The sequence below is a fragment of the Amphibalanus amphitrite genome, unplaced genomic scaffold (genome assembly GCF_019059575.1).
Source record: "Amphibalanus amphitrite isolate SeventyFive unplaced genomic scaffold, NRLGWU_Aamphi_draft 000151F_arrow, whole genome shotgun sequence".
Lineage (NCBI taxonomy): Eukaryota > Metazoa > Arthropoda > Thecostraca > Balanomorpha > Balanidae > Amphibalanus > Amphibalanus amphitrite.
This window is the reverse complement of record NW_024881646.1, coordinates 340,949-413,037: the sequence shown is the minus strand read 5'-3', so window position 1 is coordinate 413,037 and position 72,089 is coordinate 340,949. Positions and strand designations below refer to the sequence as shown.

The 72,089-nt window shown below is 49.2% G+C and overlaps 1 protein-coding gene across 2 annotated transcripts; it reads left to right on the top strand.

Annotated features, from left to right (window-relative positions):
* Positions 1 to 44,753: 44,753 nt before the first annotated feature.
* On the top strand, positions 44,754 to 62,016 carry LOC122382949 (solute carrier family 22 member 21-like). Of its 2 annotated transcripts, none has more exons than XM_043368930.1 (10): positions 44,754 to 45,159; positions 55,301 to 55,911; positions 56,517 to 56,668; positions 57,123 to 57,285; positions 57,735 to 57,889; positions 58,237 to 58,405; positions 58,700 to 58,933; positions 60,035 to 60,249; positions 60,442 to 60,629; positions 61,346 to 62,016. In XM_043368930.1, the coding sequence occupies exons 2-10, from the start codon at positions 55,697 to 55,699 to the stop codon at positions 61,478 to 61,480; spliced, it is 1,626 nt and encodes a 541-aa protein (XP_043224865.1). In that variant the 5' UTR covers positions 44,754 to 45,159; positions 55,301 to 55,696; the 3' UTR covers positions 61,481 to 62,016. The 2 variants fall into 2 exon arrangements, with proteins under 2 accessions (XP_043224865.1, XP_043224864.1); XM_043368929.1 differs by lacking the exon at positions 44,754 to 45,159 and adding an exon at positions 53,942 to 54,094.
* The last annotated feature ends 10,073 nt before the right edge of the window (positions 62,017 to 72,089 follow it).

Genomic DNA, 72,089 nt, shown 5'->3' with positions numbered 1-72,089 from the left:
AGCGTTATGCCAAATTTGAACACAATCGGTCCAGCCGTTCTCGAGATCTGGAAGCGTCACCCTGCACGTGCGCACGTGCAGTTGCACCCCTACCAAGACACATGGAAATGCATCGCCTGGAAAGTGTCTACCTCCATGCCATGTTTTTGCGCAATCGGCCCAGTAATTACCGCGAGCTATTGCGCTTATTACAAAACAGGCACCTCTTGGCTTTGCACGTGGAACGTGCGTTAGGGGTCACCCATATGCATCGAGAGTAGCACACTATGTGAAAGAAGGGAAAAAGCTACCCCACACAAAAAACCGCACGTGTATCAGCCCAGTGGTTGCCGAGATATAAGTCGTACAAAAACGTCCCCACGGCGGCCGGCCGCTATTTAGCAGTAAAATCGTGTCGCATCCTTCTATGGGAGGTATCCCCGTCACCTGTTCGTATACTGTCTGAGCAAAGGCCATTATACGTTACGGTCCAAACTCCATAGTGAGGCGGACATACGAATTTACGAGAGTTTAGCGACGAAATGATTCACTTAATTGTTAAGTAATGGGTACCATTAGACCATAAATTTTGTCTAGCATCTCACCGTAGATGCAGTAAAAAGTGCTTTACTTTTCAATGTATATAAAGACTTGCTCAGCTCAATCAGTTCACTCTGTATTGGCTCAAGCCGTATCATGCGAACGCAATACAAACTAGAGCACCGACGACAGCGCAGCGCTCCCCAACTCATTGCTCGCCCAGTCCACCCGGGCCGCCGCCACGACGGCCCCCGCAAGTAGGCATCCCGCACTGCACCGACAGCCGCGGGCGACCAGCTGACCGGCCAGCAGCCGGCGGGCGGCAAGCCGCGGATGGCCGACCCGCCGGCGCGGCGAGGGAGGGGAGGGACGCAGCTGAAAGACCCGACTACATATATATCAAAGAAACATTATATGTAATCATCGATGACGCGACATAAATCTGCTTTATTGGGTTTAGCGGTGTAGTCTGTGATGCCATCACAATGAAAATAGCCTAGTTTTGTAGAGCATCAAATTCTGATTCCATAACGACTCTCGCTAGTCCATTTTCAATTGTAAATAAGCCTTTTATTGCGATGCAAAGTCCCGAAATGGTGCCGACGGCGGCCGGTCCCCCGATGGTACCATACCATAGATCAGAGGGCTGTCCACGGGCCCTGTGTGCGGTCGGACCGCACACAGCCTCCAAGCTCCGCCCACTGCGTCCCTACGTCAGCCTTCCGTCACCGCACACAGCGATCGCTGTGGCCGGTCGGGACTGGCCACAGCGGACCGTCCACCGCACGCAGCCGTGACGTCAGAACCGCCTACCCATCCCCTACCCCCACGCCTGCTGGACGCACCGCACACAGCGCACGCAGCAGTGTGCGGTGCCCGTGAACACCCCTCTGGTAAACAGGTTAGTTCACATTCCCGCCGCTATGCGGGCGGCGGCGGCGCCACCTGTCCTCGTGTCCGCCTGACACCGTAACGATATAGGTCTGAGCTCAAATCTCGGTAATGTCGTGCTTTTTTACTATATTTCTCAAAAACGGCACCACGTGCAATAAAGTTGTATATCATTGGAAAGAGCATCAAAAGTTGTATAACCTATCAACTTTTCACTTAAATATATCTCAACTGTAAAAAGTTATTAAGCAGCAAAGACGCTCCCATTCACTTTCCATGTTAAAATTTTTCATTTTTAAACGAGCCTAAAAAGAACAAACGAATTTGCACAGCTTAAAGAAGCATAACAACATGTTCTATGGTCTTTTCTCAACAAGTCCTGAAAGTTTAAACAAAATCGTATCATATAATTTTGTACAATGAGCGAATGAAAAAGTCTCTGCAAAAACGCCCATTGACTTAACATGGGGAGCGAAAAAAGTTCAACTTTGACCTCGTGCAAAGACACGTTCCGAAGTTCTGAGGGGTATACGGCGCACACTAGCGTGTACCCAAACGTGTTTGCCATAAAATGCTGGGAAGAAAACCACCTCTTCCTTGGCTCGTTTTCCCGCCATTGGCGATCGCGCAAAAAGTGTCCAAAACCCCGTTGACTTAACATGGGGAAAATGGAATCGCACGTGCCACGTGCCACGAGGTTTTAAGCGAGTAGCGACCGGTGCCATCAGGTAGATCGCCTCCGGGAGCCCATACCCTGAACTTTTTACGAAGATTGATGGATTAGTCTAGGCCTGACCCAAGTTGCCCCAATTCGCGGCCAGACTTGCAAAACATAGCCCGGAGAACGACCGCTCCGGTTGTTTTTCAATAGAAAAACACAATTCTAACGAATAGTGTTTGTCTTTTCAAACAACCTGCGGTTATGCTTTATTGGGGTTAGCGGTGTAGTCTGTGATGCCATCACAATGAAAATAGCCTAGTTTTGTAGAGCATCAAATTCTGATTCCATAACGACTCTCGCTAGTCCATTTTCAATTGTAAATAAGCCTTTTATTGCGATGCAAAGTCCCGAAATGGTGCCGACGGCGGCCGGTCCCCCGATGGTACCATACCATAGATGGTAAACAGGTTAGTTCACATTCCCGCCGCTATGCGGGCGGCGGCGGCGCCACCTGTCCTCGTGTCCGCCTGACACCGTAACGATATAGGTCTGAGCTCAAATCTCGGTAATGTCGTGCTTTTTTGCTATATTTCTCAAAAACGGCACCACGTGCAATAAAGTTGTATATATCATTGGAAAGAGCATCAAAAGTTGTATAAAATATCAACTTTTGACTTAAACATATCTTTAACGTAAAAAGTTATAAAGCAGCAAAGACGCTCCCATTGACTTTGCATGTTAAAAAATTTCTTCTTTAAACGAGCTCAAAAAGAACAAACGAATTCTGACAGCTTAACGAAGCATAACAACATATTCTATGGTCTTTTCTCAACAAGTCCTGAAAGTTTAAACAAAATCGTATCATATAATTTTGTACAATGAGCGAATGAAAATGCCTCTGCAAAAACGCCCATTGACTTAACATGGGGAGCGAAAAAAGTTCAACTTCAAAGTCGTACTACAAAAAGTATCGACTTCTTACGGGTATACGACGCACAGGGGCGTGTACCTGAACGTGTCGGCCATAAAATGGTGTGCAGCAAACCATACCTTGACCTGCGATTTTTCCCGCTATTCGCGATCGCGCAAAAAGTGTCCAAAACCCCGTTGACTTAACATGGGGAAAATGGAATCGCACGTGCCACGTGCCACGAGGTTTTAAGCGAGTAGCGACCGGTGCCATCAGGTAGATCGCCCCCGAGAGCCCATACGCTGAACTTTTTACGAAAATCGCAATGCACGTTTAGGCCCCACCCAAAATGTCTCGATTCGCTGCCAGACTTGCAAAACATAGCCCGGAGAACGACCGCTCCGGTTGTTTTTCAATAGAAAAACACAATTCTAACGAATAGTGTTTGTCTTTTCAAACAACCTGCGGTTATCGCGGGACCGCAGGTTGTTTGAGCAAGCACCTCTGTGAACGCAGCAAAAACGCCCGCCGCCAAACGAGAGGACGAGCATTGCACGTGCAGACCGGGGTGGGTGTGCTACAAACTGACATGCACGGCACCCTATTCGCCGGTCTATAGCGGTGTGCCAAATTTGAGTCAGGTCAAGTCAGGTCAACCGCTAGGGGTCGTGACGGGTATTCGTAATACGGCACCCTATTCGCCGGTCTCTAGAGGTGTACCAAATTTGAGCTCAATCGGCCCGGCCGTTCTCGAGATCTGAAAGTGTCACCCTGCACGTGCGCACGTGCAGCTGCACCCCATCCGTGACACATGAAAATACATACTAACTGACTTGCGCACGGCACCCTACTGATCGGTCTCTAAAGGGAAGCCAAATTTGAATGCAATCGGCCCGGCCGTTCCTGAGATCTGGAAGCGTCACCCTGCACGTGCGCACGTGCAACCTGGGACCCAACTGATCTGTGCAAGGCACCCTACTACGCGGTCTCTGGCGGTGTGCCAAATTTGAACTCAATCGGCCCGGCCGGTCACGAGATCTGGAAGCGTCACCCTGCACGTGCGCACGTGCAGCGGCACTCCTACCGTGGCTCATGAAAATGGATCGCCTGGTAGGTGACTACCTCCATGCCAAGTTTCAGCGCAATCGGCCCAGTAATTGCCGAGTTATTGCACTTATTACAAAACTGACACCTCTCCGTATTACACGTGTCACGTGCAGTAGGGGTCACCCGCATGCATCGTCCATAGTAAAATACTTCTAAGAAGGGTATACGCTACCCCACACAAAAAACCGGAAGTGTATTGGTCCAGTGGCTGCGGAGATATTAGTCGTACAAAAACGTCCCCACGGCGGCCGGCTGCTAATGTTTAGTATTAAATCGCATCCTTCAATGGGAGGTATCCCTGTCACCTGTTCGTATACTGTCTGAGCCGAGGCCCATATATAGTTCTGAGCTCAAATCTCGGTAATGTCGTGCTTTTTTACCAAATTCCTCAAAAACGGCACAACGTGGAATAACGTTCTATATATCATTGGAAAGAGCATCAAAAGTTGTATATCCTATCAACTTTTCACTTGAATATGTCTTCAAGGTACAAAGTTATTAAGCACCAAAGACGCTCCCATTGACTTTCCATGTTAAAATTTTTCATTTTTAAAGAAGGCTAAAGACAACAAACGAATTTGCACAGCTTAAAAAAGCATAACAACATGTTCTATGGTCTTTTCTCAACAAGTCCTGAAAGTTTAAACAAAATCGTATCATATAATTTTGTACAATGAGCGAATGAAAAAGTCTCTGCAAAAACGCCCATTGACTTAACATGGGGAGCGAAAAAAGTTCAACTTTGACCTCGTGCAAAGACACGTTACGAAGTTCTGAGGGGTATACGGCGCACACTAGCGTGTACCCAAACGTGTTTGCCATAAAATGCTGGGAAGAAAACCACCTCTTCCTTGGCTCGTTTTCCCGCCATTGGCGATCGCGCAAAAAGTGTCCAAAACCCCGTTGACTTAACATGGGGAAAATGGAATCGCACGTGCCACGTGCCACGAGGTTTTAAGCGAGTAGCGACCGGTGCCATCAGGTAGATCGCCTGCGGGAGCCCATACACTGAACTTTTTACGAAGATTGAGGGATTTGTTTAGGAGAGGCTCAACTTGTACTGATTCGCGGCCAGACTTGCAAAACATAGCCCGGAGAACGACCGCTCTGGTTGTTTTTCAATAGAAAAACACAATTCTAACGAATAGTGTTTGTCTTTTCAAACAACCTGCGGTTAGCCCAGCATCTGCGATGCTGGGCTCCGCATCGCGGGACCGCAGGTTGTTTGAGCAAACACCTTTGTAAACCAGCCGTTTTCAAGATCTTGAAACGACCCCTCCACGTGCGCACGTGCAGTTGCATCTCAACCGTGACACATGGAAATACATACTAACTGACTTGTGCACGGCACCCTACTGATCGATCTCTAGATGTTTGCCGAATTTGAGTGCAATCGGTCCAGCCGTTCTTGAGATCTGGAAGCGTCACCCTGCACGTGCGCACGTGCAAGATGGGTCCAAACTGACTTGCGCACGGCACCCTACTAATCGGTCTCTAGCGGTGTACCAAATTTGAACTCAATCGGCCCAGCCGTTCTCGAGATCTGGAAGCGTCACCCTGCACGTGCGCACGTGCAGTTGCACCCCAATCGTGGCACATGGAAATACATACTAAATGACTGCAACCTACTGATCGGTATCAAGCATGCCAAATTTGAACACAATCGGTCCAGCCGTTCTCGAGATCTGGAAGCGTCACCCTGCACGTGCGCACGTGCAGTTGCACCCCTACCAAGACACATGGAAATGCATCGCCTGGAAAGTGTCTACCTCCATGCCAAGTTTTAGCGCAATCGGCCCAGTAATTACCGCGAGCTATTGCGCTTATTACAAAACAGGCACCTCTTGGCTTTGCACGTGGAACGTGCGTTAGGGGTCACCCATATGCATCGAGAGTAGCACACTATGTGAAAGAAGGGAAAAAGCTACCCCACACAAAAAACCGCACGTGTATCAGCCCAGTGGTTGCCGAGATATAAGTCGTACAAAAACGTCCCCACGGCGGCCGGCCGCTATTTAGCAGTAAAATCGTGTCGCATCCTTCTATGGGAGGTATCCCCGTCACCTGTTCGTATACTGTCTGAGCAAAGGCCATACGTTACGGTCCAAACTCCATAGTGAGGCGGACATACGAATTTACGAGAGTTTAGCGACGAAATGATTCACTTAATTGTTAAGTAATGGGTACCATTAGGTAGACCATAAATTTTATCTAGCATCTCACCGTAGATGCAGTAAAAAGTGCTTTACTTTTCAATGTATATAAAGACTTGCTCAGCTCAATCAGTTCACTCTGTATTGGCTCAAGCCGTATCATGCGAACGCAATACAAACTAGAGCACCGACAGCGCAGCGCTCCCCAACTCACTGCTCGCCCAGTCCACCCGGGCCGCCGCCACGACGGCCCCCCGCAAGTAGGCATCCCGCACTGCACCGACAGCCGCGGGCGACCAGCTGACCGGCCAGCTGACCGGCCAGCAGCCGGCGGGCGGCAAGCCGCGGATGGCCGACCCGCCGGCGCGGCGAGGGAGGGGAGGGACGCAGCTGAAAGACCCGACTACATATATATCAAAGAAACATTATATGTAATCATCGATGACGCGACATAAATCTGCTTTATTGGGTTTAGCGGTGTAGTCTGTGATGCCATCACAATGAAAATAGCCTAGTTTTGTAGAGCATCAAATTCTGATTCCATAACGACTCTCGCTAGTCCATTTTCAATTGTAAATAAGCCTTTTATTGCGATGCAAAGTCCCGAAATGGTGCCGACGGCGGCCGGTCCCCCGATGGTACCATACCATAGATGGGCTGTTCACGGGCCCTGTGTGCGGTCGGACCGCACACAGCCTCCAAGCTCCGCCCACTGCGTCCCTACGTCAGCCTTCCGTCACCGCACACAGCGATCGCTGTGGCCGGTCGGGACTGGCCACAGCGGACCGTCCACCGCACGCAGCCGTGACGTCAGAACCGCCTACCCATCCCCTACCCCCACGCCTGCTGGACGCACCGCACACAGCGCACGCAGCAGTGTGCGGTGCCCGTGAACACCCCTAGATGGTAAACAGGTTAGTTCACATTCCCGCCGCTATGCGGGCGGCGGCGGCGCCACCTGTCCTCGTGTCCGCCTGACACCGTAACGATATAGGTCTGAGCTCAAATCTCGGTAATGTCGTGCTTTTTTACTATATTTCTCAAAAACGGCACCACGTGCAATAAAGTTGTATATATCATTGGAAAGAGCATCAAAAGTTGTATAACCTATCAACTTTTCACTTAAATATATCTCAACTGTAAAAAGTTATTAAGCAGCAAAGACGCTCCCATTCACTTTCCATGTTAAAATTTTTCATTTTTAAACGAGCCTAAAAAGAACAAACGAATTTGCACAGCTTAAAGAAGCATAACAACATGTTCTATGGTCTTTTCTCAACAAGTCCTGAAAGTTTAAACAAAATCGTATCATATAATTTTGTACAATGAGCGAATGAAAAAGTCTCTGCAAAAACGCCCATTGACTTAACATGGGGAGCGAAAAAAGTTCAACTTTGACCTCGTGCAAAGACACGTTACGAAGTTCTGAGGGGTATACGGCGCACACTAGCGTGTACCCAAACGTGTTTGCCATAAAATGCTGGGAAGAAAACCACCTCTTCCTTGGCTCGTTTTCCCGCCATTGGCGATCGCGCAAAAAGTGTCCAAAACCCCGTTGACTTAACATGGGGAAAATGGAATCGCACGTGCCACGTGCCACGAGGTTTTAAACGAGTAGCGACCGGTGCCATCAGGTAGATCGCCTCCGGGAGCCCATACACTGAACTTTTTACGAAGATTGTACATTTCGTCTAGGCCTGACCCAAGTTGCCCCAATTCGCGGCCAGACTTGCAAAACATAGCCCGGAGAACGACCGCTCCGGTTGTTTTTCAATAGAAAAACACAATTCTAACGAATAGTGTTTGTCTTTTCAAACAACCTGCGGTTACCCAGCATCTGCGATGCTGGGCTCCGCATCGCGGGACCGCAGGTTGTTTGAGCAAGCACCTTTGTAAACGCAGCAAAAACGCCCGCCGCGAAACGAGAGGACGAGCCTTGCACGTGCAGACCGGAGTCGGTGTGCTACGGACTGACGTGCACGGCACCCTATTCGCCGGTCTATAGCGGTGTGCCAAATTTGAGTGCAATCGACCCGGCCGTTTTCCAGATCTGGAAGCGACACCCTGCACGTGCGCACGTGCAGCCTGGGTCCCAATTGACTTGTGCATGGCAGTCTATTCGCCGGTTTCTAGCGATGTACCAAATTTAATCTGAATCGGCCCAGCCGTTTCCAAGATCTTGAAGCGACCCCTACACGTGCGCACGTGCAGCTGCACCCTAACCGTGACACATGAATATACAAACTAACTGACTTGTGCACGGCACCCTACTAACCAGTCTCTAGCGGTATGCCGAATTTGAATGCAATCGGCCCAGCCGTTCCTGAGATCTGGAAGCGTCACCGTGCACGTGCGCACGTGCAAGATGGGTCCTAACTGACTTGCGCACGGCACCCTACTAACCGGTCTCTAGCGGTGTACCAAATTTGAAGTCATTCGGCCCGGCCGTTCTCGAGATCTCGAAGCGTCACCCTGCACGTGCGCACGTGCAGTTGCACCCCAACCGTAGCACATGAAAAGGCATGGTCCGGCGGGTGCCTACATCCTTGTGTAGTTTCAGTGCAATCAGCCAAGTAATTACCGTGTTATTGTCATTACAACAAAAGTGAAACCTCTCCGTTTTACACGTGTCACGTGCAGTAGGGGTCACCGGCATGCATCATCCAAAGTAAATACTTCTAAGAAGGGTATACGCTACCCCACACAAAAATCCGCAAGTGTATCGGTCCCCTGCTTCCGGAGATATAAGTCGTACAAAAACGTCCCCACCGAGGCCGGCCGCTAATATTCAGCATTAAACCGCATCCTTCAATGGGAGGTATCCCCGTCACCTGTTCGTATACTGTCTGAGCCAAGACCATATATAGGTCTGAGCTCAAATCTCGGTAATGTCGTGCTTTTTTACTAAATTTCTCAAAAACGGCACAACGTGCAATAACGTTCTATATATCATTGGAAAGAGCATCAAAAGTTGTATAACCTATCAACTTTTCACTTAAATATATCTCAACTGTAAAAAGTTATTAAGCAACAAAGACGCTCCCATTGACTTTCCATGTTAAAATTTTTCATTTTTAAACGAGCCTAAAAAGAACAAACGAATTCTGACAGCTTAAAGAAGCAAAACAACATGTTCTATGGTCTTTTCTCAACAAGTCCTGAAGGTTTAAACAAAATCGTATCATATAATTTTGTACAATGAGCGAATGAAAATGTCTCTGCAAAAACGCCCATTGACTTAACATGGGGAGCGAAAAAAGTTCAACTTCAAACTCGTGCATCTCAAGTTAACGAATTCTGACGGGTATACGGCGCACACGGGCGTGTACCTGAACGTGTCGGTCATAAAATGGTGTGCAGCAAACCATACCTTGTTCCGCGATTTTTTTCCGCTAATGGCGATCGCGCAAAAAGTGTTCAAAACCCCATTGACTAAATATGGGGAAAATGAAATCGCACGTGCCACGTGCCACGAGGTTTTAAGCGAGTAGCGACCGATGCCATCAGGTAGATCGCCTGCGGGAGCCCATACACTGAACTTTTTACGAAGATTGAGCGATTCGTCTAGGCTGCGACCAAGTTGTACTGATTCGCGGCCAGACTTGCAAAACATAGCCCGGAGAACGACCGCTCCGGTTGTTTTTCAATAGAAAAACACAATTCTAACGAATAGTGTTTGTCTTTTCAAACAACCTGCGGTTACCAGCATCTGCGATGCTGGGCTCCGCATCGCTGGACCGCAGGTTGTTTGAGCAAGCACCTTTGGAAACGCAGCAAAAACGCCCGCCGCCAAACGAGAGGATGAGCCTTGCACGTGCAGACCGGAGTCGGTGTGCTACGGACTGACGTGCACGGCACCCTATTCGCCGGTCTATAGCGGTGTGCCAAATTTGAGTGCAATCGACCCGGCCGTTTTCGAGATCTGGAAGCGTGACCCTGCACGTGCGCACGTGCAGCCTGGGCCCTAATTGACTTGTGCACGGCACTCTATTCGCCGGTTTCTAGCGATGTACCAAATTTAATCTGAATCGGCCCAGCCGTTTCCAAGATCGGGAAACGACCCCTACACGTGCGCACGTGCAGCTGCACCCCAACCGCGGCACATGAAAATACATACTTACTGACTTGTGCACGGCACCCTACTAACTAGTCTCTAGTGGTATGCCAAATTTGAGCACAGTCGGTCCAACCGTTCTTGAGATATGGAAGCGTCAGCCTGCACGTGCGCACGTGCAAACTGGGTCCCATCTGACTTGTGCACGGCACCCTACTCGCCGAGCCCTAACGGTGTGCCAACTTTGATCACAATCGGCCCAGTCGTTCTCGAGATCTGGAAGCGTCACCCTGCCCGTGCGCACGTGCAGCGGCACCCCAACCGTGACACATGGAAATGCATTGCGCGGCGGGTGCCTACAACCATGCCAAGTATCAGCGCAATCGGCAAACTAACTACAGAGTTATTAGACTTGTTACTGAACTGACTTCTTTTCGTTTTGCACGTGGCACGTGCATTAGGGGTCACCCATACGCATCGAGAGTAGCACACTACGTGTAAGAAAGGAAGGAGCTATCCCACACAAAAGACCGCGAGTGAATCGGTCCAGTGGTTGCAGAGATATAAGGTTTGTACAGGCACCCCACAGGCGGCCTACTGCTAATATTTAGCAATAATCAGTGTCGCATCCGCACACGGGAGGTATCGCCGTCACCTATTCGTATACTCTAATGTGGTTGGGTTCAAGTCACAGTCGAGCCCTGCTTTTTTACAACTTTTCTTAAAAACGGCACATCGTGCAGTGACGTTCTATACATTATTGGAAAGAGCATCGAAAGTTGTATGTTTTATTAACTTTTCACTTTGATATATCTGTAACGTAAAAAGTTATTAAGCAACAAAGACGCTCCCATTGACTTTCCATGTTAAAAATTTTCATTTTCAAACGAACTTTATTAGAAAAAACGATTTCTGCCAGCTTAACGAAGCATAACGGCATGTACTATGCTCTTTCCTTTACAAGATATAAGAGTTTGGGCGAAATCTATCTCTAAAATTTTGTACAAAGATCGAATGAAAATGTCTCTGCAAAGTCTCGACATCGCCGTCCATTGACTTAACATGGGACACAGCAAAATTCCAACTTTGACCTCGTGCAAAGACACGTTCCGAGATTCTGAGGGGTATACAGCGCACACTAGCGTGTACCCAAACGTGTTTGCCATAAAATGCTGGGAAGAAAACCACCTCTTCCTTGGCTCGTTTTCCCGCTATTGGCGATCGCGCAAAAAGTGTCCAAAACCCCGTTCACTTAACACGGGGAAAATGGAATCGCACGTGCCACGTGCCACGAGGTTTTAAGCGAGTAGCGACCGATGCCATAAGGTAGATCGCCTCCGGGAGCCTATACACTGAACTTTTTACGAAGATTGTACATTTCGTCTAGGCCCCAATCAAGATGTCTCGATTCGCTGCCAGACTTGCAAAACATAGCCCGGAGAACGACCGCTCCGGTTGTTTTTCAATAGAAAAACACAATTCTAACGAATAGTGTTTGTCTTTTCAAACAACCTGCGGTTACGTCACCCTGCACGTGCGCACGTGCAAGCTGTGTCCAATTGCATTGTGCATGGGACCCTATTCGCCGGTCCCTAGCGGTGTACCAAATTCGAGCTCAATCGGCCCAGCCGTTTTCAAGATCTTGAAACGACCCCTCCACGTGCGCACGTGCAGTTGCATCTCAACCGTGACACATGGAAATACATACTAACTGACTTGTGCACGGCACCCTACTGATCGATCTCTAGATGTTTGCCGAATTTGAGTGCAATCGGTCCAGCCGTTCTTGAAATCTGGAAGCGTCACCCTGCACGTGCGCACGTGCAAGATGGGTCCAAACTGACTTGCGCACGGCACCCTACTAATCGGTCTCTAGCGGTGTACCAAATTTGAACTCAATCGGCCCGGCCGTTCTCGAGATCTGGAAGCGTCACCCTGCACGTGCGCACGTGCAGTTGCACCCCAATCGTGGCACATGGAAATACATACTAAATGACTGCAACCTACTGATCGGTATCAAGCGTTATGCCAAATTTGAACACAATCGGTCCAGCCGTTCTCGAGATCTGGAAGCGTCACCCTGCACGTGCGCACGTGCAGTTGCACCCCTACCAAGACACATGGAAATGCATCGCCTGGAAAGTGTCTACCTCCATGCCAAGTTTTAGCGCAATCGGCCCAGTAATTACCGCGAGCTATTGCGCTTATTACAAAACAGGCACCTCTTGGCTTTGCACGTGGAACGTGCGTTAGGGGTCACCCATATGCATCGAGAGTAGCACACTATGTGAAAGAAGGGAAAAAGCTACCCCACACAAAAAAACCGCACGTGTATCAGCCCAGTGGTTGCCGAGATATAAGTCGTACAAAAACGTCCCCACGGCGGCCGGCCGCTATTTAGCAGTAAAATCGTGTCGCATCCTTCTATTAGAGGTATCCCCGTCACCTGTTCGTATACTGTCTGAGCAAAGGCCATACGTTACGGTCCAAACTCCATAGTGAGGCGGACATACGAATTTACGAGAGTTTAGCGACGAAATGATTCACTTAATTGTTAAGTAATGGGTACCATTAGGTAGACCATAAATTTTATCTAGCATCTCACCGTAGATGCAGTAAAAAGTGCTTTACTTTTCAATGTATGTAAAGACTTGCTCAGCTCAATCAGTTCACTCTGTATTGGCTCAAGCCGTATCATGCGAACGCAATACAAACTAGAGCACCGACAGCGCAGCGCTCCCCAACTCACTGCTCGCCCAGTCCACCCGGGCCGCCGCCACGACGGCCCCCCCCCCCCGCAAGTAGGCATCCCGCACTGCACCGACAGCCGCGGGCGACCAGCTGACCGGCCAGCTGACCGGCCAGCAGCCGGCGGGCGGCAAGCCACGGATGGCCGACCCGCCGGCGCGGCGAGGGAGGGGAGGGACGCAGCTGAAAGACCCGACTACATATATATCAAAGAATGATACATTATATGTAATCATCGATGACGCGACATAAATCTGCTTTATTGGGTTTAGCGGTGTAGTCTGTGATGCCATCACAATGAAAATAGCCTAGTTTTGTAGAGCATCAAATTCTGATTCCATAACGACTCTCGCTAGTCCATTTTCAATTGTAAATAAGCCTTTTATTGCGATGCAAAGTCCCGAAATGGTGCCGACGGCGGCCGGTCCCCCGATGGTACCATACCATAGATGGTAAACAGGTTAGTTCACATTCCCGCCGCTATGCGGGCGGCGGCGGCGCCACCTGTCCTCGTGTCCGCCTGACACCGTAACGATATAGGTCTGAGCTCAAATCTCGGTAATGTCGTGCTTTTTTACTATATTTCTCAAAAACGGCACCACGTGCAATAAAGTTGTATATATCATTGGAAAGAGCATCAAAAGTTGTATAACCTATCAACTTTTCACATAAATATATCTCAACTGTAAAAAGTTATTAAGCAGCAAAGACGCTCCCATTGACTTTCCATGTTAAAATTTTTCATTTTTAAACGAGCCTAAAAAGAACAAACGAATTTGCACAGCTTAAAGAAGCATAACAACATGTTCTATGGTCTTTTCTCAACAAGTCCTGGAAGTTTAAACAAAATCGTATCATATAATTTTGTACAATGAGCGAATGAAAAAGTCTCTGCAAAAATGCCCATTGACTTAACATGGGGAGCGAAAAAAGTTCAACTTTGACCTCGTGCAAAGTCACGTTACGAAGTTCTGAGGGGTATACGGCGCACACTAGCGTGTACCCAAACGTGTTTGCCATAAAATGCTGGGAAGAAAACCACCTCTTCCTTGGCTCGTTTTCCCGCTATTCGCGATCGCGCAAAAAGTGTCCAAAACCCCATTGACTTAACATGGGGAAAATGGAATCGCACGTGCCACGTGCCACGAGGTTTTAAGCGAGTAGCGACCGAAGCCATCAGGTAGATCGCCTGCGGGAGCCCATACACTGAAATTTTTAAGAAAATCGAGCCACAAGTTTAGGCCTGACCCAAGTTGCCCCAATTCGCGGCCAGACATGCAAAACATAGCCCGGAGAAGGACCGCTCCGGTTGTTTTTCAATAGAAAAACACAATTCTAACGAATAGTGTTTGTCTTTTCAAACAACCTGCGGTTACTAATCGGTCTCTAGCGGTGTACCAAATTTGAACTCAATCGGCCCAGCCGTTCTCGAGATCTGGAAGCGTCACCCTGCACGTGCGCACGTGCAGTTGCACCCCAATCGTGGCACATGGAAATACATACTAAATGACTGCAACCTACTGATCGGTATCAAGCGTTATGCCAAATTTGAACACAATCGGTCCAGCCGTTCTCGAGATCTGGAAGCGTCACCCTGCACGTGCGCACGTGCAGTTGCACCCCTACCAAGACACATGGAAATGCATCGCCTGGAAAGTGTCTACCTCCATGCCAAGTTTTAGCGCAATCGGCCCAGTAATTACCGCGAGCTATTGCGCTTATTACCAGCATCTGCGATGCTGGGCTCCGCATCGCGGGACCGCAGGTTGTTTGAGCAAGCACCTTTGTAAACGCAGCAAAAACGCCCGCCGCCAAACGAGAGGATGAGCCTTGCACGTGCAGACCGGAGTCGGTGTGCTACAAACTGACGTGCACGGCACCCTACTCGCTGATCTATAGCGGTGTGCCAAATTTGAGTGTAATCGGCTCGGCCATTTTCGAGATCTGGAAGCGTCACCCTGCACGTGCGCACGTGCAAGCTGTGTCCAATTGCATTGTGCATGGGACCCTATTCGCCGGTCTCTAGCGGTGTACCAAATTCGAGCTCAATCGGCCCAGCCGTTTTCAAGATCTTGAAACGACCCCTCCACGTGCGCACGTGCAGTTGCATCTCAACCGTGACACATGGAAATACATACTAACTGACTTGTGCACGGCACCCTACTGATCGATCTCTAGATGTTTGCCGAATTTGAGTGCAATCGGTCCAGCCGTTCTTGAGATCTGGAAGCGTCACCCTGCACGTGCGCACGTGCAAGATGGGTCCAAACTGACTTGCGCACGGCAGTCGGCACCCTACTAATCGGTCTCTAGCGGTGTACCAAATTTGAACTCAATCGGCCCGGCCGTTCTCGAGATCTGGAAGCGTCACCCTGCACGTGCGCACGTGCAGTTGCACCCCAATCGTGGCACATGGAAATACATACTAAATGACTGCAACCTACTGATCGGTATCAAGCGTTATGCCAAATTTGAACACAATCGGTCCAGCCGTTCTCGAGATCTGGAAGCGTCACCCTGCACGTGCGCACGTGCAGTTGCACCCCTACCAAGACACATGGAAATGCATCGCCTGGAAAGTGTCTACCTCCATGCCAAGTTTTAGCGCAATCGGCCCAGTAATTACCGCGAGCTATTGCGCTTATTACAAAACAGGCACCTCTTGGCTTTGCACGTGGAACGTGCGTTAGGGGTCACCCATATGCATCGAGAGTAGCACACTATGTGAAAGAAGGGAAAAAGCTACCCCACACAAAAAACCGCACGTGTATCAGCCCAGTGGTTGCCGAGATATAAGTCGTACAAAAACGTCGCCACGGCGGCCGGCCGCTATTTAGCAGTAAAATCGTGTCGCATCCTTCTATGGGAGGTATCCCCGTCACCTGCCACTACTTCGTATACTGTCTGAGCAAAGGCCATACGTTACGGTCCAAACTCCATAGTGAGGCGGACATACGAATTTACGAGAGTTTAGCGACGAAATGATTCACTTAATTGTTAAGTAATCGGTACCATTAGGTACGCCATAAATTTTATCTAGCATCTCACCGTAGATGCAGTAAAAAGTGCTTTACTTTTCAATGTATATAAAGACTTGCTCAGCTCAATCAGTTCACTCTGTATTGGCTCAAGCCGTATCATGCGAACGCAATACAAACTAGAGCACCGACAGCGCAGCGCTCCCCAACTCACTGCTCGCCCAGTCCACCCGGGCCGCCGCCACGACGGCCCCCCCGCAAGTAGGCATCCCGCACTGCACCGACAGCCGCGGGCGACCAGCTGACCGGCCAGCTGACCGGCCAGCAGCCGGCGGGCGGCAAGCCGCGGATGGCCGACCCGCCGGCGCGGCGAGGGAGGGGAGGGACGCAGCTGAAAGACCCGACTACATATATATCAAAGAAACATTATATGTAATCATCGATGACGCGACATATATCTGCTTTATTGGGTTTAGCGGTGTAGTCTGTGATGCCATCACAATGAAAATAGCCTAGTTTTGTAGAGCATCAAATTCTGATTCCATAACGACTCTCGCTAGTCCATTTTCAATTGTAAATAAGCCTTTTATTGCGATGCAAAGTCCCGAAATGGTGCCGACGGCGGCCGGTCCCCCGATGGTACACTCGGGGGCAGAATGATGTTCCACCACTCCCTACCCATCGGGCGATCCCATGGCTCAGCACTGGCTGCTGTCAGTGTTGCCTGCCCTCGGCACTGCTCAGCACTGCATGCCAGTGCCAGTGCTGCCAGTGCTGCCACTGGCAGCAGCCAGTGCTGAGCCATGGGAGCTCGATGGGTAGGGAGTCGTGGAACATCAATCTGCCCCCGAGTGTACCATACCATAGATCAGAGGGCTGTTCACGGGCCCTGTGTGCGGTCGGACCGCACACAGCCTCCAAGCTCCGCCCACTGCGTCCCTACGTCAGCCTTCCGTCACCGCACACAGCGATCGCTGTGGCCGTCGGGACTGGCCACAGCGGACCGTCCACCGCACGCAGCCGTGACGTCAGAACCGCCTACCCATCCCCTACCCCCACGCCTGCTGGACGCACCGCACACAGCGCACGCAGCAGTGTGCGGTGCCCGTGAACACCCCTCTGGTAAACAGGTTAGTTCACATTCCCGCCGCTATGCGGGCGGCGGCGGCGCCACCTGTCCTCGTGTCCGCCTGACACCGTAACGATATAGGTCTGAGCTCAAATCTCGGTAATGTCGTGCTTTTTTACTATATTTCTCAAAAACGGCACCACGTGCAATAAAGTTGTATATATCATTGGAAAGAGCATCAAAAGTTGTATAACCTATCAACTTTTCACTTAAATATATCTCAACTGTAAAAAGTTATTAAGCAGCAAAGACGCTCCCATTCACTTTCCATGTTAAAATTTTTCATTTTTAAACGAGCCTAAAAAGAACAAACGAATTTGCACAGCTTAAAGAAGCATAACAATATGTTCTATGGTCTTTTCTCAACAAGTCCTGAAAGTTTAAACAAAATCGTATCATATAATTTTGTACAATGAGCGAATGAAAAAGTCTCTGCAAAAACGCCCATTGACTTAACATGGGGAGCGAAAAAAGTTCAACTTTGACCTCGTGCAAAGACACGTTACGAAGTTCTGAGGGGTATACGGCGCACACTAGCGTGTACCCAAACGTGTTTGCCATAAAATGCTGGGAAGAAAACCACCTCTTCCTTGGCTCGTTTTCCCGCCATTGGCGATCGCGCAAAAAGTGTCCAAAACCCCGTTGACTTAACATGGGGAAAATGGAATCGCACGTGCCACGTGCCACGAGGTTTTAAGCGAGTAGCGACCGGTGCCAACAGGTAGATCGCCTGCGGGAGCCCATACACTGAAATTTTTAAGAAAATCGAGCCACAAGTTTAGGCCTGACCCAAGTTGCCCCAATTCGCGGCCAGACATGCAAAACATAGCCCGGAGAAGGACCGCTCCGGTTGTTTTTCAATAGAAAAACACAATTCTAACGAATAGTGTTTGTCTTTTCAAACAACCTGCGGTTACAAAACAGGCACCTCTTGGCTTTGCACGTGGAACGTGCGTTAGGGGTCACCCATATGCATCGAGAGTAGCACACTATGTGAAAGAAGGGAAAAAGCTACCCCACACAAAAAACCGCACGTGTATCAGCCCAGTGGTTGCCGAGATATAAGTCGTACAAAAACGTCCCCACGGCGGCCGGCCGCTATTTAGCAGTAAAATCGTGTCGCATCCTTCTATGGGAGGTATCCCCGTCACCTGTTCGTATACTGTCTGAGCAAAGGCCATACGTTACGGTCCAAACTCCATAGTGAGGCGGACATACGAATTTACGAGAGTTTAGCGACGAAATGATTCACTTAATTGTTAAGTAATGGGTACCATTAGGTAGACCATAAATTTTATCTAGCATCTCACCGTAGATGCAGTAAAAAGTGCTTTACTTTTCAATGTATACCAGCATCTGCGATGCTGGGCTCCGCATCGCGGGACCGCAGGTTGTTTGAGCAAGCACCTCTGTAACGCCGCTAAAGGTGTGCCGAATTTGAATGCAATCAGCCCAGCCGTTTCTGAGATCTGAAAGCCTCACCCTGCACGTGCGCACGTGCAAGCTGGGTCCCAAATGACTTGTGGACGGCACCCTAGTTGCCGGTCTCTAGCGGTGTACCGAATTTAAGCTCAATCGGCCCAGCCGTTTTCAAGATCTGGAAGCGACCCATACACGTGCGCACGTGCAGTTGCACCCCAACCGAGACACATGAGTATACATACTAACTGACTTGTGCACAGCACCCTACTAACCGGTCTCTAAAGGTGTGCCGAATTTGAATGCAATCGGCCCAGCCGTTCCTGAGATCTGGAAGCGTCACCCTGCACGTGCGCACGTGCAACCTGGGGCCCAGCAGACCTGTGCAAGACACCCTACTACGCGATCTCTAGCGGTGTGCCAAATCTGAGCACAATTGGCCCGGCCGTTCTCGAGATCTGGAAGCGTCACCCTGCACGTGCGCACGTGCAGTTGCACCCCAATCGTGGCACATGGAAATACATACTAAATGACTGCAACCTACTGATCGGTATCAAGCGTTATGCCAAATTTGAACACAATCGGTCCAGCCGTTCTCGAGATCTGGAAGCGTCACCCTGCACGTGCGCACGTGCAGTTGCACCCCTACCAAGACACATGGAAATGCATCGCCTGGAAAGTGTCTACCTCCATGCCAAGTTTTAGCGCAATCGGCCCAGTCGACCGCGAGCTATTGCGCTTATTACAAAACAGGCACCTCTTGGCTTTGCACGTGGAACGTGCGTTAGGGGTCACCCATATGCATCGAGAGTAGCACACTATGTGAAAGAAGGGAAAAAGCTACCCCACACCATAAACCGCACGTGTATCAGCCCAGTGGTTGCCGAGATATAAGTCGTACAAAAACGTCCCCACGGCGGCCGGCCGCTATTTAGCAGTAAAATCGTGTCGCATCCTTCTATGGGAGGTATCCCCGTCACCTGTTCGTATACTGTCTGAGCAAAGGCCATACGTTACGGTCCAAACTCCATAGGTGAGGCGGACATACGAATTTACGAGAGTTTAGCGACGAAATGATTCACTTAATTGTTAAGTAATGGGTACCATTAGGTAGACCATAAATTTTATCTAGCATCTCACCGTAGATGCAGTAAAAAGTGCTTTACTTTTCAATGTATATAAAGACTTGCTCAGCTCAATCAGTTCACTCTGTATTGGCTCAAGCCGTATCATGCGAACGCAATACAAACTAGAGCACCGACAGCGCAGCGCTCCCCAACTCACTGCTCGCCCAGTCCACCCGGGCCGCCGCCACGACGGCCCCCCGCAAGTAGGCATCCCGCACTGCACCGACAGCCGCGGGCGACCAGCTGACCGGCCAGCTGACCGGCCAGCAGCCGGCGGGCGGCAAGCCGCGGATGGCCGACCCGCCGGCGCGGCGAGGGAGGGGAGGGACGCAGCTGAAAGACCCGACTACATATATATCAAAGAAACATTATATGTAATCATCGATGACGCGACATAAATCTGCTTTATTGGGGTTAGCGGTGTAGTCTGTGATGCCATCACAATGAAAATAGCCTAGTTTTGTAGAGCATCAAATTCTGATTCCATAACGACTCTCGCTAGTCCATTTTCAATTGTAAATAAGCCTTTTATTGCGATGCAAAGTCCCGAAATGGTGCCGACGGCGGCCGGTCCCCCGATGGTACCATACCATAGATGGTAAACAGGTTAGTTCACATTCCCGCCGCTATGCGGGCGGCGGCGGCGCCACCTGTCCTCGTGTCCGCCTGACACCGTAACGATATAGGTCTGAGCTCAAATCTCGGTAATGTCGTGCTTTTTTGCTATATTTCTCAAAAACGGCACCACGTGCAATAAAGTTGTATATATCATTGGAAAGAGCATCAAAAGTTGTATAAAATATCAACTTTTGACTTAAACATATCTTTAACGTAAAAAGTTATAAAGCAGCAAAGACGCTCCCATTGACTTTGCATGTTAAAAAATTTCTTCTTTAAACGAGCTCAAAAAGAACAAACGAATTCTGACAGCTTAACGAAGCATAACAACATATTCTATGGTCTTTTCTCAACAAGTCCTGAAAGTTTAAACAAAATCGTATCATATAATTTTGTACAATGAGCGAATGAAAATGCCTCTGCAAAAACGCCCATTGACTTAACATGGGGAGCGAAAAAAGTTCAACTTCAAAGTCGTACTACAAAAAGTATCGACTTCTTACGGGTATACGACGCACAGGGGCGTGTACCTGAACGTGTCGGCCATAAAATGGTGTGCAGCAAACCATACCTTGACCTGCGATTTTTCCCGCTATTCGCGATCGCGCAAAAAGTGTCCAAAACCCCGTTGACTTAACATGGGGAAAATGGAATCGCACGTGCCACGTGCCACGAGGTTTTAAGCGAGTAGCGACCGGTGCCATCAGGTAGATCGCCCCCGAGAGCCCATACGCTGAACTTTTTACGAAAATCGCAATGCACGTTTAGGCCCCACCCAAAATGTCTCGATTCGCTGCCAGACTTGCAAAACATAGCCCGGAGAACGACCGCTCCGGTTGTTTTTCAATAGAAAAACACAATTCTAACGAATAGTGTTTGTCTTTTCAAACAACCTGCGGTTATCGCGGGACCGCAGGTTGTTTGAGCAAGCACCTCTGTGAACGCAGCAAAAACGCCCGCCGCCAAACGAGAGGACGAGCATTGCACGTGCAGACCGGGGTGGGTGTGCTACAAACTGACATGCACGGCACCCTATTCGCCGGTCTATAGCGGTGTGCCAAATTTGAGTCAGGTCAAGTCAGGTCAACCGCTAGGGGTCGTGACGGGTATTCGTAATACGGCACCCTATTCGCCGGTCTCTAGAGGTGTACCAAATTTGAGCTCAATCGGCCCGGCCGTTCTCGAGATCTGAAAGTGTCACCCTGCACGTGCGCACGTGCAGCTGCACCCCATCCGTGACACATGAAAATACATACTAACTGACTTGCGCACGGCACCCTACTGATCGGTCTCTAAAGGGAAGCCAAATTTGAATGCAATCGGCCCGGCCGTTCCTGAGATCTGGAAGCGTCACCCTGCACGTGCGCACGTGCAACCTGGGACCCAACTGATCTGTGCAAGGCACCCTACTACGCGGTCTCTGGCGGTGTGCCAAATTTGAACTCAATCGGCCCGGCCGGTCACGAGATCTGGAAGCGTCACCCTGCACGTGCGCACGTGCAGCGGCACTCCTACCGTGGCTCATGAAAATGGATCGCCTGGTAGGTGACTACCTCCATGCCAAGTTTCAGCGCAATCGGCCCAGTAATTGCCGAGTTATTGCACTTATTACAAAACTGACACCTCTCCGTATTACACGTGTCACGTGCAGTAGGGGTCACCCGCATGCATCGTCCATAGTAAAATACTTCTAAGAAGGGTATACGCTACCCCACACAAAAAACCGGAAGTGTATTGGTCCAGTGGCTGCGGAGATATTAGTCGTACAAAAACGTCCCCACGGCGGCCGGCTGCTAATGTTTAGTATTAAATCGCATCCTTCAATGGGAGGTATCCCTGTCACCTGTTCGTATACTGTCTGAGCCGAGGCCCATATATAGTTCTGAGCTCAAATCTCGGTAATGTCGTGCTTTTTTACCAAATTCCTCAAAAACGGCACAACGTGGAATAACGTTCTATATATCATTGGAAAGAGCATCAAAAGTTGTATATCCTATCAACTTTTCACTTGAATATGTCTTCAAGGTACAAAGTTATTAAGCACCAAAGACGCTCCCATTGACTTTCCATGTTAAAATTTTTCATTTTTAAAGAAGGCTAAAGACAACAAACGAATTTGCACAGCTTAAAAAAGCATAACAACATGTTCTATGGTCTTTTCTCAACAAGTCCTGAAAGTTTAAACAAAATCGTATCATATAATTTTGTACAATGAGCGAATGAAAAAGTCTCTGCAAAAACGCCCATTGACTTAACATGGGGAGCGAAAAAAGTTCAACTTTGACCTCGTGCAAAGACACGTTACGAAGTTCTGAGGGGTATACGGCGCACACTAGCGTGTACCCAAACGTGTTTGCCATAAAATGCTGGGAAGAAAACCACCTCTTCCTTGGCTCGTTTTCCCGCCATTGGCGATCGCGCAAAAAGTGTCCAAAACCCCGTTGACTTAACATGGGGAAAATGGAATCGCACGTGCCACGTGCCACGAGGTTTTAAGCGAGTAGCGACCGGTGCCATCAGGTAGATCGCCTGCGGGAGCCCATACACTGAACTTTTTACGAAGATTGAGGGATTTGTTTAGGAGAGGCTCAACTTGTACTGATTCGCGGCCAGACTTGCAAAACATAGCCCGGAGAACGACCGCTCTGGTTGTTTTTCAATAGAAAAACACAATTCTAACGAATAGTGTTTGTCTTTTCAAACAACCTGCGGTTACCAGCATCTGCGATGCTGGGCTCCGCATCGCGGGACCGCAGGTTGTTTGAGCAAGCACCTTTGTAAACGCAGCAAAAACGCCCGCCGCCAAACGAGAGGATGAGCCTTGCACGTGCAGACCGGAGTCGGTGTGCTACAAACTGACGTGCACGGCACCCTACTCGCTGATCTATAGCGGTGTGCCAAATTTGAGTGTAATCGGCTCGGCCATTTTCGAGATCTGGAAGCGTCACCCTGCACGTGCGCACGTGCAAGCTGTGTCCAATTGCATTGTGCATGGGACCCTATTCGCCGGTCTCTAGCGGTGTACCAAATTCGAGCTCAATCGGCCCAGCCGTTTTCAAGATCTTGAAACGACCCCTCCACGTGCGCACGTGCAGTTGCATCTCAACCGTGACACATGGAAATACATACTAACTGACTTGTGCACGGCACCCTACTGATCGATCTCTAGATGTTTGCCGAATTTGAGTGCAATCGGTCCAGCCGTTCTTGAGATCTGGAAGCGCCACCCTGCACGTGCGCACGTGCAAGATGGGTCCAAACTGACTTGCGCACGGCAGTCGGCACCCTACTAATCGGTCTCTAGCGGTGTACCAAATTTGAACTCAATCGGCCCGGCCGTTCTCGAGATCTGGAAGCGTCACCCTGCACGTGCGCACGTGCAGTTGCACCCCAATCGTGGCACATGGAAATACATACTAAATGACTGCAACCTACTGATCGGTATCAAGCGTTATGCCAAATTTGAACACAATCGGTCCAGCCGTTCTCGAGATCTGGAAGCGTCACCCTGCACGTGCGCACGTGCAGTTGCACCCCTACCAAGACACATGGAAATGCATCGCCTGGAAAGTGTCTACCTCCATGCCATGTTTTTGCGCAATCGGCCCAGTAATTACCGCGAGCTATTGCGCTTATTACAAAACAGGCACCTCTTGGCTTTGCACGTGGAACGTGCGTTAGGGGTCACCCATATGCATCGAGAGTAGCACACTATGTGAAAGAAGGGAAAAAGCTACCCCACACAAAAAACCGCACGTGTATCAGCCCAGTGGTTGCCGAGATATAAGTCGTACAAAAACGTCCCCACGGCGGCCGGCCGCTATTTAGCAGTAAAATCGTGTCGCATCCTTCTATGGGAGGTATCCCCGTCACCTGTTCGTATACTGTCTGAGCAAAGGCCATTATACGTTACGGTCCAAACTCCATAGTGAGGCGGACATACGAATTTACGAGAGTTTAGCGACGAAATGATTCACTTAATTGTTAAGTAATGGGTACCATTAGACCATAAATTTTGTCTAGCATCTCACCGTAGATGCAGTAAAAAGTGCTTTACTTTTCAATGTATATAAAGACTTGCTCAGCTCAATCAGTTCACTCTGTATTGGCTCAAGCCGTATCATGCGAACGCAATACAAACTAGAGCACCGACGACAGCGCAGCGCTCCCCAACTCATTGCTCGCCCAGTCCACCCGGGCCGCCGCCACGACGGCCCCCGCAAGTAGGCATCCCGCACTGCACCGACAGCCGCGGGCGACCAGCTGACCGGCCAGCAGCCGGCGGGCGGCAAGCCGCGGATGGCCGACCCGCCGGCGCGGCGAGGGAGGGGAGGGACGCAGCTGAAAGACCCGACTACATATATATCAAAGAAACATTATATGTAATCATCGATGACGCGACATAAATCTGCTTTATTGGGTTTAGCGGTGTAGTCTGTGATGCCATCACAATGAAAATAGCCTAGTTTTGTAGAGCATCAAATTCTGATTCCATAACGACTCTCGCTAGTCCATTTTCAATTGTAAATAAGCCTTTTATTGCGATGCAAAGTCCCGAAATGGTGCCGACGGCGGCCGGTCCCCCGATGGTACCATACCATAGATCAGAGGGCTGTCCACGGGCCCTGTGTGCGGTCGGACCGCACACAGCCTCCAAGCTCCGCCCACTGCGTCCCTACGTCAGCCTTCCGTCACCGCACACAGCGATCGCTGTGGCCGGTCGGGACTGGCCACAGCGGACCGTCCACCGCACGCAGCCGTGACGTCAGAACCGCCTACCCATCCCCTACCCCCACGCCTGCTGGACGCACCGCACACAGCGCACGCAGCAGTGTGCGGTGCCCGTGAACACCCCTCTGGTAAACAGGTTAGTTCACATTCCCGCCGCTATGCGGGCGGCGGCGGCGCCACCTGTCCTCGTGTCCGCCTGACACCGTAACGATATAGGTCTGAGCTCAAATCTCGGTAATGTCGTGCTTTTTTACTATATTTCTCAAAAACGGCACCACGTGCAATAAAGTTGTATATATCATTGGAAAGAGCATCAAAAGTTGTATAACCTATCAACTTTTCACTTAAATATATCTCAACTGTAAAAAGTTATTAAGCAGCAAAGACGCTCCCATTCACTTTCCATGTTAAAATTTTTCATTTTTAAACGAGCCTAAAAAGAACAAACGAATTTGCACAGCTTAAAGAAGCATAACAACATGTTCTATGGTCTTTTCTCAACAAGTCCTGAAAGTTTAAACAAAATCGTATCATATAATTTTGTACAATGAGCGAATGAAAAAGTCTCTGCAAAAACGCCCATTGACTTAACATGGGGAGCGAAAAAAGTTCAACTTTGACCTCGTGCAAAGACACGTTCCGAAGTTCTGAGGGGTATACGGCGCACACTAGCGTGTACCCAAACGTGTTTGCCATAAAATGCTGGGAAGAAAACCACCTCTTCCTTGGCTCGTTTTCCCGCCATTGGCGATCGCGCAAAAAGTGTCCAAAACCCCGTTGACTTAACATGGGGAAAATGGAATCGCACGTGCCACGTGCCACGAGGTTTTAAGCGAGTAGCGACCGGTGCCATCAGGTAGATCGCCTCCGGGAGCCCATACCCTGAACTTTTTACGAAGATTGATGGATTAGTCTAGGCCTGACCCAAGTTGCCCCAATTCGCGGCCAGACTTGCAAAACATAGCCCGGAGAACGACCGCTCCGGTTGTTTTTCAATAGAAAAACACAATTCTAACGAATAGTGTTTGTCTTTTCAAACAACCTGCGGTTATAAAGACTTGCTCAGCTCAATCAGTTCACTCTGTATTGGCTCAAGCCGTATCATGCGAACGCAATACAAACTAGAGCACCGACAGCGCAGCGCTCCCCAACTCACTGCTCGCCCAGTCCACCCGGGCCGCCGCCACGACGGCCCCCCGCAAGTAGGCATCCCGCACTGCACCGACAGCCGCGGGCGACCAGCTGACCGGCCAGCTGACCGGCCAGCAGCCGGCGGGCGGCAAGCCGCGGATGGCCGACCCGCCGGCGCGGCGAGGGAGGGGAGGGACGCAGCTGAAAGACCCGACTACATATATATCAAAGAAACATTATATGTAATCATCGATGACGCGACATAAATCTGCTTTATTGGGTTTAGCGGTGTAGTCTGTGATGCCATCACAATGAAAATAGCCTAGTTTTGTAGAGCATCAAATTCTGATTCCATAACGACTCTCGCTAGTCCATTTTCAATTGTAAATAAGCCTTTTATTGCGATGCAAAGTCCCGAAATGGTGCCGACGGCGGCCGGTCCCCCGATGGTACCATACCATAGATGGGCTGTTCACGGGCCCTGTGTGCGGTCGGACCGCACACAGCCTCCAAGCTCCGCCCACTGCGTCCCTACGTCAGCCTTCCGTCACCGCACACAGCGATCGCTGTGGCCGGTCGGGACTGGCCACAGCGGACCGTCCACCGCACGCAGCCGTGACGTCAGAACCGCCTACCCATCCCCTACCCCCACGCCTGCTGGACGCACCGCACACAGCGCACGCAGCAGTGTGCGGTGCCCGTGAACACCCCTAGATGGTAAACAGGTTAGTTCACATTCCCGCCGCTATGCGGGCGGCGGCGGCGCCACCTGTCCTCGTGTCCGCCTGACACCGTAACGATATAGGTCTGAGCTCAAATCTCGGTAATGTCGTGCTTTTTTACTATATTTCTCAAAAACGGCACCACGTGCAATAAAGTTGTATATATCATTGGAAAGAGCATCAAAAGTTGTATAACCTATCAACTTTTCACTTAAATATATCTCAACTGTAAAAAGTTATTAAGCAGCAAAGACGCTCCCATTCACTTTCCATGTTAAAATTTTTCATTTTTAAACGAGCCTAAAAAGAACAAACGAATTTGCACAGCTTAAAGAAGCATAACAACATGTTCTATGGTCTTTTCTCAACAAGTCCTGAAAGTTTAAACAAAATCGTATCATATAATTTTGTACAATGAGCGAATGAAAAAGTCTCTGCAAAAACGCCCATTGACTTAACATGGGGAGCGAAAAAAGTTCAACTTTGACCTCGTGCAAAGACACGTTACGAAGTTCTGAGGGGTATACGGCGCACACTAGCGTGTACCCAAACGTGTTTGCCATAAAATGCTGGGAAGAAAACCACCTCTTCCTTGGCTCGTTTTCCCGCCATTGGCGATCGCGCAAAAAGTGTCCAAAACCCCGTTGACTTAACATGGGGAAAATGGAATCGCACGTGCCACGTGCCACGAGGTTTTAAACGAGTAGCGACCGGTGCCATCAGGTAGATCGCCTCCGGGAGCCCATACACTGAACTTTTTACGAAGATTGTACATTTCGTCTAGGCCTGACCCAAGTTGCCCCAATTCGCGGCCAGACTTGCAAAACATAGCCCGGAGAACGACCGCTCCGGTTGTTTTTCAATAGAAAAACACAATTCTAACGAATAGTGTTTGTCTTTTCAAACAACCTGCGGTTACCAGCATCTGCGATGCTGGGCTCCGCATCGCTGGACCGCAGGTTGTTTGAGCAAGCACCTTTGGAAACGCAGCAAAAACGCCCGCCGCCAAACGAGAGGATGAGCCTTGCACGTGCAGACCGGAGTCGGTGTGCTACGGACTGACGTGCACGGCACCCTATTCGCCGGTCTATAGCGGTGTGCCAAATTTGAGTGCAATCGACCCGGCCGTTTTCGAGATCTGGAAGCGTGACCCTGCACGTGCGCACGTGCAGCCTGGGCCCTAATTGACTTGTGCACGGCACTCTATTCGCCGGTTTCTAGCGATGTACCAAATTTAATCTGAATCGGCCCAGCCGTTTCCAAGATCGGGAAACGACCCCTACACGTGCGCACGTGCAGCTGCACCCCAACCGCGGCACATGAAAATACATACTTACTGACTTGTGCACGGCACCCTACTAACTAGTCTCTAGTGGTATGCCAAATTTGAGCACAGTCGGTCCAACCGTTCTTGAGATATGGAAGCGTCAGCCTGCACGTGCGCACGTGCAAACTGGGTCCCATCTGACTTGTGCACGGCACCCTACTCGCCGAGCCCTAACGGTGTGCCAACTTTGATCACAATCGGCCCAGTCGTTCTCGAGATCTGGAAGCGTCACCCTGCCCGTGCGCACGTGCAGCGGCACCCCAACCGTGACACATGGAAATGCATTGCGCGGCGGGTGCCTACAACCATGCCAAGTATCAGCGCAATCGGCAAACTAACTACAGAGTTATTAGACTTGTTACTGAACTGACTTCTTTTCGTTTTGCACGTGGCACGTGCATTAGGGGTCACCCATACGCATCGAGAGTAGCACACTACGTGTAAGAAAGGAAGGAGCTATCCCACACAAAAGACCGCGAGTGAATCGGTCCAGTGGTTGCAGAGATATAAGGTTTGTACAGGCACCCCACAGGCGGCCTACTGCTAATATTTAGCAATAATCAGTGTCGCATCCGCACACGGGAGGTATCGCCGTCACCTATTCGTATACTCTAATGTGGTTGGGTTCAAGTCACAGTCGAGCCCTGCTTTTTTACAACTTTTCTTAAAAACGGCACATCGTGCAGTGACGTTCTATACATTATTGGAAAGAGCATCGAAAGTTGTATGTTTTATTAACTTTTCACTTTGATATATCTGTAACGTAAAAAGTTATTAAGCAACAAAGACGCTCCCATTGACTTTCCATGTTAAAAATTTTCATTTTCAAACGAACTTTATTAGAAAAAACGATTTCTGCCAGCTTAACGAAGCATAACGGCATGTACTATGCTCTTTCCTTTACAAGATATAAGAGTTTGGGCGAAATCTATCTCTAAAATTTTGTACAAAGATCGAATGAAAATGTCTCTGCAAAGTCTCGACATCGCCGTCCATTGACTTAACATGGGACACAGCAAAATTCCAACTTTGACCTCGTGCAAAGACACGTTCCGAGATTCTGAGGGGTATACAGCGCACACTAGCGTGTACCCAAACGTGTTTGCCATAAAATGCTGGGAAGAAAACCACCTCTTCCTTGGCTCGTTTTCCCGCTATTGGCGATCGCGCAAAAAGTGTCCAAAACCCCGTTCACTTAACACGGGGAAAATGGAATCGCACGTGCCACGTGCCACGAGGTTTTAAGCGAGTAGCGACCGATGCCATAAGGTAGATCGCCTCCGGGAGCCTATACACTGAACTTTTTACGAAGATTGTACATTTCGTCTAGGCCCCAATCAAGATGTCTCGATTCGCTGCCAGACTTGCAAAACATAGCCCGGAGAACGACCGCTCCGGTTGTTTTTCAATAGAAAAACACAATTCTAACGAATAGTGTTTGTCTTTTCAAACAACCTGCGGTTACGTCACCCTGCACGTGCGCACGTGCAAGCTGTGTCCAATTGCATTGTGCATGGGACCCTATTCGCCGGTCCCTAGCGGTGTACCAAATTCGAGCTCAATCGGCCCAGCCGTTTTCAAGATCTTGAAACGACCCCTCCACGTGCGCACGTGCAGTTGCATCTCAACCGTGACACATGGAAATACATACTAACTGACTTGTGCACGGCACCCTACTGATCGATCTCTAGATGTTTGCCGAATTTGAGTGCAATCGGTCCAGCCGTTCTTGAAATCTGGAAGCGTCACCCTGCACGTGCGCACGTGCAAGATGGGTCCAAACTGACTTGCGCACGGCACCCTACTAATCGGTCTCTAGCGGTGTACCAAATTTGAACTCAATCGGCCCGGCCGTTCTCGAGATCTGGAAGCGTCACCCTGCACGTGCGCACGTGCAGTTGCACCCCAATCGTGGCACATGGAAATACATACTAAATGACTGCAACCTACTGATCGGTATCAAGCGTTATGCCAAATTTGAACACAATCGGTCCAGCCGTTCTCGAGATCTGGAAGCGTCACCCTGCACGTGCGCACGTGCAGTTGCACCCCTACCAAGACACATGGAAATGCATCGCCTGGAAAGTGTCTACCTCCATGCCAAGTTTTAGCGCAATCGGCCCAGTAATTACCGCGAGCTATTGCGCTTATTACAAAACAGGCACCTCTTGGCTTTGCACGTGGAACGTGCGTTAGGGGTCACCCATATGCATCGAGAGTAGCACACTATGTGAAAGAAGGGAAAAAGCTACCCCACACAAAAAAACCGCACGTGTATCAGCCCAGTGGTTGCCGAGATATAAGTCGTACAAAAACGTCCCCACGGCGGCCGGCCGCTATTTAGCAGTAAAATCGTGTCGCATCCTTCTATTAGAGGTATCCCCGTCACCTGTTCGTATACTGTCTGAGCAAAGGCCATACGTTACGGTCCAAACTCCATAGTGAGGCGGACATACGAATTTACGAGAGTTTAGCGACGAAATGATTCACTTAATTGTTAAGTAATGGGTACCATTAGGTAGACCATAAATTTTATCTAGCATCTCACCGTAGATGCAGTAAAAAGTGCTTTACTTTTCAATGTATGTAAAGACTTGCTCAGCTCAATCAGTTCACTCTGTATTGGCTCAAGCCGTATCATGCGAACGCAATACAAACTAGAGCACCGACAGCGCAGCGCTCCCCAACTCACTGCTCGCCCAGTCCACCCGGGCCGCCGCCACGACGGCCCCCCCCCCCCCGCAAGTAGGCATCCCGCACTGCACCGACAGCCGCGGGCGACCAGCTGACCGGCCAGCTGACCGGCCAGCAGCCGGCGGGCGGCAAGCCACGGATGGCCGACCCGCCGGCGCGGCGAGGGAGGGGAGGGACGCAGCTGAAAGACCCGACTACATATATATCAAAGAATGATACATTATATGTAATCATCGATGACGCGACATAAATCTGCTTTATTGGGTTTAGCGGTGTAGTCTGTGATGCCATCACAATGAAAATAGCCTAGTTTTGTAGAGCATCAAATTCTGATTCCATAACGACTCTCGCTAGTCCATTTTCAATTGTAAATAAGCCTTTTATTGCGATGCAAAGTCCCGAAATGGTGCCGACGGCGGCCGGTCCCCCGATGGTACCATACCATAGATGGTAAACAGGTTAGTTCACATTCCCGCCGCTATGCGGGCGGCGGCGGCGCCACCTGTCCTCGTGTCCGCCTGACACCGTAACGATATAGGTCTGAGCTCAAATCTCGGTAATGTCGTGCTTTTTTACTATATTTCTCAAAAACGGCACCACGTGCAATAAAGTTGTATATATCATTGGAAAGAGCATCAAAAGTTGTATAACCTATCAACTTTTCACATAAATATATCTCAACTGTAAAAAGTTATTAAGCAGCAAAGACGCTCCCATTGACTTTCCATGTTAAAATTTTTCATTTTTAAACGAGCCTAAAAAGAACAAACGAATTTGCACAGCTTAAAGAAGCATAACAACATGTTCTATGGTCTTTTCTCAACAAGTCCTGGAAGTTTAAACAAAATCGTATCATATAATTTTGTACAATGAGCGAATGAAAAAGTCTCTGCAAAAATGCCCATTGACTTAACATGGGGAGCGAAAAAAGTTCAACTTTGACCTCGTGCAAAGTCACGTTACGAAGTTCTGAGGGGTATACGGCGCACACTAGCGTGTACCCAAACGTGTTTGCCATAAAATGCTGGGAAGAAAACCACCTCTTCCTTGGCTCGTTTTCCCGCTATTCGCGATCGCGCAAAAAGTGTCCAAAACCCCATTGACTTAACATGGGGAAAATGGAATCGCACGTGCCACGTGCCACGAGGTTTTAAGCGAGTAGCGACCGAAGCCATCAGGTAGATCGCCTGCGGGAGCCCATACACTGAAATTTTTAAGAAAATCGAGCCACAAGTTTAGGCCTGACCCAAGTTGCCCCAATTCGCGGCCAGACATGCAAAACATAGCCCGGAGAAGGACCGCTCCGGTTGTTTTTCAATAGAAAAACACAATTCTAACGAATAGTGTTTGTCTTTTCAAACAACCTGCGGTTACCGGCATCTGCGATGCCGGGCTCCGCATCGCGGGACCGCAGGTTGTTTGAGCAAGCACCTTTGTAAACGCAGCAAAAACGCCCGCCACCAAACGAGAGGATGAGCCTTGCACGTGCAGACCGCAGTCGGTGTGCTACGGACTGACGTGCACGGCACCCTATTCGTCGGTCTATAGCGGTGTGCCAAATTTGAGTGCAATCGACCCGGCCGTTTTCGAGATCTGGAAGCGACACCCTGCACGTGCGCACGTGCAGCCTAGGCCCCAATTGACTTGTGCACGGCACTATTCGCCGGTTTCTAGCGGTGTACCAAATTGGAGCTCAATCAGCCCCGTCAATTTCAAGATCTGGAAGCGACCCCTACACGTGCGCTGGTGCAACTGCACCCCAACCGTGGCACATGAAAATACATACTAACTGACTTGTGCACGGCACCCTACTAACCAGTCTCTAGCGGTATGCCAAATTTCAGCAGAGTCGGCCCAGCCGTTCTTGAGATCTGGAAGCGTCAGCCTGCACGTGCACACGTGCATAGCGGGTCCCATCTGACTTGTGCACGGCACCCTACTTACCAGCCTCTAGCGGTGTGCCAAGTTTGATCACAATCGGCCCAGCCGTTCTCGACATCTGGAAGCGTCACCCTGCCCGTGCGCACGTGCAGTTGCACCCCTACCAAGACACGTGGAAATGCATCGCCTGGAATGTGTCTACCTCCATGCCAAGTTTTAGCGCAATCGGCCCAGTAATTACCGCGAGCTATTGCACTTATTACAAAACAGGCACCTCTTGGCTTTGCACGTGGAACGTGCGTTAGGGGTCACCCATATGCATCGAGAGTAGCACACTATGTGAAAGAAGGAAAAAAGCTACCCAACACAAAAAACCGCACGTGTATCAGCCCAGTGGTTGCCGAGATATAAGTCGTACAAAAACGTCCCCACGGCGGCCGGCCGCTATTTAGCAGTAAAATCGTGTCGCATCCTTCTATGGGAGGTATCCCCGTCACCTGTTCGTATACTGTCTGAGCAAAGACCATACGTTACGGTCCAAACTCCATAGTGAGGCGGACATACGAATTTACGAGAGTTTAGCGACGAAATGATTCACTTAATTGTTAAGTAATGGGTACCATTAGGTAGACCATAAATTTTATCTAGCATCTCACCGTAGATGCAGTAAAAAGTGCTTTACTTTTCAATGTATATAAAGACTTGCTCAGCTCAATCAGTTCACTCTGTATTGGCTCAAGCCGTATCATGCGAACGCAATGCAAACTAGAGCACCGACAGCGCAGCGCTCCCCATCTCACTGCTCGCCCAGTCCACCCGGGCCGCCGCCACGACGGCCCCCCGCAAGTAGGCATCCCGCACTGCACCGACAGCCGCGGGCGACCAGCTGACCGGCCAGCTGACCGGCCAGCAGCCGGCGGGCGGCAGGGCGCGGATGGCCGACCCGCCGGCGCGGCGAGGGAGGGGAGGAACGCAGCTGAAAGACCCGACTACATATATATCAAAGAAACATTATATGTAATCATCGATGACGCGACATAAATCTGCTTTATTGGGGTTAGCGGTGTAGTCTGTGATGCCATCACAATGAAAATAGGCGCCTAGTTTTGTACAGCATCAAATTCTGATTCCATAACGACTCTCGCTAGTCCATTTTCAATTGTAAATAAGCCTTTTATTGCGATGCAAAGTCCCGAAATGGTGCCGACGGCGGCCGGTCCCCCGATGGTACCATACCATAGATGGTAAACAGGTTAGTTCACATTCCCGCCGCTATGCGGGCGGCGGCGGCGCCACCTGTCCTCGTGTCCGCCTGACACCGTAACGATATAGGTCTGAGCTCAAATCTCGGTAATGTCGTGCTTTTTTACTATATTTCTCAAAAACGGCACCACGTGCAATAAAGTTGTATATATCATTGGAAAGAGCATCAAAAGTTGTATAAAATATCAACTTTTCACTTGAATATGTCTTCAAGGTACAAAGTTATTAAGCACCAAAGACGCTCCCATTGACTTTCCATGTTAAAATTTTTCATTTTTAAAGAAGCCTAAAGACAACAAACGAATTTGCACAGCTTAAAGAAGCATAACAACATGTTCTATGGTCTTTTCTCAACAAGTCCTGAAAGTTTAAACAAAATCGTATCATATAATTTTGTACAATGAGCGAATGAAAAAGTCTCTGCAAAAACGCCCATTGACTTAACATGGGGAGCGAAAAAAATTCAACTTTGACCTCGTGCAAAGACACGTTACGAAGTTCTGAGGGGTATACGGCGCACACCAGCGTGTACCCAAACGTGTTTGCCATAAAATGCTGGGAAGAAAACCACCTCTTCCTTGGCTCGTTTTTCCGCTATTCCCGATCGCGCAAAAAGTGTCCAAAACCCCGTTGACTTAACATGGGGAAAATGGAATCGCACGTGCCACGTGCCACGAGGTTTTAAGCGAGTAGCGACCGGTGCCAACAGGTAGATCGCCTGCGGGAGCCCATACACTGAAATTTTTAAGAAAATCGAGCCACAAGTTTAGGCCTGACCCAAGTTGCCCCAATTCGCGGCCAGACATGCAAAACATAGCCCGGAGACGGACCGCTCCGGTTGTTTTTCAATAGAAAAACACAATTCTAACGAATAGTGTTTGTCTTTTCAAACAACCTGCGGTTACTAATCGGTCTCTAGCGGTGTACCAAATTTGAACTCAATCGGCCCAGCCGTTCTCGAGATCTGGAAGCGTCACCCTGCACGTGCGCACGTGCAGTTGCACCCCAATCGTGGCACATGGAAATACATACTAAATGACTGCAACCTACTGATCGGTATCAAGCGTTATGCCAAATTTGAACACAATCGGTCCAGCCGTTCTCGAGATCTGGAAGCGTCACCCTGCACGTGCGCACGTGCAGTTGCACCCCTACCAAGACACATGGAAATGCATCGCCTGGAAAGTGTCTACCTCCATGCCAAGTTTTAGCGCAATCGGCCCAGTAATTACCGCGAGCTATTGCGCTTATTACAAAACAGGCACCTCTTGGCTTTGCACGTGGAACGTGCGTTAGGGGTCACCCATATGCATCGAGAGTAGCACACTATGTGAAAGAAGGGAAAAAGCTACCCCACACAAAAAACCGCACGTGTATCAGCCCAGTGGTTGCCGAGATATAAGTCGTACAAAAACGTCCCCACGGCGGCCGGCCGCTATTTAGCAGTAAAATCGTGTCGCATCCTTCTATGGGAGGTATCCCCGTCACCTGTTCGTATACTGTCTGAGCAAAGGCCATACGTTACGGTCCAAACTCCATAGTGAGGCGGACATACGAATTTACGAGAGTTTAGCGACGAAATGATTCACTTAATTGTTAAGTAATGGGTACCATTAGGTAGACCATAAATTTTATCTAGCATCTCACCGTAGATGCAGTAAAAAGTGCTTTACTTTTCAATGTATATAAAGACTTGCTCAGCTCAATCAGTTCACTCTGTATTGGCTCAAGCCGTATCATGCGAACGCAATACAAACTAGAGCACCGACAGCGCAGCGCTCCCCAACTCACTGCTCGCCCAGTCCACCCGGGCCGCCGCCACGACGGCCCCCCGCAAGTAGGCATCCCGCACTGCACCGACAGCCGCGGGCGACCAGCTGACCGGCCAGCTGACCGGCCAGCAGCCGGCGGGCGGCAAGCCGCGGATGGCCGACCCGCCGGCGCGGCGAGGGAGGGGAGGGACGCAGCTGAAAGACCCGACTACATATATATCAAAGAAACATTATATGTAATCATCGATGACGCGACATAAATCTGCTTTATTGGGTTTAGCGGTGTAGTCTGTGATGCCATCACAATGAAAATAGCCTAGTTTTGTAGAGCATCAAATTCTGATTCCATAACGACTCTCGCTAGTCCATTTTCAATTGTAAATAAGCCTTTTATTGCGATGCAAAGTCCCGAAATGGTGCCGACGGCGGCCGGTCCCCCGATGGTACCATACCATAGATGGGCTGTTCACGGGCCCTGTGTGCGGTCGGACCGCACACAGCCTCCAAGCTCCGCCCACTGCGTCCCTACGTCAGCCTTCCGTCACCGCACACAGCGATCGCTGTGGCCGGTCGGGACTGGCCACAGCGGACCGTCCACCGCACGCAGCCGTGACGTCAGAACCGCCTACCCATCCCCTACCCCCACGCCTGCTGGACGCACCGCACACAGCGCACGCAGCAGTGTGCGGTGCCCGTGAACACCCCTAGATGGTAAACAGGTTAGTTCACATTCCCGCCGCTATGCGGGCGGCGGCGGCGCCACCTGTCCTCGTGTCCGCCTGACACCGTAACGATATAGGTCTGAGCTCAAATCTCGGTAATGTCGTGCTTTTTTACTATATTTCTCAAAAACGGCACCACGTGCAATAAAGTTGTATATATCATTGGAAAGAGCATCAAAAGTTGTATAACCTATCAACTTTTCACTTAAATATATCTCAACTGTAAAAAGTTATTAAGCAGCAAAGACGCTCCCATTCACTTTCCATGTTAAAATTTTTCATTTTTAAACGAGCCTAAAAAGAACAAACGAATTTGCACAGCTTAAAGAAGCATAACAACATGTTCTATGGTCTTTTCTCAACAAGTCCTGAAAGTTTAAACAAAATCGTATCATATAATTTTGTACAATGAGCGAATGAAAAAGTCTCTGCAAAAACGCCCATTGACTTAACATGGGGAGCGAAAAAAGTTCAACTTTGACCTCGTGCAAAGACACGTTACGAAGTTCTGAGGGGTATACGGCGCACACTAGCGTGTACCCAAACGTGTTTGCCATAAAATGCTGGGAAGAAAACCACCTCTTCCTTGGCTCGTTTTCCCGCCATTGGCGATCGCGCAAAAAGTGTCCAAAACCCCGTTGACTTAACATGGGGAAAATGGAATCGCACGTGCCACGTGCCACGAGGTTTTAAACGAGTAGCGACCGGTGCCATCAGGTAGATCGCCTCCGGGAGCCCATACACTGAACTTTTTACGAAGATTGTACATTTCGTCTAGGCCTGACCCAAGTTGCCCCAATTCGCGGCCAGACTTGCAAAACATAGCCCGGAGAACGACCGCTCCGGTTGTTTTTCAATAGAAAAACACAATTCTAACGAATAGTGTTTGTCTTTTCAAACAACCTGCGGTTATGCAGCAGGAGGTCCTTTTTCGATCAGGACATAACGTTGACCTGAGGTCGTTTTAACGTTAATTCTGAATGGTCAAATTTTAACTCATGTGACGCGTCTCAAAAGAGATCAAGACGGTGGTGACAAGACAACATATGTACCAGCATCTGCGATGCTGGGCTCCGCATCGCTGGACCGCAGGTTGTTTGAGCAAGCACCTTTGGAAACGCAGCAAAAACGCCCGCCGCCAAACGAGAGGATGAGCCTTGCACGTGCAGACCGGAGTCGGTGTGCTACGGACTGACGTGCACGGCACCCTATTCGCCGGTCTATAGCGGTGTGCCAAATTTGAGTGCAATCGACCCGGCCGTTTTCGAGATCTGGAAGCGTGACCCTGCACGTGCGCACGTGCAGCCTGGGCCCTAATTGACTTGTGCACGGCACTCTATTCGCCGGTTTCTAGCGATGTACCAAATTTAATCTGAATCGGCCCAGCCGTTTCCAAGATCGGGAAACGACCCCTACACGTGCGCACGTGCAGCTGCACCCCAACCGCGGCACATGAAAATACATACTTACTGACTTGTGCACGGCACCCTACTAACTAGTCTCTAGTGGTATGCCAAATTTGAGCACAGTCGGTCCAACCGTTCTTGAGATATGGAAGCGTCAGCCTGCACGTGCGCACGTGCAAACTGGGTCCCATCTGACTTGTGCACGGCACCCTACTCGCCGAGCCCTAACGGTGTGCCAACTTTGATCACAATCGGCCCAGTCGTTCTCGAGATCTGGAAGCGTCACCCTGCCCGTGCGCACGTGCAGCGGCACCCCAACCGTGACACATGGAAATGCATTGCGCGGCGGGTGCCTACAACCATGCCAAGTATCAGCGCAATCGGCAAACTAACTACAGAGTTATTAGACTTGTTACTGAACTGACTTCTTTTCGTTTTGCACGTGGCACGTGCATTAGGGGTCACCCATACGCATCGAGAGTAGCACACTACGTGTAAGAAAGGAAGGAGCTATCCCACACAAAAGACCGCGAGTGAATCGGTCCAGTGGTTGCAGAGATATAAGGTTTGTACAGGCACCCCACAGGCGGCCTACTGCTAATATTTAGCAATAATCAGTGTCGCATCCGCACACGGGAGGTATCGCCGTCACCTATTCGTATACTCTAATGTGGTTGGGTTCAAGTCACAGTCGAGCCCTGCTTTTTTACAACTTTTCTTAAAAACGGCACATCGTGCAGTGACGTTCTATACATTATTGGAAAGAGCATCGAAAGTTGTATGTTTTATTAACTTTTCACTTTGATATATCTGTAACGTAAAAAGTTATTAAGCAACAAAGACGCTCCCATTGACTTTCCATGTTAAAAATTTTCATTTTCAAACGAACTTTATTAGAAAAAACGATTTCTGCCAGCTTAACGAAGCATAACGGCATGTACTATGCTCTTTCCTTTACAAGATATAAGAGTTTGGGCGAAATCTATCTCTAAAATTTTGTACAAAGATCGAATGAAAATGTCTCTGCAAAGTCTCGACATCGCCGTCCATTGACTTAACATGGGACACAGCAAAATTCCAACTTTGACCTCGTGCAAAGACACGTTCCGAGATTCTGAGGGGTATACAGCGCACACTAGCGTGTACCCAAACGTGTTTGCCATAAAATGCTGGGAAGAAAACCACCTCTTCCTTGGCTCGTTTTCCCGCTATTGGCGATCGCGCAAAAAGTGTCCAAAACCCCGTTCACTTAACACGGGGAAAATGGAATCGCACGTGCCACGTGCCACGAGGTTTTAAGCGAGTAGCGACCGATGCCATAAGGTAGATCGCCTCCGGGAGCCTATACACTGAACTTTTTACGAAGATTGTACATTTCGTCTAGGCCCCAATCAAGATGTCTCGATTCGCTGCCAGACTTGCAAAACATAGCCCGGAGAACGACCGCTCCGGTTGTTTTTCAATAGAAAAACACAATTCTAACGAATAGTGTTTGTCTTTTCAAACAACCTGCGGTTACGTCACCCTGCACGTGCGCACGTGCAAGCTGTGTCCAATTGCATTGTGCATGGGACCCTATTCGCCGGTCCCTAGCGGTGTACCAAATTCGAGCTCAATCGGCCCAGCCGTTTTCAAGATCTTGAAACGACCCCTCCACGTGCGCACGTGCAGTTGCATCTCAACCGTGACACATGGAAATACATACTAACTGACTTGTGCACGGCACCCTACTGATCGATCTCTAGATGTTTGCCGAATTTGAGTGCAATCGGTCCAGCCGTTCTTGAAATCTGGAAGCGTCACCCTGCACGTGCGCACGTGCAAGATGGGTCCAAACTGACTTGCGCACGGCACCCTACTAATCGGTCTCTAGCGGTGTACCAAATTTGAACTCAATCGGCCCGGCCGTTCTCGAGATCTGGAAGCGTCACCCTGCACGTGCGCACGTGCAGTTGCACCCCAATCGTGGCACATGGAAATACATACTAAATGACTGCAACCTACTGATCGGTATCAAGCGTTATGCCAAATTTGAACACAATCGGTCCAGCCGTTCTCGAGATCTGGAAGCGTCACCCTGCACGTGCGCACGTGCAGTTGCACCCCTACCAAGACACATGGAAATGCATCGCCTGGAAAGTGTCTACCTCCATGCCAAGTTTTAGCGCAATCGGCCCAGTAATTACCGCGAGCTATTGCGCTTATTACAAAACAGGCACCTCTTGGCTTTGCACGTGGAACGTGCGTTAGGGGTCACCCATATGCATCGAGAGTAGCACACTATGTGAAAGAAGGGAAAAAGCTACCCCACACAAAAAAACCGCACGTGTATCAGCCCAGTGGTTGCCGAGATATAAGTCGTACAAAAACGTCCCCACGGCGGCCGGCCGCTATTTAGCAGTAAAATCGTGTCGCATCCTTCTATTAGAGGTATCCCCGTCACCTGTTCGTATACTGTCTGAGCAAAGGCCATACGTTACGGTCCAAACTCCATAGTGAGGCGGACATACGAATTTACGAGAGTTTAGCGACGAAATGATTCACTTAATTGTTAAGTAATGGGTACCATTAGGTAGACCATAAATTTTATCTAGCATCTCACCGTAGATGCAGTAAAAAGTGCTTTACTTTTCAATGTATGTAAAGACTTGCTCAGCTCAATCAGTTCACTCTGTATTGGCTCAAGCCGTATCATGCGAACGCAATACAAACTAGAGCACCGACAGCGCAGCGCTCCCCAACTCACTGCTCGCCCAGTCCACCCGGGCCGCCGCCACGACGGCCCCCCCCCCCCCGCAAGTAGGCATCCCGCACTGCACCGACAGCCGCGGGCGACCAGCTGACCGGCCAGCTGACCGGCCAGCAGCCGGCGGGCGGCAAGCCACGGATGGCCGACCCGCCGGCGCGGCGAGGGAGGGGAGGGACGCAGCTGAAAGACCCGACTACATATATATCAAAGAATGATACATTATATGTAATCATCGATGACGCGACATAAATCTGCTTTATTGGGTTTAGCGGTGTAGTCTGTGATGCCATCACAATGAAAATAGCCTAGTTTTGTAGAGCATCAAATTCTGATTCCATAACGACTCTCGCTAGTCCATTTTCAATTGTAAATAAGCCTTTTATTGCGATGCAAAGTCCCGAAATGGTGCCGACGGCGGCCGGTCCCCCGATGGTACCATACCATAGATGGTAAACAGGTTAGTTCACATTCCCGCCGCTATGCGGGCGGCGGCGGCGCCACCTGTCCTCGTGTCCGCCTGACACCGTAACGATATAGGTCTGAGCTCAAATCTCGGTAATGTCGTGCTTTTTTACTATATTTCTCAAAAACGGCACCACGTGCAATAAAGTTGTATATATCATTGGAAAGAGCATCAAAAGTTGTATAACCTATCAACTTTTCACATAAATATATCTCAACTGTAAAAAGTTATTAAGCAGCAAAGACGCTCCCATTGACTTTCCATGTTAAAATTTTTCATTTTTAAACGAGCCTAAAAAGAACAAACGAATTTGCACAGCTTAAAGAAGCATAACAACATGTTCTATGGTCTTTTCTCAACAAGTCCTGGAAGTTTAAACAAAATCGTATCATATAATTTTGTACAATGAGCGAATGAAAAAGTCTCTGCAAAAATGCCCATTGACTTAACATGGGGAGCGAAAAAAGTTCAACTTTGACCTCGTGCAAAGTCACGTTACGAAGTTCTGAGGGGTATACGGCGCACACTAGCGTGTACCCAAACGTGTTTGCCATAAAATGCTGGGAAGAAAACCACCTCTTCCTTGGCTCGTTTTCCCGCTATTCGCGATCGCGCAAAAAGTGTCCAAAACCCCATTGACTTAACATGGGGAAAATGGAATCGCACGTGCCACGTGCCACGAGGTTTTAAGCGAGTAGCGACCGAAGCCATCAGGTAGATCGCCTGCGGGAGCCCATACACTGAAATTTTTAAGAAAATCGAGCCACAAGTTTAGGCCTGACCCAAGTTGCCCCAATTCGCGGCCAGACATGCAAAACATAGCCCGGAGAAGGACCGCTCCGGTTGTTTTTCAATAGAAAAACACAATTCTAACGAATAGTGTTTGTCTTTTCAAACAACCTGCGGTTACATACCATACAAATTCACGGAATCGAAAGTTATTGCAAAGCAGATGTTTCGGTAGAATCTGTCCAGTTAGCTGTTTGCCTTCTTATGGGCCAAACATAGACCTGAGATGAAATCTAACGCGAAGCTAGCGAAAGAGCGTTAAAAGAGCTATCGAATAGTTTTCTGCTTCACTGTAGCCCTTCTATTGGTGGTTTCCCAGTCACTAACGTATAACGTATACTAAACTAACGCTGAGGCATGCTTTCGACCCCTGATCGATCTACAGGTTTGCGGAAAAAAGAGCATGCTGCCCGTGACGAGAGAAAGCCGATGATACCCATTTACAAGTTTTCGGGTCATCTCAGGACTCAGGTCATCGCCAATAAGTAGAGAAACTCGGGACCTGCTAGAACTTAACGAATGTAAGTGGTGATGGTTTTTCGAGGTTCTGATTACGAATGTTATCTTAGTTTTGAACGAAGATGATGACTCCATGCATTTGGGGTAGATCAGGTCAGGTCAGATCGACCAGTAGGCAGTACCTAATAGTGGATGACCACCACCGATTGCTTCCTAGCATGTTATATGAATAAGCAACACAGCTACTTCTTAAATGTTCAGATGGGCGCCAAGTTCAAAATCAGCTCCAAAAACTACCCTATCAATTAAAAGCACGTTATGAAAAAGTGAACTAAGGTCATCTTTATTTGAATCAGGGATATCGATTTATTTTAAGTAGGTGATTAACTCGAGCGCACCGGAAGTTTTGTTGCAATCGGCTCCTTTTTGCGCGACTTCTTTGCGAAAGCCCGAGACGGTTCCATTTGACTCCCTTTCCCCTACATGTGCACTGTACACAGTGGCGCGGGAACTTCTTCCAGACTGGGGGGGCTGAACCATAATAGAAATCAACCTAGGGTACCCCCAAATCTAGTTTTCTCACCGGTTTTAGGCCACTTATTTTTCAGACCTTGGCCTTTTCAACAAAAAAAAAAAACGAAAATATTTTCAAAAATGAGGTATTCCGTCTCAGCTGAGTGAAGAAACTATCGTTTTGGCAACCTGGAGTAAAGGTTTTAATCTGCCAAATGAGTTGCCGAGCCAGTGAAATAGGTGGATTTTTCACATACATGCTTTCTTCCTTTGTGACCCACAACCCCTAATTTGGGGAGGACAAGCTGCCCAACGGTTCCTGGCCTCATGAAACGTTGTGGGGCACCGCCCCCACGGCCGCAGAGTTGTGGAGGCAAGCTTCCCCCACTGCCCCCTCCCCCGGTTCCCACGCCTATGTATGAATCTATGAAATTATGTTGGTAGATTTCCGATTTCGATTCCTCCAGCTGGGGGGGGGGGGGGGGCTCAAATACATTACGAGCCCCCCCAGCCGAAAAGCTGGGGGGGCTCAGCCCCCCCCCCATGAGCCCCCCCTAGCCCCCCCGGTTCCCGCGCCACTGACTGTACAGCTAGTTGTGACGGTAGCCATGGGGCTGAGGCTAGTTTGTAGTTTTGTAGTTAGGTACTGATCCGACGAATCGACTGCGACCATTTTTTTAAAACGATCAGACGAACGCTCGGGGCAGTTTTGGCGCGTCCAATCCTTTGAGGGATAACAAGGTACTAGGATGGGGGCTACTTAAAAACATTGTTGTGCTGGTGTTCCCCGCCCACAGCTAATGGCCTTTAGGTAATTGGCTAATTGGCTTTAGGGAGCTCTTGAAGTGATTTTGAATCTGATGTATTTGTTGGTGTTGCTGACGCCTGCTTCACTGACATAAAAGCTAAAAAAGCATACTCAGCATCGCAAAAAGTGGGGGGGGGGGGGTCGACACCCCCAGTTTTCAAGAGTGGGGGGGGGTCACGACCCCCCCGACCCCCCCCCGTCGGCGACGCCCCTGTGTCCCACCATAGCTGAGAGACCGTCCCACAAGCTGTCCCACAGCTGAGAGACCGTCCCACAAGCTGTCCCACCATACCGTGAGACCGTCCCACAAGCTGTCTCACCATAGCTGAGAGACCGTCCCACAAGCTGTCCCACAGCTGAGAGACCGTCCCACAAGCTGTCCCACCATAGCTGAGAGACCGTCCCACAAGCCGTCCCACCATAGCCGAGAGACCGTCCCACAAGCTGTCCCACCATAGCTGAGAGACCGTCCCACAAGCTGTCCCACCATAGCCGAGAGACCGTCCCACAAGCTGTCCCACCATACCGTGAGACCGTCCCACAAGCTGTCCCACCATAGCTGAGAGACCGTCCCACAAGCTGTCCCACAGCTGAGAGACCGTCCCACAAGCCGTCCCACCATAGCCGAGAGACCGTCCCACAAGCTGTCCCACCATACCGTGAGACCGTCCCACAAGCTGTCTCACCATAGCTGAGAGACCGTCCCACAAGCTGTCCCACCATAGCTGAGAGACCGTCCCACAAGCTGTCCCACAGCTGAGAGACCGTCCCACAAGCTGTCCCACCATAGCTGAGAGACCGTCCCACAAGCTGTCCCACAGCTGAGAGACCGTCCCACAAGCTGTCCCACCATAGCTGAGAGACCGTCCCACAAGCTGTCCCACCATAGCTGAGAGACTGTGCTACACCCTGTCCCACCATAGCTGAGAGACCGTTCCATCACACCCCATCCCATCCACGGCCCTCGTCGACGGCCATTCTGTTCCCATTCGTCCCTGTCCGTCCCTTCTCATCTGTTTGGTCGGTGTCACCGGAGGCGAGGGCCGGGTGGTGACTGTGCGACCGGCCGGGCGGTGGGCGGCGGGCGGCGCGGGACACTCGCCGGGGACACCTCTGTGCGGACGCACCATCAGTCGCCGGCGGCCGGGCCGACCGGTGAGCAGGCGCCCGCAGTACCTGCCCGGCAGTCGCGGCCGGTCGGCGGCGGACGATCAGAGCCGGCGCTGCTGCCGATCAGCTCAGCTACCTCAGCGGACCGTGGGCTAGGGTAGCCAGGACCGTGAGCTGGGGCTGCCAGGACCGTGGGCTGGGGCTGGCCAGGACCGCCCGGTCTACCAGGGGCTCCACGGAGCGCCCCACGGCCGTGTCTGCCCGGCCGATCGCAGCTGATCGCCAACGAGTGCATCTCGTGACAGGTGAGACAAACTAGCACAGCCTAGCCGGCTGCACACCTCAGTGCGCACTGCGCTGCAGCATCCTAAAATGGCGCAGTAGGAGGGATTGTAGGCAGGACTCTGAGCGCAAAGCAGCTCGATTGTACTGTGTTTAGTCGACTACAGAATGATGTTCCACTTTTCGCAGGCAATTATTTGCCTGGAGTGGTAGGCTGTGCCGCATCACACGGGCTGAGTTCACAAATTACAGCTTTGTCACAATGCTCATTGCTCACAATCGACACGCTTAATTGCGTGATAAACGGCACAACTTAGTGCTCCGGTCAACTGATAGCTTCTGAGGAGTGGAACATCATTCTGTTGTCGACTATACAGTGCTGAGAGCGGGTTTGAACGGAAGTGTCGACCGTGATGTCAGGCGCATGGATTGTCCGAATGAACGGCCGAAGTGGTGGCTGACCTACATTGCTGGCCCCCATGAACCCTGTCTGTGAACCCTGCTGCTTAAAATGTAGAGCACCATTCCATAACTGCATTCACCGTAAGTATTGATTTGCAATATGTATTGTCCCTCTTCGTTCCTTTCGATGAAATCGCGGAATAGTGCTTTCATAAAAACAGCAGAAGCCAACTTTCTCTAAATAATAAAGAAAAAACAAGCAATACAGCCCCTCATCGAAAGATGAAATCCTGTGTTGGCATTTTCGTTGACAAAACGTCACGATGCTGAAGCCGTTAGCTTTCGCGGTAGTGTGGTAGGGGCTTTTTTTGGCCACATTGCTGGTTTTGTTTTTTGCATGTCTTGACAACCGCAGCCCTCTGCAAAGTTGGTATAAGCATTTGCTTACGGAGCACACATCATTTTTGTAGCGTTGGGAAGATCTTGACCTCTTGTCACCCAGGGTCAAGTCACAAGTTCTATATAAGTAATCATGCCTCTACCTACAACCTGGTGTCAAAACTTTTACACTCGATACAAAATTAATGTATGATAAGCCATACCAAGTTTTACGGCGCTGCATCGTTATATATATATAATTATATAATCAACTGTGCACCCAAACTGAACACCCGCGTCCCACTGCACTGGGGGCTATTCATAGCGCCCTCCCGTTTTTCTGCAATAACTTCTAAACCGCTTGACGTATCGCCGCCAAACTTTCAGTACCTTCGGCTGCATCAATTTGACACCTTTTGTTAAAATTTGAACTTCGTATCTATCATAGATCGGCCGGAAATGACGTCAGAGTGACGTTATGTTCGGCCGATTTCGATGCAAAACATTGAGCCACGGGAATCGCTCCCAAGAGCTCAGTTTTTGAGCTAGATCCAATTTCTTTGCATGAGGGGACTCAGAATGGACTGCGCTATCAAACTGCTATCTCAAATTTTCAAAATATTCAAAATTTTGAAAATTATTTATACTAAAATTCAAAATTTGTATTATCTTTTTTCAAAAACGTTTTGACTTCGAAAAAACGGAATATATATGATAGAACACATGCTTATGACCTACTCTAGCAAGTTTTAGCCAGATATCTTCAAAAATGGCCAAGTTATAGGTACGCATTATACAAAAAAATCACAATTTTAAATTTTTCAAATCATTTTTTTCTGTACGAAGTTGACATCGTACACCAATATAAATAGCACCGTCGTCTTCCTGAGCTCAAACTGCATCCGATAGGCATGTTTTTTTGTTGAAAAATTTCAACTTTGAAATTTGACCTTTTTTTACCTGAAAGTGACCTGACCTCAGCTATATTTTGATGACAATGGCCTCAAATGACACAGGCGACACCGAATTCGAAATATATGGCCTAAATAGACCAGAAAACATGTGTCACGTGACCGACTTATGACATAAGATTTCCGTGACCTATGATGACCTGACTCTGACCTGAAAATCAAATTACAAGTTTGGTACCCTCAGGGTATCTAAAGCATCTGTTCACGAGTGTGTAAACCAAAAATCAGCCTGATCTGACTTGTAAGACGGTAGCCAGAGCCCAAAATGTGAATAAGCCAAATATCGATAATTTTAACTTTGACCTGACCTGTGACATTATTGGTGACCTCGAGGTCAATGAAATTGGGTTTCGCTCGACAGTTTTTCCGGGGCTATCAGATGCCGTTTGAATTTTGACGATCGGCCCAGTAGTTTCGGAGTTAGGAGGGAAGGGGCTATGAATAGCCCCCCCCCCCCCCCCCAGTAGGGTGTGTTATACACAGACCCCAGTGGGGCGCGGGATAACTTCTTAGAAACACAATGAACCTAATTTGACCAGATATGCACCTAATTTGACCAAATCTGCACCAAATGTGTACGATAGCCGTCGTGAAAACGGCTATTGTCAACCTTTTCACTGGCTGAAACATGCACGTTCCCTAAGAAAGATATGGGCTCTGATAGTGAAATATGGGCTTTCCTCCGCGAGATGCTTTAAATGTCATGTATAAAGAAGTAATTTACGCACTTTGAAGCCATTGTCCTTCCTGCTTTCGAGTGATCTAACCGGCTGCTTTCTTCTAGGTATTCTTAGAACGTTGTCAAATTCCACCCATCTATGGCCCACATTCGTCTAAGTTCGCTCGAATTTCTGCGCCCGCGCGTTGTCCGGTATCCATGCGCGCTCATCCATGGCCGCCATGGAATGTCCCCTCTGAGCCTGAATGCCTTGAATGACCTTGTTTGTGCGTCAGTGACCTTGGGACGTCCGTAGACTGAAAAGCGGCGTCCCTTCTGCTGATCTCTATCGGGTGAAATGACGTCAATGAAAATGAACGCGGAGGAAGATGGGAAGAGAAAACGGAGACAAAAGGCTCCGACAGCGACCGAGATCATTTGTCAGCTTCATACTGTCGTCTCAAAATCTAGAAATACACACGTAGATAAGAGGAACAAAAACTTATATATAGGATATACAAGAGTGCAGTGTGTACGGACCGACGTGCCTAAGCGAACTCAGAACGGAATTGGTATAAACCCGGAGATCTAGTTAGAAAACCTATTGCGTAGAGTCTGTAGAAGTGGCGAGCACATATGAATGCTTGTTAGATATTTTATCGGGAGTTTTTTTTATTATTTATTACGAAGATTAAAAGATGCCGTCACGCACCAAAGGTCTTTCGAAGTGAAATTGTGTTATTTGCTCGACTAAGTAAGATAATTATGGCAAGCGACGCCTTAGCTCGTAAATTTGAAAAGCTAGCTGGGTGTGGTAAAAGTCAATAGGTTACTCTTATAAAACGCTTTCAGTCTTTTTACAATCCATTCAAAACAATTGACATTTTCGTTCAGTCCTTTATAGTGACTTCCTTTACATTGTTTTATTTATTTATTATTATTTTATTCAGTGATAACAGTGACGTCGCTCCCCCGTCCATTGTCGCGTGGAAAGAGTTGTTTCCACATTTCCTCTCTCAAAGTACAAAACACAAGCTACCGATGCTGTACTTCTCAAGCAATTAAACAGTTGCGATGCCTCTGTGTCCATATACTCAATGCCCTTCAGAACACCAAATGAAGCCCGCGCGCGGCCTGTGACGGCCCGGCGGCGTTCGGGGCGGCTCGGTCTCAGTTTCGGCCAGTGTACCCGGTCCTCTCCGGTCTCCCAGTCCGTGCTGGGAGCCGTACCCCGTGTACCAGACACAAACAGTGCCGCCGGTACTCCCAGCTCCCTCCTCTCAGGCCGGTCCTGGGACGCCGGAGACGGGTCACCTCGTCCGCTCACAGAGAGCCAGGGAGAGGGGTCACCTCTTCCTCTCACAGAGAGCCAGGGAGAGGGGTCACCTTGTCCACTCACAAGTCACAGAGAGCCATGAGACACCGGAGATTAGGTCACCTCGTCCTCTCGCGGAGGGCGAAGGACTATAGGGAGACGGTGTAAACAACAGCCGATCCACCGTGGGATAATTTTGGAATTATTTGTGCCGTTGGTGCCGCACGAACACCATTCCTGCAATGATAATGACTAATGAGACAATTAATTTGTACATCTGTTATCCGCCTTAAACATTGAACTTTGTCTATCGCTTCTATCTGCTGGTCTTAAGGCCTGGCTACACTATGCGTTTTCTGCGTGCGTTTTTTGCGTGTTTGCGGGTTTTGCGTAATATCGTTTTAGAAAAATAAACGATATTACGCTTTTGTGATGTTTTTTCTGCTCAATTGTAGTTAATATAAGAGTTATATTAACCCGCGCCCTGGTGGGGTCTGTTTATAACGCGACCTGGTGGGGGGGCTATTTTTTGCCCCCCCCCCCCTCGTATCTCCGAAACTACTGGACGGATCCGCAAAATTCAAACGGCGTTCGATAGCCCTGTCAAATTTGTCGAGGGAAACCAAATTTTATTGACCTCGGGGTCACCGATGACGTCACAGGTCAGGTCAAAGATAAAATGTTTCACCGTTCACGGGGCTTCTAGGGAAAGCGCTATAACACCGAGTAAAGCGCATTTTGTCGAAAATCAGCGATAAGACGTCAGTTGTCTAGTACATATGTTGCTATTAGAGGTCACTGGTCATACCACGTCAGGTCACAGGTCAGGTCACCAAAGGTCACCAAGGGTCACCACATGAACCCAACTTTACTAAGGTTGTGCGATGCATGTTTTATGGCCAGTTTTTCATTTCCAACCCAATGGTGTTGGTTATAAGACCATCAGGTACGGTTTAGGTCACTTTCTGGTGGAGGTCAGGTCAAGGTCAGGTCAAAAAAGGTCAAATTTCAAAGTTGATATTTTTGCATAAAATGGGTATCGATTCGATGCAGCTCGTCGCGGGGAGTCTAATGGTGGTCTTTGTTTTGCACTACGAGGTCTAGAATTGCTAAAAAATTGAGTTTGAAAATTTAACGTCATCAATTTTGAACAGTTTTTTCGCTATAACTTCGCCAAAAAAAGAGGTATCAATCTAAAATTTGGTATGTGGATGGAAGGCGGTAAGGACTATCACATATATTCCGGTTTTTGCGAAATTCAAAAAACTTTTTGGATTTTCTGACTATTATATCCCAAAAATCTATTTTTTGATTTTTGGGGGTCAAAATCAAAAAAATTCAAAAATCCGAGATAGCAGTTTTGTAGCCCTGTCAATTCTACAGCTTTTATGTTCTAAACATTTTTCTGTATTTGCAAAGCTATAGGCCTGACAGCTCTTCCCGCGAAACCCTTTTTTGGGTCGAAAACGGCAGAACATGACGTCATTCTGACGTCATTTCCGGCCAACCTATCATAGCTTTTGGAAAAAATTTTGGTCACAATGTGTAAAATTGATGTCCGGGAGGGTACTGAAAGTTTGGTGACGATCGGCGCAGCAGTTCTGGAGATATATCGAAAAGTCTGGAGGGGGGGGGGCAAAAAATAGCCCCCCCCCCACCAGGTCGCGGGTTAACTTATGCATATAACTAATGTAAAAATTAAATCATTTTTTACTTTTTTCTAGAACGATATTAGGCAAAAAACGCAAACCCGCAAAAAACGCACGCAGAAAACGCATAGTGTAGCCAGGCCTTTACTCAAACGTTAGTAAAATATTGAAAGACACCTACATATTTACAAAATGGGAGAGAAGACGTTCGAATGCTTGCTTAAAGTTGACTGTCCCGTTCATTGAGTGAATAAATTTGAGAAGCCTCTAGTATTTCCATGTCCGCGTAGAAAATACCTAATTCAAATGATTTTGTAGGACATTGTATCAAATAAATCATAGTTTTATTTCCATTTCAGGCTGGCGATAAGTCAGCACTTTGCCGTGTGCTGTTTTAGCCTGACGCATGTCAAAGGTCTTTTCAACCGCGGGTAGAAAAAAGGCATTGCTGAATGCGGCTCGGATCAACACCTTTTATCATTTTTGTTATATGGCTAACAAATTACTCAAGTATTTTCCTCTGTTCGCTATGATGCACCCATACCAGGAAGCCGAATGGTGATGCATGTAGTTGTATTCTAAGTCTTCATTTTTGTCACGAGCAGACGGTAATGTACTTTGGCGTCTTATATGATCATGGAGTATGTATTTAAATACATAGCCATCACATGATTTCCATAGTGCTCGATGCCGCCACCGGTCGGTGGGCCATTGACCAGCCGGGTCATCAGCTTGCAGCTCTCTTGTTCATGCATTGCTGTCAGATCTGTGACGTTCTCGCTCCCTTCTCCTGCTCGCCCGGTGCACTGGGGGCGGTCAGGTGCCGTCAGACGGACGAGGAGTGGTCAGTGATCAACGGACCAATCAATGACCAGTGGGCGATGACCGGTCAATGACCGACGGGCGATATCCGATGGTAGGTGACCGGTCACCGTGGACCGTCGCTTTTCAACAGCGTGGCTGTTGTTCATATCGGTAAATAGCAGTCACTCGGAGTCACAATCCCATGATTCCGGAAGACTGCCTCGCACCGACGCTATAACGAACACGAGACTCGAGTCTGACGGTTCGGTCAAGGTCTGGGGGATACGGTATCGGAGATCTCTTCACCAGGTGCCGGTTGATTGACGCCAGCCACTCGATCTTGTCAAAGGTCAGTGGAATTCGGTGAATCCTCGGCACTGGCTATTAAAGGCTAAGGTTAAATGTCAAACGGAACGGGTCCGCGAGATGTTGAAGCAGCTAAAATGTTAATTGTGTTTTGTGTTGTTGCTTTTGTTCAGATGGATGATCTAAAATGATTTTTTGCGAACTGCTTGCGGGAAGTCAGTTGAATATTGTTTGAGGCAGCAATAAACTTTTACCCTTCCAAGCGGTGGGGGGGGGGCATTTTTTGCCCCCCCCCTTGAGTTTTTTCGATATATCTCGAGAACCGCTGGGCCGATCGTCACCAAACTTTCAGTACCCTCCCGGGAGCAGCTAGCGCACATGGTGACCAAATTTTTTCCAAAGGCTATGATAGGTTGGCCGCTAATGACGTCAGAGTGACGTCATTTTTGCCATTTTCGACCCAAAAAAGGGTTTCGCGGGAAGAGATGTGAGGGCTACAGCTTTAGAGATACAAAAAAATGTTTTAGACATAAAAGGTGTGGAATCAAAAGGGCTACAAAACTGCTATTTCGATTTTTCGATTTTTGTTTTTATTTTGACCCCCAAAAATAAAAAAAAAATAGATTTTTTTTAGTATAATAGCCAAAAAATCCAAAAAGTTTTTTTGAATTTCGAAAAACCGGAATATATGTGATAGTCCCTACCGCCTTCTATCTACATACCAAATTTGAGATCGATACCTCTTTTTTTGGCCAAGTTATAGCGAAAAAAACTGTTCAAAATTGATGACGTCAATTTTCAAACTCAAGTTTTAGCAATTCTAGACCTCGTAGCGCAAAACAAAGACCACCATTAGACTTCCCGTGACGAGCTGCATCGAATCAATACCCATTTTATGCAAAAATATCAACTTTGAAATTTGACCTTTTTTGACCTGACCTTGACCTGACCTCCACCAGAAAGTGACCTAAACCGTACCTGATGGTCTTATAACCAACACCATTGAGTTGGAAATGAAAAACTGGCCATAAAACATGCATCACATAACCTTAGTAAAGTTGGGCTCATGTGGTGACCCTTGGCGACCTTTGGTGACCTGACCTGTGACCTGACCTGGTATGACCACTGACCTCTGATAGCAACATATGTACTAGACAACTGACGCCTTATCGCTGATTTTCGACAAAATGCGTTTTACTCAGTGTTATAGCGCTTTCCCTAGAAGCCCCGTGAACGGAGAAACATTTTATCTTTGACCTGACCTGTGACGTCATCGGTGACCCCGAGGTCAATGAAATTTGGTTTCCTTCGACAAATTTGACAGGGCTATCGAACTCCGTTTGAATTTTCCGGATCCATCCAATAGTTTTGGAGATACGGGGGGGGGGCAAAAAAATGCCCCCCCCCCCCACCGCGCGAAAGGTGGCTGGTAGGCCCACCGTCTGCCGGGTTAACAAACTCTGGATACGGAATTCAATGCGATGCACAAGAAAAAACAAAGCCTTTTGTGCCTTTCCCCTCTCGTGTTTGTTGGTCGGACAAACACAATGCATGTGTGCCCATCAAACACATGGGCCATGGGGGCAATGGGATGACCCTGAGACTTTGATTGGAATGCGTTGTTCGCGCACGCCTTATGTGCTCAGAGATGCCACAGTACCTATATCACACCAGTGCAGAAAATATAGGTACCGGTCCGTACCACACGCAGGGAGCATGCTCCTCACGGAATTTCAAGCTCAATGTCATTCAGTCTGGAAAGGCCTAAAAGTAACCGCTGCACGACGAGCAGCGGATGACCGGCAACGGCCGTGAGCTGGCACGCAGCCAGGGTCGCCTGCTCAATTATGAAGCTACACGCCGGGACAATGCGGGTAGATGTGTGCCGTGGCGGGTGCGGACCCCTCGCGGTCGCACCGCGGCGGAGATGCAGACGGGCGGCGTCGCTCCGGCCACGAGCCGCAGGGGTGACACCACGCGGCTGCAACACAATACACCCGAGACGCGGCGGGGACATCTGTCAGACGGTCACCGGGCGCTGCTGACCGGCGGTCACCAGCCTGCAGCCATTGCATCGGTCACCGGCCGCTGCTGACCGGCGGTCACCAGCCTGCAGCCACCGGTCACCGGCCGCTCGTGGCGGGGTGCGGGGTGATCTGATCCCTACCAGTGATAACCGCTGATGGCACGGCCGGGCCAGCCGATCGGCCCGGTCCAGCCGCACTGACCGGTGTCGTGTCTGGCGGGGGGACTGTCGCGCCGAGCCGCTCATGACTCGGCTAGTTTTTATCGCCGGCCGACTCGGGTTCGCCGGTAGCTCGACGCGCCGCGCATCCGATCCGGTGCTGGACATCGCAGTTTAGCCGGCGCGGAATACGCTCCGTGGAAGTGCGGCTCCCAGCTGCTGACGAGTCGCCGCTGATCGCTGACCGAGCGACGACCGCTGACAAACAATCATACCATTACTACATACCTGTAAGTGCTGTACATATGTTGCAGTAAGTATAGTTTGATCAAAAATGACATTTCCCTCTATTATTGTTGGAATTGCAATAAAAAGTAGCCTATTTTGTTGAATATGACAATTTTTAGCAACAGATCATCATCAAGCCGCTGAAAGATGTTGATATCATATTATTGGTAATTGGTATCATATCGTTGATATCATACCTATAACCTAACAGTTAGTATTACAAAAGGCTACGCAACAAAGACTGGCATTTTTTTAATGTATAGACTGTAGATGCTAAATCACGATATTATTCGGTTTTACTCGGCATATCCATTAAAAAAATGTTTTGCGTCCCATTGCATTTATAGGTTTTACTTTGATTGTGCATACATATTGACTATTTATCTGCCAAAGTTCTACCACTGATGCCATTAAAAGTAGTGATCACCAATGCTGGGCAAGAGCCGGAGCTCCCGGAGCTGTCATATTTAACCTAGTACCGGAGCCAGATCCGCCGGGACATTTTACACGGAACCGAGACGGAAGCGGCCCAGTTTGTACCGCATTGCTTTATTGATTTTGATGTGTACTGAATAAGGGCATAAGATGATGGCGACGCCGATCTTACTTCCTCTCGTCTAAGTGTTTATTCAACTGATGTTTCTAGCCGGTTTGTTTTCCGAGATCATACAGGCATAACATTTGGGTTGTGTGTGTCCGTCACATGGGATTGGGCCCAAACGATGTGTGCAGGGCCTAGAGCAGCGGTGGAGACATTCGAGACCGCCATGTCTTGCCAGGCGTCCGGTGTACCTATTTGTGTTTAGCACGAAGGTTGAACAGGAGACAAATGTTAACGTTTCTGATAGAGAATGTCTCTAAACATTTACATTCGCCCCTTCAATTCCTTTATGAATGTGACAGACTGACAGTATATGCGCAGATCGATTTGTGCTGTTTTATTTACGCATTATAACGGACTGGATGCATTGTGCCGTTGTAGATAGGTGCAAGGGTGTAGCTAAAGCCATAATGCACACGCCTTACATACGTCACATGAAGGCATACTTACATCCTACAGGTACATCCTATACATCTTGCAGGAAGGCATATGCATTATGCAGGCACATGTGTGCCTACCTACTGGTATTTGGAACAGATTGGTGGGATGTTTGAACCCTTTCACACGGGAAATCCGTTTTCCGAACTGCCCACCTCTGTGTTCGCAGGTCTTTTGTCGACCTCTTCGATCACACCGACGGCTGCGACTTCCGGGACCTGACCTGACCTGACCTGGGCCTGATCCAACTCTGTTATTCCTGTCTGAATTGACGTGACGCGGCTTAGTCTGATTCAGTCTCGACCCTAATCTAGCCTGACCTGGTCAGACCTTACCTGTCTTTGGCCGATTTGACTCCGCTCGTCTGAGCTCATCTGACCTGGACAGACATCGTCCTCTCTTCACTCCTCCTGGGACTGACCTGGGACCAATCCCCTCTCCCACTCCTAAGCTGACATAGCCCTACCCTCCCCACCTGACCTCCCCTCCCCGCCTGACCTCCCATCCCCTCCCCACCTGACCTCCCCTCCCCACCTGACCCGTGTGACCCGCTCCGGCCTGCACGATGGTGTCGTGTGATGAGCTGCTGTCGGCCGCCGGCGATTGCGGCTGGTACCAGCGCCGGCTGGTGGGTCTGTTCGTGCTGCCCGTCTGCTTCTACATCCCGGTGGCCTACCTGACGGTGCTGATGCAGCTCAGCCTGCCGGACCACTGGTGCCACGTGCCTGGCCGGCCAGAGAACGTCTCGCTGCAGCAGTGGTGGAACAGCACGCTGCCCAGGTAGGTAGCGGCTGATGGGCGCCACACTGCCCAGGTAGGTAGCGGCTGATGGACGCCACACTGCCCAGGTAGGTAGCGGCTGACGGACGCCACACTGCCTAGGTAGGTAGCGGCTGACGGACGCCACACTGCCCAGGTAGGTAGCGGCTGGTGGACGCCATGCTGCCCAGGTAGGTAGCGGCTGAGGAACAGCACGCTGCCCAGGTAGGTAGCGGCTGATGGACGCCACACTGCCCAGTGCCCAGGTAGGTAGCGGCTGGTGGACGTCACACCGTCGGGCGATGGACAGTGTGCCTTGTACAGTTGATCTGCGTTAGTATATTTCTGCGCATAAGGTTGATGTTTAGTGCATTGTTGCATGCTTCAATGAGGAGGAGTGCACGGAGAGGTGCACGACGGTGTCTTTGACTTATGTTTTGAATCGATTGCATCGCTAAACCATTTTCACACAAGTCGCCATGCATTTCGTTTTCAAAATGGCGAAATTGCGGTACATACTACGATTTATTATTTACCAATATTATCATTTCTACATGTACACATTTTCGCGGCTCTAATAGACGTTTCTAACTTTCTTTTTTTGTCACGTTTCACTTTCATTTCAGAGACTCATTTCCGGATGGCACTACCGTCCACAGTAAATGCCGGATGTTCAGACCCAGCGAGGAGAGCTCCTGGGATACGGTGTCAGATGACTACGACGAGGGCGGCAGTGTCGTGACGCAGCTGTACATTGAATCGGAACAAAATATTACTGGTAAATATGTTATGAATCGCACTGTTTACTCACTTATTCAATAATTTCTCAGTCAATACCTGAATCTTTTTTTTTACCGTCAATAGCTTCTCAATATTATTTCAATCCCTATTGTATAGGTAAATAAAACACCTTGTAAATATTGACCTCAGTACGAACAACTTAGCCTTGAAAAGCCAATACCGTTAGATGTCTGCTAATAAAATATTTGATCCGTTAATGATTGAATGATGATACGAGAACGATTAAAAAACGGCTTTTAAAATATGTGTCAGGGTGTCTGAACTGGTAGTCTAACCAAGGCAGCTGTGCCAGGGTGTAAGTACTCGGGTCTGCTCGAGATGACTGTGCAGACTGTCTGTACGGCTGGGAGTTTGACTGGGGTAGCTGTGACTGAATACAGTCACAGTCCAGTCGTATACGACTGGCTGTCTGACCGGGGCGGCTGTGCCAGACTGTCTGTACGGCTGGGAGTTTGACCGGAGCGACTTCTCGGAGACGGCGCCGGCGGCGTTCCTCTGGGTGTGCGACCAGTTCGGCCAGCTGACGGCCATCTACTCGATGCACACAGTCGGAAACCTGCTGGGCAGCGTCGTGTTTGGAGCGCTCTCCGACAGGTAAGGCGATACAGACAGGGACAGCGGCGAATGCGTCGGACACATGGAACCATGGAACCTTCAGCGTATTTATGCGGGATACAAAATGACACCGACAAAATGAAAAATACGAGTATAAGGCACATAGAAATAAGCACAATATTCTGTTTTCCCGACCGTACGCGCTGTGCTGCGGTCGTTTCCTCAGATTCGGCCGGCGTCTGCTAGTGTTTGCCGTTTATCGTCTCGGCACTGACCTCTGTCTGCTCAGGCTCGGCCGGCATCTGCTAGTGTTTGTGGTGTTTACACTCATGTCATGTTTGTCTGCTCAGGCTTGGCCGGAGTCTGTTGGTATATTTGTCCGTTCCACCGCGACTGATGTCCAGTATTTGTCTGCTCAGGCTCGGCCGCCGCCTGCTGGTGTTTGTCGTTTATCGTCCTGGCACTGACCTCTGTGTTTGTCTGCTCAGGCTCGGCCGTCGCCTGCTGGTGTTTGTGGTCTCGGCTCTGATGCCCGTGTTCAACATCGTCGCTGTGCTGGTGAGGAACCCGATGGGGTTCACGGTGATGCGCGTGCTCAGTTCTCTCTGCTATCCGGTCATCTACCAGCTGGTCTTCACGCTCGGTGAGGAGCGCCAGATCGAGCGATCACTGCTCAGCGACTCGGCTGAAAAGGCTGTCATTGAAATACATTGCTTGCTCATTTCGTAGGTACCGATATAATATTCTAATTATGTTTGAAGATACACTGCTTTTTGACGATGTTACATCATATATGATTAATTAAGTGTATGGTAAAACGGTAATAAGGGCTCCGTTACGCCGTCTATAGTTATGAATACCCCGAACTGCTTACGTCTCGTCACAACTCATGCAATCATGCATCTGCATGTGTTTGAACACCCACTTAGGGTAATGCCCGCACGCTACGGATTGGGCTGTTGGGAACGACCTCTGATCTGACGTCGGCAGGGATGGAGTTTACCGGCGTGTCGTGGCGCACCAGCTATGCGGTCGGCGTCTCCATAGCGTTCACGCTGGGCATGTGCGCCATTCCGCTGGTGGCCTACCTGGTCAAAGACTGGGTGTACCTGGGTATTGCCACCTCGCTGCCGGCCCTGCTCATCATACCCTGCCTCTGGTCAGTGGTGCCTGAGGAAATACATGGATACGCTTGTGACCAGATCGTCAGGATTTTAAATTGAAACGATCATGAACCATTGCCGTATTGCACATAGCATAGCATCTATTCATCATGAAAATGAAGTAAGGCTCGTCTACCTTTTCTAAGTCTATTCACAGTTCAGTGTATCTCCTCAGCATATACATGAAGCATTCTTGTCATTACGCACAATCGTTGCTCCAACCCGTTCCTTTCCTGTCCACTGAACACTGAACTGCACTAAGCACTAAACACTAAACACGGCCCCTGCAGGGTGGTGGACGAGTCTCCGCGCTGGCTGGTGGCCCAGGGCCGACTCTCGGCCGCCTCCGACGTCCTGTCCCGGGTGGCCACCGCCAACGGCCTGCCGCCCGAGCCGGTGACCCGCCTGCTGAGGGACGCCGACGGCCCCAAGGCGGCGCCGGCCCACAGTCCCGGCCTGCTGGCCCTGGTGCGCGCCGCCGGGCCGCGGCTCGTCAAAAAGGCGGCCGCCATCACCGTCTGCTGGTGGGTGACGGGACGGGACTGTGGGACGGGGGACAGTGGGACAGGGGACTGTGGGACGGAGGACTGTGGGACGGAGGACTGTGGGACGAAGGACTGTTAACTGTGGGACGGAGGACTGTGGGACGGAGGACTGTCAACTGTGGGACGGAGGACTTTGGGACGAAGGACTGTGGGACAGAGGACTGTGGGACAAGAGACTATGGGACAAGAGAAACTGTGGCACGGGAGACTGTGGGATAGGACCCGGGAGACTGTCGAACAAGAGAGTGTGGGACACGGAGAACTGTGGGACGGGGGACAGTGGGACGGAGGACTGTGGGACAAGAGAGACTGTGGGACAGGATACTGTGGGATAGGACCCGGGAGACTGTCGGACAAGAGAGTGTGGGACATGAGACTGTGGGACAGGATATTGTGGTACGGGAGACTGTGGAGTGATGGATGGGCGATTGTGGGTGCTGAGAGCTGAGGGGTTCTCTAGCCTGCAGTAGTTGCTGCGCCACCGGAACCGGTGAACACTGTGACTGATTACTAAAGACTGCGCAGTTTATGGCAATATCACTAGCCATTCCCAATGTCAAGAGTGTCCCTGGCCATGGAATAGTGAATTAAACATGTCACGGGCGCATACATTAACTGGTCAGTGACCGCAGCGTCTGGACCACCTTGCAGTGGTGGCGTCGAAGGATTTCCATAAAAACGTAGCAGAGTCGACGTAAAAAAACGGCATCCCGCACCGTGAAGTTCTTTGTTATTTTTTTACAACAATTCGTACCATTTTCCAGTTTACGCTGATAAGAGTAACTTCGCTGTCGCTCAACATTCCGAACGCACATGCGGTAAATATTGCGTTCGGCGGTAAAGATGCATAATTTTGTTCAATTGTTGAATGACAGATTTCAGATGTTAATTTTTCAAATGTTTCGAATAGGCGAAAATGTCCTATAGAAATGACCGTATATGTAAGCGAAGATAACGAAAATGGAGGAAGTCGCAATGACTCGTATAACAGGAACGAGTCTGACATAGGGACAGGCCAGCGCCACACGTCCATGGCCCTGCTGTCCATCTCTCCGTCCCATTCACCACCCCTTCCCACAGGGTGACCAACGTGATCATGTACTACGGCCTGATGCTGAGTTTCTCGGACATGAGCGGCAGCCTGTTCGTCAACTTCTTCCTGCTGTCGGCCGTGGAGCTGCCGTCCAACCTGTTGGCCCTGTACGTCTGTGGCCGGTTCGGCAGGCGGCCCACGCAGCTCGTCTTCTTCGTCCTCTCCGCGGCCGCCATGTTCGGCATCATCCCCCTCAAATTCGGTAAGAACTGCACCCTCGTTTCGATGAAGATTCCGCTGACAATCGGCTAGCCATCCCGCTCACAATCGGAGAGACTTATTGCCTATTTGCTCCGATATCCTTACCATTGCTGTATCGCCTACATTGAACAATATCGAATATGAATATGCTGCATTTTAACCGTTGGTGTCCGTCGACCGTCTGTGCCTGCAGTGCCGGGCTCCGGAGATGCAGTCACGTTCCTGCTGATGCTGGGCAAGTTCTGCACCAGTCTGACGTTCGTGGTGCTGTATATGCAGACGGCCGAGCTGTACCCCACGTGCGTCCGTTCGCTGGGCACCGGCGCCTCATCGCTGGTCGGCATCGGCGCCGGCGCTGTATCGCCCTACATCCTGCAGCTGGTGGGTGGGAGACATGAGGGGAGATAGGTGGGGAGACAGACGGGAAAACAGGCCTGCAGCTGGTGGGTGTGGAATTCGGGCGCCCTGTCGTCCTATTATCCTGCGGCTGGTGGGTTTGAAAGGGGCGGGGAGACAGGCAGGGAGACAGGCGGGGAAACAGACGGGGAAACAGGCGGGCAACAGGCGGCGAGACGCGCGGGGAGACGGGCGCCCTGTCGCCCTACATCCTGCAGCTGGCGGGTGTGGAAGGGGCGGGGAGACAGGCGGGGAGACAGGCGGGGAGACATGAGGGGAGACAGACGGAAAAACAGGCGGGAGACGCGCGGGGAGAAAGGCGAGGAGACAAGATCCCTGTCGCCCTACATCCTGCGGCTGATGGGTGTGAAAGGGGCGGGGAGACAGGCAGGGAACAGGCGGGGAGACGCGCGATGAGACAGGCGCCCTGACGCCCTACAAGGCCTACATCCTGCAGATGGTGGGTGTGGCCCACCATCGACGTGGCCATCTGTCCCTGTATATAATAGGACGCCCTGTCGTCCTATTATTTTGCGGCTGGTGATTGGTGGGTGTGGGATACGGATATAGGAGAGGGTGAGGAGGCGGGCGGGGAGACAGGAGCCCTGTATAGCCCCGTGAGATGTACGATTACGTCATCGTGAAACCTGAAACCACAGCCCATTATATCCAAGTTAACTTTGTCATTTTGCGTTCTACAGGCTGCGAGGCACCCGACCTACCCGTACGCAGTGTTTGGCGCCTTCGGTATTCTGGGAGCCCTCTCCGTGTCGCTGCTGCCGGAGACGCGAGGGAGACCGCTGCCAGAGACGATGGAGGACGCTGAGGCCTACTGAGACGGCGGAGAGACTGGCCGAGGATACCGGGAGACCGGCACGACACCTGTGACCTGACGAGGGGCCCTGAGCGATCTACACGACACCTACGACCAGCCGAGCGTCCCGAGCAACAGACGCGGCACCTACGACCAGTCGAGAGCCTGAGAGTCTGCGGAACGACCGTCGCGACATCTCTGGTCATTGAGGAACTGAGAACAGAGAGCTTAGAGGACAGGGAAAAGACTAGACTAGAGGTCGGTCGAGAGGTCAGCGAAGGAGAGGGGGCATGAGGAGAGGAGGTGGATGGGAGGTGAGAACTGAGTTAGAGTAAATGAGCGTAAAAGGATGACAAGTAGAGGTGCTCGTCGCACACCGCTTTTAGCATCGTGGTATTCCACTAGCGATAGCGTAGCACAGCGATGGATTGGTCCTGGGCGCATTCCAGCGATGATTGCTCATGTTTCGCTGATGTGTCGACGAATTTGGAGGCACTGTACTCATCTTAACTGTGGCATTGACAATGTATTGAAAATATACCCATTATGGCTGTTACAGATCGGTGTTTCTTACTCGCACTAAGACAGGGTATGCTTTGTACCGTGTCCGTCGGCATATTTTCTTTTCGCGAATATCTTCAAAATGTGGCGTTTGTTATAGTATGATGCACCTTCACAGTACATTGAAAATTCAGGACAGTTTATGCGAGTCATGTTCGTTCAAGGTCTTGCAAGGTCAGGTCACCATGCAGCTTTATATGACCTCAGCTCTAGCATTTACTTTTACAGCCAAAAACTAAGCGGTTGTTTCAGTATTACAGAATATATGAAAGGTATATCTCGAAGGCTTGATATCGATAACCTCATGACCCTTTAGCCTCAACTCAGACTATTTTGCTACTTGTGCCCATTTCCGATTACTAAATTTTTAACTTTAAATGGAACACCCCGAAGGCGTTGGCACGAACAGACAAAATAGATAAGCGTAACTCGCTCATCTCTTACCGCAAAACATGTATTTAAGGGCTCCGGCTTACGTAGGTATCTATATCTACTTTCCAATATCATTTAGGGCCTTATATTATATAGTATTATACTCTGGTTTAGAGTTCGAAGCATATTTTTTTTTTCAAGTTGACACCCTCGCCATTATCGAATTCATATATGAGGCAGATAGTGAAAAATGGGTAGTCTTTCGTAGGTATCTCAAAAATTATTTTCACATACAGCTAAATTGTTAAACTGTTAAACGTCTTGTAGACATTTCGTCTAGTCTAAAATATGTCGTATTCATTCATATCAAATGTATTTTTTACCAACGCCCGAAAGATATCGGCGGTAGGTACGGAATACAATTATTAAACCGTTCGTAGGTAGAAAAATCTTTTAAACGTCGAGCCTATATGCTAACTTGGGCAGTATGCAAACTACCCGGGCAGTATGCATACTACCCAACAGCCCGGGCAGTATGCATACCGCCCGGGTAGTATGCATACTACCCGACCCCTAGGGCAGTATGCATACCGCCCAAAAGCTTGGGCAGTTTGCATACTGCCCGCTTTCCGACTTAAAGTTGTGTAATCCATGTCCACATTAAGAATATAAATGGCTCTCTAGATAACAATAGATCGACCGAGAATAATTTTTGTCGTCAAACGTGATTGATCGATCGTAGGATGGAATGAGGATTGGAATAAAGTGTTGAAATTACTTTTTCCCAAATCCATTGTTGAATAACCAGTGGCCAACAAGTCATTGTCATTGTGAAGCGTGAACTGAGTAAAATGAAACGACGACGACGAAATTTGACGTCATCAATTTTGCACAGTTCTTTTTTCGCTATAACTTTGCCAAAAAGAGAAATCAATCTCAAATTTGGTATGTGGATAGAAGGTGGTAGGGACTATCACATATTTTCCATTTTTATCGAAATTCAAAAAAAACTTTTTGGATTTTTTGCCTAATATATTCAAAAAATTACTTTTTTGACTTGGGGGGGGGGGGTCAAAATCTAAAAATTTAAAAAAAATCCGAAATAGCAGTTTTGTAGCCTTCTAATTCGACACCTTTTATACCTATTCTTAAACATTTTCTGTATCTATAAAGCTGTAGGCCTGACAGCTCTTCCCGCGAAACCTTATTTGGGTCGAAAATGGCAGAAATGACGTCACTCCGACGTCATTAGCGGCCAACCTATCATAGCCTTTGGAAAATTTTTGGTCACAATGTGTAATAGCTACGATCACGGGAGGGTACTGAAAGTTTGGTGGCAATCGGCGCAGCGGAATTCTGGAGATATATCGAAAAAAACTAAGGGGGGACAAAAAATGCCCCCCCCCCCACCACCCGGTAGGTTAAAACGTTTGTCATTTACATATATACGCGAGTTATTGCATTAACAAGCCTCACGAAGTGTAGTCAACATACTGCCCGAGTAAACATCTTGCCCGTGAGAAGAAAGGTGGGTGGTATGCATACTACCCGGGAGGTATGCATACTGCCCGGGCGGTATGCATACTGCCCAAGAGGTCGGGTAGTATGTATACTACCCGGGCGGTATGCATACTGCCCGGGCTGTTGGGTAGTATGCATACTGCCCGGGCAGTTTGCATACTGCCCAAGTTAGCATATGACCCGTAACATATAGGTATACTAACGTCACATGTGTCGATATGGAGACGGGAGGGGCTGATCAGGCGTAGTCGCCGCGGGCGGGATCCGGCAGGGGCGGGGCTGGGGTGGGGGGGGGGGGCGCGCCGAGGGCCCGCGGCCATCAGCTGTGGGTGGCCGAACAAGGTCGGAGGCCGGCGCCGGTCCCCGGGGTGGCGATCGCCGCCTCCCGACCAAAAACAGCCGCCGGCGCAGAGACGCTGCCGGCCGGCCACGGCCCATTGTGGCGTCATCACCAGGGATTGCTCTCAATTGTGGCCGGCGCCACTGATACGGGTACAGACGGAGGCCGCGGGGCGTCTCGGCAGCGGCCATCGGACACCGACCCGCGATCTGCACAACAGCCGCGCATACAACCGCGCTGCAGCGACGCAAGCACGGATAGTGATGGTTGCCTGAGCTTGAAGCATATTTTGTTGTTTAAAAAATAAACGTTTCCAGTTTTAACAAAGCAGGGATAATATCAGTCTCGTTTGAACGTTTATTTCTAATGTGTCCAAGCATTGTATTTTATGTCGTTTTATTCATTGTAGGTACATATTTGAATGGCAGACATCCAAATTCCTGTTCCTTATATTGATATAGAGATTCATTAAAATTCTAAAAAGTATGTGGAAAATGCATCGTAACAAACGGTTGTTTGCGTTCTGATAAACGTATAACGGCATTGGCATGGCTGCTGCCTGTTATATGCATGATAAGAGAGCGTGAAAAGGTTGAGGAAGCTTAGGTAAGGGAGCTGTTAAAACCTGTGCTTTCATAGCTCGAAGCGAAGCATCCCAATAATTTGATTGGTCATTGTCGCGTCGCGTCGATGTTAAAAGGACCCTCCCAGTTCCCACCTTCAAAAAAGTTAATGAATTGGCATGAAAGTGATGTCGCTCGCTTCAGAAAGAGCGAAAACAGATATCATGGTGTGTCAAAAGTGGAAATAGCCGGTGCGCCGTCTGGCAGCCCGGCAGCCCGCCGCCATAGGGAAATTCGTGCTTTTTGTCGCTTTTTCGCTCCTTATGAGTCACTTGATCTAATTAGAGCTTAACTAGGAACGAGGCGGGTCACTTGAACGTATTTGGGAGCCGAATACGGTGTTTTGGAGCCAATACCTGGGAAACCCTACCCGCCCAATGCGAGTTTTTAAGAGTCTGCATGCCCAAATTAACGTTGAGCGCGGCCGTTTTCGGTCGGTTTTCCGCGACCTTGTGGCGAAATCGCCTTATTTATTCAACCAGGGTGGGCTAATTCGCTTAACTAGGAATGAGGCGTTGAAGAGAAATATTCAAGGAATAGAGCTGTGCAAAACTATTTTTTGTATTGTTAAAACTGTATCCGCCCTCGAACGATAAATATTGTTGACCCATCAGGAACACATCCCCTGGAATGCGTTTGGACTTGGCTGGATCTAATATTAGCGAGTATCTGCTAATGCAGTTTCTTGGCTTACACAGTACGCACACAAGCATACATACTTCCTGCCCTTGGTTATCCCTCACTTGAATGAAAATTTTGCTATAATAACTATTCCAAGCAGTTAACAGGTTTTAGTGCAGTGCCAAGTCGGAACCGTTCAGCGCCGCCAGTCTCTCAGGCGGCGCGTAACGGCCGCCGCCGGCCGCCGCGCCGCCGCTCTGGCTGGGTGTTTGACTTCATATCTCTGTTGCTAGAAAAGTTGTGGACCGATTTACTTGATTTTTGCATGAAAAGATCTGCCATTCAATTCTTAGCAGATAACGAAAATTTGACGTCAATTGCACGATCCGCTGCCCATATTGTGGTACTGCCATCTATTGACAAGGCTGGCGAACTAAAGCCGGGCGGCTATTTCCACTTTTGACACACCATGCTACCAAATGTCACCGAAAAATATTTACCGGTTTTCAAGATCTTAACTAGACTTTTACTTTGTTTACTTTTTGGGATCTCCGCTGTTCCTAGCGACTTATTTGGAAGCAATAGTTTGGCAGCTGAATGTGCGGCACTTGTTGCGCGCAAAGCAGCATATACCTACCACCGCGAGATTACAAACATTTTAGTAAAATATTTAAAATTGTTAGATCTGCGCTGACGTCACACATTCAGAGGAGGCATTTGCTTTCAAATGCATTAGCTCCTCTGAATCCAAAGTGTTGCAGCTTTAAAAATAGATATTTTCGATTTGAGGCATTTCTCGATGTTGTGAGTGCTCAAACCGGTAAGTGCAAGCCAGGGACCCCGTTTGGCTATCTCAACTCAAAACTAATGTTAAGGCGGGATGGTCACTTTAATCTATTAATAGCAGCGTGACTTTGATTTGCCCTGCTAGTCCCCGGTACCTACATTACGTGTTGAATGAAGCTGCTACACTGCAGGCCATTTTTATCCCTCGCCCGCACATGCCATTTTCCCATCCTAGAACGCACATGGGGGGGGGTGGTTGCCACCCCCCCCCGCGCCATTTCGTTCCTGTTGGAGATAGAGCTTAGCAGTAAAGACCAAAAAGATTCTTTGTGAAGAGACGAATCCAATGATACCCAGTTTTACCTTCTCAGGTCAGTCATTGACCTTCCAGGTCAGGTCAAACTAAAAAATGTTGCTGTTTTGGGTCACCGTTGGATATCAAGTGTGCTGCTTATCAAATACCGATGACGATGCTGTTTTCTGGTGCCAAGCCAGCTAGAACCTCTTTGTCACACTACCCGACCATAATTTTGCTGCTGAGGTCATTTCAGGTCAAGTTAGGTCAAGGTCAATTGTATGTGTTTGTATGTCTGTGTGTGTCTGTGTGTATACTGATGTGTGCACCGATTGTTTTTGGGTCCATATTACATGAAATCATGATCTGAGAAGCTTTTACCAAAAATGCAGTCAAAAAACTTCAAAAAAAGTAAATTCAGCTTGCCTAAACGCAATTATCTTAGGTGACCTAGGTTGACCTTGACCCTGACCTTGACCCCTGTACATCGTCGAACAACATGTTCCATGATATGTAGGAGGTAAGACTGGCAAAAAAGGCCGAAATCAGGGTGTCAAAAGCTCATAAGGCCCATGGCAAACGCAAGATGTTGAGAATTGGCCATTTGGGTCATGACATGACCTGAAAAACAAGGTCATATCTCCGAAACCAAAAATCACAGAAACTTGAAATTTTCAGTGGACATCAAGAAAGGATAGAGGAGCAGCTATACGAAAAATCAGCCTTCTAGCTCTAAAAATGTGGAGTGCAGAGCAGAAAGACTACCTGGGGGGGGGGGTGGCAACCACCCCCCCCCCCCATGTGCGGGCGAGGGTTATACGTTCACAGGCATGCTCCTTTCAGAGTGATGGAGAATCGGCCTTTCCAGACGAGAAACATAGTTCTCAGTTTCAGAGGCATTGTCGGGCCTTCTGAGTCTGACGCAGCTCATCGGCGGAAAGTTCGTCCGACTCCCAATGGGCGGCTATTTACTCTGTAGGGAAACATCGGACGGACATATGTGTGTACTAAGAAGCTTCTGCAAAACCTGGGCTGTGGTAAAAGGAATATGAAGTTCAAAGTTGGACTCATAGCAGGCTGAAGGTTGGAAAAGCGATATTACGCAAAACTTTTTCTTTTAACCCGCGCCGTGCTGGTGGCCTGAACTTTCCGCCGAGTGCTGGGGGGGGGGGGCGTTTTCACGCCCCCCCCCGTCTAACTCGGCTCCTGGGCCACGTAGCGACACGCGGTAAGCGGCAATCGAAAGAGCGTCAAAAATAAGGACGAAAACACTTCAGTCATTTTTTGGGTCAGGTCAAAGGTCAGGTCACCAGAGGTCACCAAAGGTAAAATGTTGACTATTTCAACATTTTGGAAACTGCCAACGGCTATCTCGGGAACCGATAGAGCTACAGCGCCGCGGAAAAGCGCATTCGATAGCCCTTTTACAGACCTTTCTGAGTAATGTCCTCAGATTTGACCTCAGGTCAACGGTTTAGCCTCCAGAGGGCAAAAACTCCAAAAATAGCCGTTTTTACGAAAAACGTTTTTTCGTCAATAACTTTTGACTCATAAGCGCCATGACATTACTTTTGCCAGCATCGTGTTTCTCTCGTCGATACGCGTCGAATGAACTATTCGTTGACCTTGAAAGGTCATTTTGAAAATTTGACCTCAGGTCAAGGTCATGACCTGACCGAAAAGGGTCATGTTGCATATCAGTCGATCCGTATCGTCGAGCTGAACACATCTGACGTGTTTTCACCGCTCTAGCACGTCTCTATCAAAAGTTATAGCCAAAAAACTGCTGGCGACCGTTCATGACCTGAGATGACCTCAGGGGCACACAGAGGGGTCACAGGTGCATTTTTCCTATTCAGTGTGTCATGTTTACCTATGAACCGATGTTTGAGAGCGTTTTGAACGATATTCGTCCAAAAGAGGCGCATTTCAATTTTCTCCCATTGACTTATAATGGAGAGGTCGCAAAATTGACCTGACCTTAGGTCACAGATATCAAAAATCCGAGATATACATTTTATACATACTGTTACTCATATCAATCGCTGAAAGTTTCAAAGTGATTGTTCAGTCGGTGTAGCTATAGCGAGCCTTTGAACTTTTTCTGAGGTAAGGTCACTTGACGTGACCTGGTGACCTGACCTTGAACGGCCTAGGTCTGAAATTTTCACAACATGTGCGGAAATGATGTAGGAACACGTGTACCAAAAACGGCGGCGCTGCGCGCCGCCGTTTTTGAGATATTTGCGAAAAACCTGAGGGGGGGGGGCGTAAAAACGCCCCCCCCCAGCACGGCGCGGGTTAAGAGACGGAAGCCTGCAGGATTTTTCACTGTATTTCTTCCTATGCAGTTTCTGCAATATGCATATGTCTGTGTCGTCTCTCTCTCTCTCTCTCTCTCTCTCTCTCTCTCTCTCTCTCTCTCTCTCTCTCTCTCTCTCTCTCTCTCTCTCTCTCTCTCTCTCTCTCTCTCTTTCTCTCTCTCTCTCTCTCTCTCTCTCTCTCTCTCTCTCTCTCTCTCTCTCTCTCTCTCTCTCTCTCTCTCTCTCTCTCTCTCTCTCTCTCTCTCTCTCTCTCGTGTGCTGCTTACTGCTTAGTGTGGGAGACTGACGTTTTCGTTACGTTTTGTCATATGAATTCATGCCAGGTATCTGACTCCGAGTTCGACTCTGACTCTGATTCCGATCGCGTTCCTGACTGAGATTCCGATTTCTACTTCGTTCCGACTTCCGAGTCTTTGATCAATTTTAATAGGACAGCCACCAAGATAAGATTACGAAAAAATAATTGTCACTTCTAGTTTTTGTAAAAAAAAAAAAAAAAAATAAGGCCCATCGTACTGAATTTAGTGCTTTTGACCTTTAACCTATCCTTTGAGGAAGTTATGAACTTTATCAAATACAATAAAGGTCTCACTTTAACACAGGGGTCGGCAAATGGTGGGGCATGCCCCCTCCGGGGGTAATGGAGCCCTTTCGGTGGGGGTAATGAGGGATTCTGAGAAAGCCTATCTTTTTAGAGTTTGTAGCTCCAGTGATGGAGCCATCGTGACTGTTGCATCCCAGGGTTCAAAGATTAGCCCAGGCCAAAGGCACAGCACACTATTGATTAGATACCAATTTTCACGTACCTGCTCGCCTCACCATCTCACCCCTCCGTACAGTCGTTCAAAAGCAGCTGCAATTTTTAACCGCCGCCCGTCTGTTGGCGTTTCCACAGCCGCTAACGTAATGGGGAGTCGATCGGACCCCCGCGGCCCCTCGGACTCTGAGAGGGAGCTGTGCATGAAAAACGAGCGTATTACCCGTGACTATAGGAAGCCGCTGCTGCCCATTTTTAAGGTCTTTGGTCATTTCGTCTCATTCAGGAGGTCAAAGACAAGTGTCGAGAAAATCGGGACCCGCCATAACTTCTTGAAGTGAGATTTTATGGCTCAAGATGATGTCCAGAAAAAGCTCATAAGCCAATGATCATTATGGGTCCAGAGGCCAATTTAAACCAGAGGCGGATCCAGCTCAGAGTTTTTTTTTTTGGGGGGGGGGGGGGCAAACCATAACAATTTATCGATTCTTTCCATGCATTGTCCATAGGCGTAATGTTAAAATTATGCCGTTTGAGCGGGGGGCGGGCAAATGCCCATTTTGCCCTCCTGGATCCGCCACTGATTTAACCGACAGAAAAAACCGTCTGCCGGAATTTTTCGCGTTAAGACCGCTTCACATACGGAGCGTAAACGGTAAAGCCCTATCCACTTACATGCTCATCGCGCTTACATTTATCAGGGTATGTGAAGCGGTTTTTAGGCAAAAACTCCGGCAGGCGGTTATTTTTCTGTTGGTAAAACTGGTTTTCCCAGGCAGGTAAGGGAAAAAATGATTGGCTCGAGGGTACAATTTGGTCGTGATCCAAACGGCTTTTACGTGCGAGCTTTTAATGAAAAACCACCCGGCGCCACTATAGGTATGTGCGAGGGTTAAATGGGATATATTAAATGCTTTGTGGAGGAAGTGTCATGTTTGAAATTTGATGGATTGGAAATGCAGAAATACCCAAAGAATTCCAGAAAGGTATGGAATTTCAGTAAACTTGGTTGTGTCAGAAATGGGGTCTGATAGGTGGGGGTAATGGCCCTGCCTGGCGCTTAAAAAGGGGGCACAGCCCCGAATGACCTGCCGACCAATGCTTTAACATATTTATCTCACTGACAGCTCTCGTCTGCCACCCTCGCTTGTGCCAAATGTTCCGGAGCCAGCAGGGGACAACCCCCCCCCCCCCCCCTCCCCCTGCTCGGCGCAATAGGCTGGAGAGCGTTCCGAGGGCTTAACGTTCAGAACCCGCTCCCATGAGTGACAGGATGAACAAGGGTACAGATTTCTAAAGCTGAGTCAGCGTGATGCAACGCTGCGGCGGCGAGCCGTGCGTGATGGCATTGAAATCTTTCACACACAGTATGCGCCTAACGTGGGTAGGTACGACTGGTCTTCAGAGCTCAACATTGATATCAGGAAGCCAACTTGATCTCAAATGACAAATAATGATCTCATTTGCCGCTGCCAGAATTATGTGCGCACTGCGCAGGCCGCAGCTCACTGAATTTGATGGGCGAGCCGGGTTCACGCAGTGCGGCACTGCGCAGTCGTAGATGAGTAATACCGGATCACCAGCCTTCTCATGCTGTTCCCCTTCACTGCATGTCAGCTCGACAGAGTAACTTGACAAATCTATCTGATTGTGGCAGCCTCGTCAGCGACTGGAGAATCCGGGGTCGTGCCGCCGGTCTGGACGATTCCGACTCCGGCTGATCTGGGATGTCACCGACCGAAGGGGGAGGGGAGGGGTGCCGAGGGCAGCCGGCCCCTCGACTCCGAGATGCGATTAGGGTTGAAGGACGAACGATCAGAGACACTGCGAGCGCCACTTTTATGCCACCCAAGCGGCAGTTTTCGTGACACAGGCGTAAGTTTTGAGTGGCTACTGACTATGACATCAGTCTTGAACGCCAGTTTCCGTGACATAGGCCTACAGTGATCGCTACATTGATGTTCGAAGGACGAGTCTGTCCGCTATGCGTATCGCTAGATAAATAAACGATCGTCGCTGACAACGGACAACGCTCAGTTTATCGGAGTGACAGGACCTCGAATTACACACTCGCAACACATAGGTGCGATGTTCTCGTCATTTGTAAAATTGTTTGCTGATACTTTATTGGAATATGGCGAATTCAGGCTATTAGTCAAAGTCGTTGAAATAAAGGTTGTGTTTTGTTTGCCTGCTTATCGGTACAAATAGGATGTTTTGAATATTGCTGTGTTGTTTCTAACTTTGTTTAGTGTCATGCCTATTACCTATAGGCTAGGCAAATTTTTAGCCTATATGATTTAGCTTCAGACGACGCTCTGCAAAAGGTGAGATTTTAAAGGCAAATGATATAAGATTCAAACATCAAGTAGCATCGAACAAATATTATTTTAGGAAACTGATGGCAATCTCAACGAAACATGGCGAACAA

Bases quoted from the DNA above. Each gene is read 5' to 3' on its own strand.
- LOC122382949 (XM_043368930.1), top strand. From the start codon at position 55,697: ATGGTGTCGTGTGATGAGCTGCTGTCGGCCGCCGGCGATTGCGGCTGG. The intron at 57,286-57,734 runs GTAAGGCGATAC...TTGTCTGCTCAG, and splicing joins TTTGGAGCGCTCTCCGACAG to GCTCGGCCGTCGCCTGCTGG. The intron at 58,934-60,034 runs GTGGGTGACGGG...CCCTTCCCACAG, and splicing joins GCCGCCATCACCGTCTGCTG to GGTGACCAACGTGATCATGT.